Genomic DNA, 72,089 nt, shown 5'->3' with positions numbered 1-72,089 from the left:
AACACTTAAGGGTGAATTTTCAAAACAGTTCCATGTGCAAGATCAGCATATATGTGCTTAAGTAGCTTGTGCTCGTGTACACGCTATTTTAGAAATATCAAAAGTACATGCGTATTTTCAGTCTCACGCACATATTTAAACACAAACCGGTATGATGTTTGCATATTTAAACACAAACCGGTATGATGTTTGCATACTAATACCGGTATATAAATGTTTTAAATAAAAATAAATAAATAAACAAAGGAGGCAATCTAGGGGCATTCGGAGATGAAGCCATGCATGCAAGTTGCTATTTTATAAGAGAAGTACACATGCACATTTGGCAAGTTCTACGCATACTTTTACATCTGATAATTATCTTGCATAATTGATATCAGAGTCATCTGTTGTTTACTCTTGGTTGGGTGGGAGGTATCTGTGTGAACTGGGGGAAGTGCAGAGGGAAGAGCCAGGATGGTCTCCATCATCTGGAGGACTGGGTAAACTGGTAGGAGGTATTGGAAAACTGGTAATTTCAGTTATCACGCTCATGGTTTAAAATTTACCGGACTTCCGTGTGCAAACAGGGTTTTAAACACAAATTTTTGTGTGTGAAATAGGTGTATGCATGTTTTTTAAACAGGCAGGAAAAGTATGCACTTTCCATGCACTGCAGATATTTGTGTGTAAGGAAATATAAGAGCATATGCTAGGGGGTAAACATACATATATTTTATAATCTACGTGTACCTGAAACGCACAGGTTATAAAATACTATAATAGATCTCCACTCGGCCATATACACACATATATATGGGGGCAGTGTGGAGTTGTTTGAAAATTACCCTCTTATTGAGCACTTTCAGATCAAGCTGAGGCAAGCACTGTTTTTTGCACTTTTCTACAAACACCTCATTCACATGAATTCATTTTCAAAGGAGTTACATGCATGAAATTAACGTGTGCACGAGTAGCTTGTATTTGTATACATGCTATTTTATAAACATCAAAAGTATTCCTGTATTTTTATTTCATTTGCACATTTACTGGTGCAAGAAAGGAGTGCTCTAGAGGCATTCGGGGCTGGGGCTAAGAGTTCAGTGTAAAGGTTGCTAGTTTATAAGAGATTTATGCAAATACTTCAGGGAAATTTATTTGCACAAATTTACACCTGCTAATTATCTAATACAATTCGTCTGCTGTCTGCTCTTATTGGATGGGAGTTTGGGCGAACTGGGGTGGGAGTTCAGGGTGAAGTACTAAGAGGGTCTCCATGAATTGAAGATGGACTGGGTGAACTGGAGGAGATATAGGCAAACTGGTGATTTCAAGTATGTGCGCATATTTTAAATATGCCTACATCCACATGTAAATCACGGTTTTATGTGAACAAGTTCTTTTTTTTGTGTGCATAAAATATACACTCATATCTTTATAAGTGGTAGAGAAAGTACACGCTTTCAATACATTGTTAATATTTGCACATACTGAAAGATACGTGTGTGCGTTGGGGTGTCGATGTATGCGTATTTTATAATCTGCATGGACCAGATAGGTACAGATTATACGCGCGTAGATCCTTTAAAATAGTAACTTCCAAACTAATCTGTTTGGGTTCTACTTTTGAGTTATCACAAAATCTCGTGATTCACTAGAATTCGTAGTGAAATCTTGTATTTTTACCTGCTTTAATGTTGGAAGTGGGATGTTGGATGTTTAAACTTCTTTACACATGCTGTCTTGCTGTCCTGTTCTGTGTCAAGCCCTGGAGATCCACCTGCCGATTCCACATGACATCTGGATTCACACGTAAGAGGCAATGATGTGAGAACTGCTGAGCCTCGCAGTTCTATCGTACCATGAATGCTCATGAAACCACCATGAATTTCTGGGAAAGATGAGGCTGAACATCTTTCCCAGAAATTAATATGTATCTGAGAGCTTCAATTTGAAGGTTTGCTGTTAGTGCAGATATCCTAGCCATCTGTCATCCCTGCTGTGTCAGCAGAAAAACGTTACACACAAACAGTGCTGAGCAGGCATTTCTCTTGGACAATATTGAATATTTCATCATCAGGAGACTGGTTTACAATTTTGGGGGCAATTTGCAAAAGTTTTTTCACAAGCAAATGTGTGCTTACCTGTGTTCAAGCAGCTTTAGAAAATGCCTGGCCCCCAGGATGTGGTATACGGGTGTAAGTGCAACATGTATGTGCTATACTTTTAGCTGCAGCAAAAAGGGGCATAGCCAGGGCTGGGGCAGGAAGACTAAAATATACACAGAAGGGTGAATTTTCAAAGTAGTTATGTGTGTAAAAATTTACATAGAGGTGCAATAAGTAGCTTGTGCTCGTGTGTGCATGCTTTTTTATAAACTTAAAAAAAATACGTGTCTGTTTTCAGTTTCATGTGCACTTTTATAAGTGCAAAACTGGGAGGTGTGGGGAGGTTCTAGGGATGGGACTCAGAGATAGGGGATCAATTATAAAAACATTGCTCACACCGAAATGCCCACATACGCGAGTATCTAGGCCACATGCGTGCAATATGTATTTTAAAAGCTGGAAATTGCGCGTGTGTATGCATGTGCATGAGTATAAAAAAGGGGTGGAGTGGAGTTAGAGGCGGGGCATTAACATTCCAAGGCAGGGCCAACACGCGCGCATAACCCCATATTTTAAAAGTGGAGGGCCGCAGCTCGTGACAGATTGTTAGTTGCTTTACCGCCGCTCCTGATGAGGAGCAAGTCTGCAGATCTTGCATTTTGGGGCTTACACAACAGGGTGAGGGGTCTGGGTTAACTGGGGCGCGTGCAGGATGAAGAACCAGAGAGGTCTGGATGACCTAGAGATTGAGTGGACAAACTGGTTTTAAAATCCGCATCAGTTACATGTGTTAAAACTGACAATTTCTTTTGGAAGAAATTTGTTCCAATAACGGCTTAAAAATAGGAGTACATATATACGTGCTAGACATATTTTAAATTTTACTTTGTAAATGTATGCATGGTTTAAAGTTCTGGTATATGTTTGTTCACATGCCCATGTGTGTGTGAGGGTGCCTGCGTGCTTGTTTTAAAATTAGCCTGTATGTGCGTAAGTTGCAATTTTATAAGAGACTTATGCAAGTACCTTTGGCAACTTATTTGTGCAATTTTTCACCTGCTAATTATCTCGTGCAATTGATATCTGATTGGTCTTTTGTATGCTATTGGTCGGGTGGGAGGTCTGGATGAAGTGGGTGAAGAAGTAGGAAGGTCTCGATGAACTTGAGAAGGTCCTTGTGAACTGATGGCGGTATTGGAAAACTGGTGATTTAAATTATGTGCATATGTTTTAAAATATACTGACTTCCATATGTAAATCAGGGTTTTACACAAGCAAATTATTTTTTTTTGTGCATGAAATATACACATGTATGTTTTTAAAATAGGTAGGAAAAGTATGCACTTGAACTTGTCCAATCCGCTTTTGAAGCTCACCATGTTAGTTGCCTTGACAACATGCTCTGGTATCACATTCCACAGCTTAATTGTGCACAAAATGAAAAAAATACTTCTTATGATTTGTTTTAAATTTGCCAGTTGCTAGTTTGATGGAGTGTTCCCTAGTCCTAGTGTTTGAAAGGGTAAATAAATAACTGTTCCCTATTTATCTGTTCCGCCTCACTCCACCCCACTCATGGTTTTATAAATTTCAATCATATCCTCTCTCAATTGTCTCTTTTGCAAGCTAAAGAGCCCTAATCTGTTTAGCCTTTCTCCATAAGGGAAGTTTTCCATCCCCTTTATCATTTTTGTCACCCTTCTCTGTACCTTTTCTATCTTCACTATGTATGTTTTGGGTGGGGGAACCAGAAATGCACATAATACTCAAGATGCGGTGGCACCATGGATATGGATCTATACAAAGGCATTATGTTATTCTTAGTTTTGTTCTCTATTCCTTTCCAAATAATTCATAACATATTATTTGCCTTTTTCACTGTTACTGCATAGTGAGCCAAAGATTTCAAGGTATTATCCACAAAGACTAAGAGACCGTTTTCCTGGGTGGTGACTCCTAACACAGAAACCAGCATCGTGTACCTGTAATTAGGATTATTTTTCCCTATGTGCATTATTTTGCACTGATCCACATTAAATTGCATCTGCCATTTAGATGCCCAGTTTCTTATGGGTGAATTTTAAAAGCCCAATGAGCGCCAAAGTCGGGAGATACACGCACAAATTTGATTTGTGTCCACCACGTGGATTATAATAGGTTCTCGTGTACGCACATATCTCCTGTTACGCGCACAAGTGAGAAAGCCCAAAAAGGGGTGGGGAGGGGGTGTGGTCTGGATGGGGCAAGGGCAGGACATGGGTGTTCTGGGACTTTAACATGAAATGTGCGCATAAGTATTTACATGTGCAAGCGCGCTGGGGTCCCTTGACGAGTAACTTTACTACTGCTATGGATGGCGGTTAAGTAATAAAACAAAAATAACTAGGCTACTCAGCAGGGTTGGGGCTAACAGGGGGAAAGAGAGGCTAACAACCTAGGGAGGGTTGGAAATCCTATCCTTTAACTGGGTGACTTGGGAACGAACTGGTAAAAATGGTAATGGCATTGGCGCATGTGTCTTTTAAAATTCCCCCACTTATGCAGCGCAGGCGGCTTTTGTGTGCACATGCACACGTCATATAAAATTGTGTGCGGATGTGCACACATTCAGCCTGTTTTATACCATACATGCCTAATATGCGTATATGTTATAAAATGGCCGTGACCTTTGGCGCGAGCCGGCATACTTGTGCACCCTCGTGCCGATATCAAAGTTAAGGTCCCTGTCTCACAAAGTCCTTTTGCAGTTCTTCACAATCCGCAGCTGTTTTAATGACTCAAAATAATTTCATATTATCTGCAAATTTGGTCACATTACTTGTCATTCCTTTCTCTAGATCATTTATGAGTATGCTAAATAGCACAGGTCGCAGTACAGACCCCTGGGACACTCCACTAATAACCTTTCTCTATTCATAAAACTGAATGTTTAGTCCTGACCTCTGTTTCCTGTCTTTTTTTCTAGTTACCAATCCACAATAAAACACTGCCTCCGATGCCATGACCTCCCAATTTTTTGAGGAGTCTCTCATGAGGGACTTTGTTAAATGCCATCTGAAAATCCAAATTCACTATATTTACTGGTTTGCCTTTATCTGCATGCTTATTTACACTGTGGACCTGGAAGATGTAGTAGGCCAGATTGACAAACTAAAGAGTAGCAAATCACCTGGACTGGATGGTATGCATCCTAGGGTACTGAAGGAACTCAAAAATGAAATTTCTGATCTATTAGTTAAAATTTATAACCTATCATTAAAATCATCAATTGGACTTCTGGTGATGTCATGCAGCTATGAAGTCGTGTGTCCGAAGAGCTCCACTCGGGCTCCCTTTTTTACACCTCAAATCTTCCATTTTATTGCAAAAAAAGCTCCTATCCCTGAGAATAAGTGACAAGCGACAACAAGTGAAACAACTAATGAGAGGTGTGTGAAGGGATGACGGCTAAACTGCAACGAAAAATGCAGGTTAAGGTAAAGACTGGAGATTTGCAAATGGCGTTGGAGCTCGAAAAGTTGATGCAGGAACTTAAAGAAGACCTAATTAAAGAAATCTCAAAAAATGGGACGGCGCTCTTGGAAGATAAGCTAATTAAACTACAATCGTCAATAGACGAAATAAAAGAATCTTTTGACTCGCTGAACCGTAGGATCAAGGCCCAGCCACACGCATAACCCCTGTGATTTATGCACGCAGGCCATTAAAAATCCGGCCTTATGGATGACATAGAGTCAAGTAGGATAAAAGTTCTGCAGAAACAAACTGTACTCTGGAATCTTTATGGATAGAAATTACATGTGTGAAAGGTGCACGTATACTATAGCAATGGGAGTATACTATTTATTTATTTATTTATTTATTTCTTTTATATACCGACGTTCGATCGAGATATCACATCGGTTTCCAGATAACTCAAAGAATAGGGTAGTAACAGCCCTATTTTACATTATAACATTGTAATAAAAATAATAAATTGTAACATTGTAATAAATATAACAAATTATACAAATTATAACAGGAATAACAGGGTTACGTTGAACATTTGATGTAGTATATAACATATGTACATAAATGACTTGTTGATGACTTGTTGATGAGGATATATTAAGGTTAGGTTGGCAGGGAGGGTTGAAGGGGGGAATGGGGGGGATAGGAGGGGGGGAAGGTGGTGCAAGGGAGGGAAGATGGTGATGCGAGATGCTTGTGTAGGGGGGCGTGGTGTGTTGCAGTTGAATTTGGGTAGGTTACGTGTCAGGTGGGAATGCTTTTAGGAACAGCCATGTTTTGAGGTGTTTTTTGAAGATTTGCAATGAAGGTTCATTTCTGAGACAGGTGGGGAGGGAGTTCCATAAGGAGGGGCCCGCAATTGTTATGGCTCGTTTGCGGGTGATGTTGAGGTGTGCAGATTTGAGATTGGGTACGGCTAGGAGGCCAGTGTTGGTGGATCTGAGAGTTCTTTGAGTAGGGTAAGGTTGTATTCCGTTGTTTAGCCAGTTCATGTTGTTGTTGTTTATTTTTTTGTGCATGAGGGTGAGGGTTTTATACTGGATTCTTTGGGTAATGGGTAGCCAGTGGAGTTCTTTGAGAGTGGGTGTGATGTGTGAGGATTTTTTGTTGTTAGTGATGATTCTGGCGGCAGCGTTCTGTAGCACTTGGAGGGGTTTGATGTGAATTTCTGGTAGGCCAAGGAGGAGGGAGTTGCAGTAATCAAGTTTTGCGAAGATAATTGATTGAAGGACTGTTCGGAAATCGTGCTCTTGGAGAAGGGGTTTGAGTTTTTTTAGTGTCTGGAGTTTGAAGAATCCATCCTTGATTGTATTGGAGATGTGTCGTTTAAAGTTGAGATGGCTGTCGATTGTTACACCTAGGTTTCTTGTGGACGGCGTGGGTGAGATTTGGGGCACTCCCGGGTTGGTTGAGCTTCCTGGGTGGTCGGAGGGGGTGCACTTGAGTGGAAGAGATGGTTGGTCATCGTGGATGTGAATGATTTCTGTTTTGGCTTGGTTGAGGCATAGAGATAATTGAGATAGCAAGTGGGATAAATTTGAGCTGAGTTTGTTCCATTTTTCCATGGTTAGTTGGATGGACTTGTTTATGGGGAGTAATATTTGTATGTCGTCTGCATAGATGAAGTAGGTGAGGTTTGCCTCTGAAAGGTATTTGCATAGTGGGATGAGGTAAATGTTAAATAGGGTTGAGGATAGGGAAGAACCTTGAGGGACTCCATGAGTGAGGGGCACTTGAGAGGATTCAGATGAGTTTGTCTTGACGATGTAGGATCTGTTTGAGAGGTAGGAGTTGAACCATTTGATTGTGGTGTCTTGGAGACCAATTTCTTTAAGTCTAGTGAGGAGAGTTCTGTGATTGATGGTGTCAAAGGCGGCGGATATATCAAGAAGTATCAGGAGGAAAGATTTGCCTTTGTCGCGTCCTCTAAGGATGGTATCAGTGAGAGAGAGGAGGAGGGTTTCAGTGCTGAAGAATTTTCTGAAACCATGTTGTGCGGGCTGTAGAATATTATAGGTTTCAAGGTGTTCTGTGAGTTGATTGTTGACTGTTTTTTCGATGATTTTTGCTAGGAATGGGAGGTTGGAGACTGGTCTGTAATTTGCTGGGTCGGATTTGTCGAGTTGAGGTTTTTTGATGATTGGTTTGATGATGGCGTTTTTGAGTTTTTCTAAGATTCCTTGTTCTAGGGATAAGTTGATGATGTAGGTTATTGGTTTGACAATAATCTCTCTGATGAGTTTTAGGGTTTTGATGGGGATGGGGTCTAGAGGGTGTGATGCAGGGTTGGTTTTTCTGATGATAGGTTCGATTTCTGTGGAAGCAACGGGTGTGAATTGTGACCATGTGTGGATGGGAGGGGGGATGTCAACTGGGTCGTTGTAGTTTTGGGGAATTTTGGCGATGATGTTGTTAACTTTGTCCTTGAAGAATTGTGCTAGTTTTTCACTTGAGATGTTGCTGGAGTTTGGCTTATTGTCATTTTGGATGGGGTTGGTTAGGTCTTTGACATAGGCGAAGAGGGTCCTCGGGTTATATTGGTAATCATGAATTCTTGATGTGTAGAAATTGCGCTTTGCTGTGTTGAGGTCTGTTGTATAGTTATGTAGTAGTGTTCTGAATTTGTCTTTCAGGTTTGAGGTGGGGGTTCGTCTCCATTGTTTTTCAGTTTGTCTCAGTGTTCGCTTTGAGGTTTTCAGTTCTGGGGTGTACCATGGAGCTCTTTGCTTTGTAGATTGCTTGATTTCCTTCCTTATCGTGGGACATAGTGTATTGGCTATGTCTGTGTTGATGGTTATCCAGGAGTTTGTGGCTGAGTTGGCATCATTTAAGTTGATTGTTTTTAGTGCCTCAGGTAGCACTTCGGCGATGTCTTCGCTGGAGCATGGTTTGGTGAATTCGATGATTCGGTTGTTTGTTTGTATTGGGTTGGATTGGAGTTGAAGCTTGGCTTGGATGAGGCTGTGGTCGGACCATGGGGTGGGGGTTGTAGAGGGTGGTCCAGTTGCAGATATTTTGTTGTTTATGAATATTAAGTCCAGGGTATGGCCCGATTTTTGAGTGGGCGTGTTGATGATTTGGGTGAATCCAATGGCAGACATGGTGGAAAGGAGTAGTTCGCTTGTGGGGGAGGGAGGGTGGGTGTCGATATGGAGATTGAAGTCTCCTAGTATGATGGCTGGCTCTTGTAAGTTTATGTGGGTTGTGATGGATTCAATCAGGGGGGAAAGGTTATGTTGTAGGCAACCAGGTGGGGCATATAGGAGGAGTATTTGGAGATGTTTTGATTTGAATAGGTTGGTCTCGATAGGAGGTGGTAAGTTAAGGGAGTGGGAAGAGAATTTAAGTTTTTTGTGTGCTAGGAATAGTAGGCCACCTCCCTTTCTTTTGCTTCTGGGAATGGAGAAAATATTGTATGTGTTTCTGGGCAGTTGATTGAGTAAGACTGTATCAGAATGTTTCAGCCAGGATTCGGTTATACAGAATATGTCTGGTTGGTCATCTGTGAGTATGTCATGGATGACTGGGATTTTTTTGGTGATCGACTGTGCATTAATGAGGAGGAGGGTGATGAGAGTGATTGTGGTATAGGGTATGTTAGGGTTGGTGTGAATTTTGGTGAGGCGTCTAGTGGTGGGTGTGGCTTTAGGAGTGTGGTGGTGGTTGTGGCGATGGATTAGTTTGGGGATGTATTGGTCTGAGGCCATTGTGTGGGTTTTGAGTGGTGGCAGGGGTTGTCAGGTTGTTGAGAGTTGGATGGCTGCCTGTCCAAGATGGCCTGCCTGTCCAAGATGATGAGACTGACTGTGAAATGCTGACAAAGATTAGAAAGGTTAATTACATTGACAACAAAAAAAATAATAGGAGATTTCAAATATCCCAAAATTAATTGGATGAATATCTTACCAGGACATTCTAGAAGGGTGAGATTTCTAGGTGTTGGAAATGACTGTTTCATAGAACATCTTGTTTTTGACACATAAAGAGGGGGAACTACTTTTGAGCGCATTCCCCTGAATCGCAGGACCTCGTACAAGGGATAACAACGGTGGGGTTGTTTGGCAATAGTGACCACAATGCTATTAATTTTGACATAATTGCTGGAGGGAGAATATTAAATAAGACGACCACAGTAGCATTTAACTTTAAAAGGGGAGACTATGATAACATGAAGAAATTAGTTAGAAAGAAACTAAAAGAAGCAGTTGCAAGGGCTAAACGTTTGTATGAGGTTTGGATGGCCAATAGAAGATTCTAGAATTCAGTACAATGCTTTTCTTAATCTCTGGATGTCCCAAGATCTTAGAGTCATGCCTCTATTTGAAAACCTCTGGGTGGCAGTTACCCAGGGCAAAAGTATAGTCAACTGAAATTGCCACTGGAGGTTCCTGAGCAGGAGATTTTAAAGGATCTTCTCCAAGAGATCACTCTTTATGGTAGACATGACAATCCAGGAAGCTGGTGTAATAGGGACCGTATTCAACGGTGTAAGAACTTCCTCTGAGGAGAACTGTCATGAAAGGGCAACAGTCTTGACATTCTTTGAACCAGAATGCTAAGAAACAATAAACTGGAATCGTGTGAAGAACATGGCCTATTGAGGGAGGGATGGGAGAGTGATAGAGGAAGAAGCATTGGGGAGGAAGGGGGCAATGAGAGAGGGAGTATGACGATAGATGGACAGATGAAAACCACTGGGCAGTGAAAGGAGGAGAGAACAGAGAGGAGCTAGAGTTGAAAGAAAGACAGAGGTAACCACAGGTCACATGAATAGGAATTGTAGAGGGACAGCAAGGATACACAGGTCAGAGCAGGAAGTCAGGACAGGAAGGACAGAGGAGATGCATGGGGGAGGGAGGAAAGAGGGGCAGAGGCAAAGAAATGCCTAGGGTATTCCAGCTCCATTTTTCAAGATGGCACCAGTGGAGCAGGAAGAACTCCTGATTGCTCCTGCTCCCTAATGATGCCATCAGAAATGGGGAAAGCTGGGGATCCTAGGGGGTTGGAGGACTATCCCCAAAAGGGGAACTGGATTTTCTTAAAAGGGGTGGGGCTTCGAAATCAGCTATTGTTTCACATTTATAGGCTGGATTGAGTAGGGGTAGGGTGGGGAGAGGTCGAGGACCATGGACCACCAGGAACATTTTTTTTAAGGGGGGGTTAGAGGGGCTTTTATAAGAACTTGCAGCCCCTCTAAAATATGGTGGCCCCAGGATGGTAGTCCACCACTGCCAGGAAGGCACGGTTTTACCAGCCGTGGCAACGCAAGTGACATTCCTGCAGGATTTACTAAATGGAGGCATTGAGATATCACAGTTTAGTAAATACCACAGGAAATAACTTGTGGTAAAACAGCATGAAAATGCTTTATTTTATTATGGGCTAGTAAATAGATCCGTATGTGACTGAAAATATTTAATTTATTTTATATGTATTTTTAAAATGTTAGTTGTCTGAATGTGCAGCATAGCGTTTCTTCTCAAGGCTGGCACAACTCAGGGGGGCAAGGTTCAAGGGGTGGCAAAATCAGTCTCTGCCTCTGAGCCCCTCACTAGCACTCCTGAGGTCCTTCTGCTCCCTTGCTGTTGCAGTTCTTTGCCTCACTGCCGTGCTGGGCAGCCATGGATAAGACTGTGGCCTGCAGCAGGTTCATGATCTCGGTAGTGCTGACACGGGAAACCAGAGGCCCAAGCCCTTCCCCCTCCTGAGCACTCTTTCAAAGTAAAGGGAACGAGACTGGCTCACTCCCCTGCATTCAGGCACCTGGCAAACATCCAGTGCACATCTATAAGCACTGAGCAGATGCACTGGCAGTGGTGGAGTTCCTGGTGAGGAGAAGAGGAGCGTATCAGTAGCAGCTGAGGCCTAGCAGGTGTCAAGGCAGCATCAGCAGCAGTGGCGGGAGTGGGAGGAGAGCAGAGGGAGGTTTACCACCATCAACAGGGGGGGAGGCTAAGGGAGGGAAATGTTATCAGCCAATGGTATTGGCAAGTGGGGCAGCCCAGAGCCGCCAGAAGCCTTGCACTGACCCTGTTGGTTAAGTTTAGAGAATAGGGCTTGTATATACATTTGCAAGATCAGCATATTCTCATTTTCTATAATTTGGAATTAAGGAAAACATTTTAATGCAAAGTGGACCCCCCTGAAATTCATTTTTTTGTAGCTGCCCTTTGTTCACCTGACCAGGTGCCAAATACTACTTCAATCTAATATCCTGAGTTTGGAATTTAAACAGACACTCTTTCCCACATTATGCAAAATTGGAATTCAGCATTTAATCTCCAATTGAACCCTTGGGGCTGGCAATGTATATGGAATTACCCTCACAAAATATCCATTTGTTCTAGGATGCAAGAATAGTTTATTAGATTGCTGCACATTCTAAGATACTCATGATTTGTAAACTGCTCAGTACCTCTTCTTTCCCTTGGGTTAACTCACTCTTAAGCATCTATCAACCGACTAGGAACCTTAGATCTCAGGAAAGGGGTCTCCTGGAGGTGCCCTCACCAAAAATAGTTAGATTAGCAATTAAAAGAGATTGTGCTTTCTCTGTAGCCTCACCCATTTTATGGAATTCCATACCCGTATCTTTAAGACTTGAGGAATGCCTAAAAAAATTTAAAACAGCTTTAAAGGCTTTCCTGCTGCAGCAAGCGTTTGATTGATAAGTGCGCCTGTATATACCTGGCAGTGCCTCCTGGATTTTAGGGTTCCATTCCTGTGTCATGAAACCTGAGGAGTTTTGAAAAACTGTGTAACCATTCCATAGTTTTCCCCGATTAGCATGCGGTTATTTTGATTTATGTCTGTCGTGATTTTGTATGTGTATTTCTGATTGTTGTATGATTTTATGTTATTTATCAATTTTTATCATTATGTATGTTATTTTGTGAATCGCTTAGAGCATTTGCATAAAGTGATTAAGAAATTTTAATAAACAAACAAACAAACAGAATGTATGGACATTCTCTATTCTTTCCCAAGTTTTGCCCCTCTACTACTCCTCTTTGTTGGCGGCAGTGTGATGAACTAGGCTTATACATACACTACACATGTGATGGCTATGTGTGTGTGCTCACAAGGTTTGACTAAAGCTTTGAAGAAGATATATTTTCCTTTACAGGGATATGACTGGTTTTGTCTTTGGAATTGTGTCTTCTGGGTCACTAGCTTGGTCTTCAGCTGCTGTCCACTTCCAAGAGATGAATTTCACACGGAGTTGATGTATTAATGTGTGCTGAATGCCACACGCTATGTGCAATTTTGAAAATGCCTGTTTTCTACCAGGATTTACATGCAAATGAGTCCAGTAGAAACATAGCAGGTGCAGTTTTACTGCATAATTTTTCGCCAAAACTTCAACACCTCACCAAGGTTTAGTTCAATTTTAGTTAAAAAAAGGTCTTGTAAAGCAAATTTTGCACATTGTTTTACTGTGTGCTAATAGTTTAAAGAGCTGCTTTGGATAATTTTGCATTACAGCAATCACAAACTATTAATTTAAATACAATTTCACAACAGTAAAAGTCCTTGTGAAATGTTACTATTTGTGTATCCCCAATTTTTTTTGTAAAGTCCACGTCATACAGTAAAAAGGAAAACAGCTGCATTGCTATTGCAAATAAGCCCTATTTGCCGTTTTAACGTGCAAAAAGGAATTTACAAAATTTTGCTATAGCCATATCCTGGAAGAAAGTCCCTAAAATTAGAATGTGGAGGTTGATACTAAAGAAAGGAACAATTGTCATGAAAAAGTCAATTTTCAAAGCAATTTGCACAGGAATAAAGTGTTTTATCCCAGCTGGGGTTTTGAAGATGCAGTGGTGGGGATTGGGCCTTATGGGGTCTGAGAGGGGAGTCTGGGGTATCAGAGGTTCCGGGTGAGTCGGGAGGGGGGAAGGAGAGGATCCTCTATTTTGAGCCAGCAATGTGGAAGGAAGAGGGGTTCCAGGCTTGGGCGACAGCCCCCACTGCATTATTTATTTTAAAATTGGGGGCCTGGGGTGGTTAGAGAGGGTTCGGAGATATGGCCACAATTGTGTGTGTGTTTTAGGGGGTGAGGGTAGGGCTGCAGGATTGGGCCTAAATGACCCAAGATTTTTCTTTTGCCTTTCCTTTTGTAGCCACTTAACTGGATATCTTTTAAATATATCCAGTATAGTGACGAGTTATCTGGCCACATTAAAACCTAACGGCCCAATTTTAAAATGCACACGCACGTAAAAATCGAGGGTTACGCGCGTGACCGTCTCCTGCGTGTGCCAAAGTGCCGGGCCTCTAGAAAAGGGCAGGCTGGGTGGGCGTGGTCTGGGAGGCGAGGCGAGGGGTGGGGGCGGGGCCGGGACAGTGCCATTCGACGCTGTCCCGGGAAAGCACGTGCCGACAGCTGGCCGGCGTGTGAAGATTACGTCTGCTCTGAAGGAGCAGAAAGTAGCAAACTAAAAAATTGGAGATAGGGTAGTTTTAGGGGGCGAGGAGGGACAGGAGAATAGGGAGGAAGGATATAGTTAGTGTTTGCTTTTTATTGTGTAAGGATTGGTATTTAGAAAAATAAAAGCTAAAAAAAAAAAAAAAAGGTCCACTAAGACAAGGGACTACGTCATGTTCTCGAGCCATGGTAATACTCATGGGTTGTCACAGGAATCCTAAATTTATTTGAATTTTCAGCTGAAAGGTTAGGCCCCTATGTTCAGCTGAAAATAGGTGCCAAACTTCAGAGGCCTAAATTTAGGGGCTCAGCTTTTCTGAATCTTGGCCTCTTAGTTCTCCATCTTCCTTGAAGGGAAACAATAACAAAGCATCTCGGATGTAGACTTGAAAGATGCTTTGTAGTTAATTAGCACAGTGAAAGCAGCCCAGAGGATGGCATAACAGATGGCATGTCAAGCTGCTGGAGTCTGAACATCTCCTCTAGCCAGAGCAAAACAGCATCACTTACATCTTAACGAGAGACAACGCTTGCTTCACCCATCAGGAGGCTTCATTTCTGCAATTCTATTCTGAGCAAAAAGTCTGAGAAATGTAAAAAAAACAATTTAGAAATTTGAAAAAAATAAGTTTGTCCTGAATGGTGTTGATATATATTATCATAGGGAAATTTCTTTTTTGGCAGCCCACACCTCTGCAACACTGATGCTTGATGAGGGATCTACGTCTGGAAACAGGATCCTTTAGAAAGACAGTATGAGATCCATATTCAATAGGCCAGTGAAAGGAAAAAGCATATTCAGTACCATGGCTGAAGTTACCTGGACAACATTAGCCAAATATTCAGCAGGACAAGTTTCAAACTGAATATACTCAGCTAAAGTTAGCCCAATAACTTTACTCAGATAACATTAGCCATGGTGCTGAATATATTCAGGAAACTTTATCTGCATAATTTCGAACGTGATGTGGAATCAACAAAAAATTCTTTCAGAGAGAGACTTTTATGACTCATGGGTCTTTAGATACTTATAGAAAAAGCTTTGCAGGAACAAAATTCATTAAGAGAACAATTTAGAACAATTTTAAAACAAGATAAAACTTGTATGTTTGAAAAGGGTGAATAGCTTCAATTGGGAGTTATTTATCCAATGGATAAAAACACATGAGAATTACAAAAAAAAAAGGTTTCATTTGAGTATTCTTCAGATGATTCTTCATCAGCATCAGATGATAGCATGAAGGTGGTTGCTCAGGATCATCCTTTTTCTTTTTTAGAAGAGAATCGTGGTTACACAAGAGGCTGGCGGACGTATCGAGATTGCAGTCCTTTTCATACAACCCACCAGACTCCTTGGCCAAGACCCAACACGAGATCTTAGTTCAGATTGGATCAACAATAATAAATCTATCGAGTTAACATCTAATGATTAAACAAGAGCAGGTTCTCATTAAGACGGTAACGTTCAGTGCGGTGCATGGGTGCATATGTGTGCACGTTCTTTGGCCCGCACCCAGGGATACGGTCATTTTATAACATATGCATGCATATGCGCGCCTGTTATAAAGTAGCCTGACCATGTGCACACGTGCATGCAATTTTAAGTGGATGCGTGCCTGTGTGTGCAAATGCTACTTCTACTTTGTAAGCAGGGGAATTTTAAAAGCCATGCACGCTAATGCCATTGGCCATTTACCCAGTTCGTTCCCAGTTCGCCCAGTTAAGGGATAGGACTTCCAAACCTCCCTCGTTTAATAGCCTCCCTTCTCCCCTGTTAGCCCCCGCCTTTAAAACCCTGCTGATCTGCTTAGAATATTTTGTTTTAAAACTTACACATCATCCATAGCAGAAGTGACAGTTACGTGGTAGGTGACCCTGGTGCATGCCAGTGCGAGAAAGTATTTACATGCAAATTTTAGGTTACAATCCCGGAACGCCCATGTCCCACCCAGACCATGCCCACACCCCACCTCTTTTTGGAAATTTTTCATTTGTGCCCACAGTGGCAAGTATGCACGTATCCGGCCTGCTTTTAAAATCCGCTTGTTGCGTGCCAGCCCAACATTCGTGCATTCCATAATTTTGGTGCGTGTAGGGTTTTTTACAGCAGGTTTAATCACCACAGAATTTTGTCTGGAAAGAGAATGTAGAGCTAGATTTTCCTCCCAAGTCAAATCATAAAACCTAGAGAACACTAAATCATGTATCACCAATCTCTCAAATGTGAGGATAAGTGGATCCACAGGGCCAGAGGGGATCCAGAGGGACCAGAAGCTAATTACAGAGGAATTGAGGGCTGAAGGGTGCTATGGGAAAAACAGTTTTAAATGTAAAAGGTGAAAAAAACGCTGTAGGTGTACCCTGATGACAAAAGGATTATAGGGAATTGAGGGTACAAAAGAGAGTCTATTCTCCAAAACTCATGCTTCAGCCTCTATCAAGGGATGGAAAGACAGACTGAGCACTAAAGATTCATTATATCCCTGGAAGCAAGGCAAAGAGTTCACCATGAATCCGTGAGCAAGTGACTCGTGAAGTATTCTGAAGTTCTTGGCGCAGGCATCCTCATGGGTGATGATCTTGAAGAGAGTGAATCTGGCAGCCAGAGTCCGACGGTCGTGATGTAGAGGGAGCAAAAGATGACGAGACACTGGAAGATCTAGAGAGCACTTCGTGCCCCAAAGAGTCATCTGATGATGAAGCAAAGGTGACTCGTTTTCAAGGTGGTAGATTAGATGACATCTATGGGTACACAAATCCATGGAATAATCAACTTCAACCTGCTGAAATTTCTTAAACTTGATAGCATTTAGACAGTCCAAAATTTATCAAGATCCTCCTTAAAGGTAGGCAACTGGCAGTTAAGGTGTCGGTAGATATTTGTGCCTTCAAAGAATCTGAGTGGAAGCTTGGGACTGTAGATCCAGGGAGAAAAGCTTAGTTGTCTCAATGATCGGGATCACTAAGTCCATGGAACATTTATTTAGAATCTGGTTCCAGCAACTTAAAAATTCAGAATTGTTCACATGGAGATGCATCTCCTTCCAGACACAGCTATATCACTATTCCTTAAAACACTGCTTTTTCAAGGATATAACCTTCTATTAGATATTTGAATTATTGGAACCTTAAGTCACGTTTATGGATTTTGGATCTTGGATTTTGGAATGAATTTACTGTTTCACCACCATACCTCTACTTTTATATTTTGAAATATGTAATACCATTATCAAGATTTCAGGTCTAAATATTCTCTTAATAATGTTAATATTCTATATTTGTTGGGGAAAGATATTAAGAATGATGCCTCAGAGAAATTAAATTAACATTTATTCTGTATACTATATTTAAATTGTATATTGTTTAACCATCTCTTTTCTCTCCTCTCTTCTTCCTTCTCCAAGTTCGGCTACCCTTGTTAATTGTAACTGTACTTTCGGACACCACAGTTCTAGTTTTTTGTTTATAATGCACTCCTGTTCGATGTAAACCAGCAAGATATGTTTTCATGATTGCCGGTATATAAAAACTCTAAATAAAATAAATAAATAAATAAATGCTTGTTTCAACATTTTTTTTTCTAGCAGTGAGTGCTGTTTTATCAAGAAATTTGGAGTGGTGGAGACCAGCACTTTTAACAGATTTTAGATATGATTAGGACAGATATGGAGGGCAGCAGTGGATAAAAAGTTGAGAGGCCCGGGTAAAAGACAAGATGACGGGGGTTGTTGGGTTGCATGTAGATCTTTATATGCTCATCTACTCTGAGTTGAGCAGACTGGATGTGACAATATGGTTTTTATCTGCTATCATCTATTACATTACTACTGGTGTAAAAGTGTCAAAAATGACAGGAAAAAAGGCATTTCCACATATGCAGTCACTACCCCAACCTCCCCCTGCCACTGGGAATGTATCTTTTCTCAGCCACAGGGAGATAGGGCTTCCCAAACCTGTCCTGGGGACGCCGCAGCCATCGGGTTTTCAGGATATCCACTATGAATATATGCATTTACTGAGTCTGCATGTCCTGCAAATGTATCTCCTGCATATTCATTGTGGATATCCTGAAAACCCGACTGGCTGTGCGGACCCCCAGGCAAGGTTGGAGAAGCACTGAGTTAAAAGTTCTTGTGCTGTTGCCTGGCATGCATACTGTTACCTGCACAGAGGCTGGAACGTGCTCCAAAGCACCTGTCACACATGCACACACATGATCACCCGGAGGGAAAGCATAGAAAAATGTCCCATGAGAAATGCATTTTTATTGTATTTTATTTTTAAGGTTGTTAAGAGTTGATTTATGATGGGATACAGAGGGTAGATCAAAGGAAACCAACTCAATCATGAAGTCTCCTAAAAACGCAGTGGAAATATGGTTTTTGGAGCATGACATACAGCGTGATCAACAAACATAGCACATTATTATAGAGAGAGACGTTAAAATATTTAAAATAGACAAAATGAATAACTGTATTAGCGTCTCCCTGTCTTTCAATGTCCTCAATTTGTTTTACTTGATGGAAAACATTAGGTGGGAAGAGGACAGGAGACGATGCCTTGAGTCTTGCAAATTTTTTTTTTATTTTATTTTTACCGTACTAGCTAGTAGAGACTCATTTGGAATTTAGAGAGAGAAAATGTAGCAGAGACGCCGGCACAATTCAGAGTTCAGGGGCTGAAAATGCCAGAGATTTCAGCAGAATTCCTTGACTGAAAGTGGGGAGGGGAATTGGGGACGGAGAGCTGCCCCTCTTGAAACGTATCTAAATGCCTTTCCACGTGGCTGGATGGCACTGGAAATGTCATTCCCAAAAAGTTACACAGCTGTGCAATTATCTGAAAATTCAGCTCTCCAAGTCTGAAGATACCGTTACAGATGTCCCTTAAATGCCTATCATTTGAACTGGAAAATATAATCCACCCAGCAACTATGAAAGGTTATATCTGTGCAGCAGTGACATTGTTCCATGAGGTCATGGCTAATAAACTTGTTCTTGTGTGCGTGTGTGTGTGTGTACTGTGCAAATACCAACCAATTAAGGAAACATATTAGCAAGGTTAAAGGAGAGATGAGATGCATCTAGTTGCCATGCAACCAGCTTGACTTGATTTCAGCAAAAAGAGATTAATGTCTCACAGCAGACTGAAGGTCTATAGATTTGAGAGAGGGGAATTTAGGAGAAATAGGCCAGAAAATTGTGATTGAGGACCTCAATTCAGAAAAGACTGGAGAGCAAAACTGATAATGTCAAAATGCCTCTGTAATGTATAATCTAGATCTACGGTGTGACTAAACCTTGAGTACTGTATTCAGTACTGTTTGCCCCATATCAAATATGATATAGCAGATATAGAAAAGGTACAGAGAAGGGTAACAACATCTATTTATTTATTTAAATGTAGTAATTACTCGTGCCCTAAAAATAGTTACAATGGCACATACACAAGGGTTAGAAAACAATAAAATAACAGATAATGGGGATGGAATAACTCCTTTATGCTAGAAACATTCTCCGTTTGGAGAAGAGACGACTGAGTGGATATGATAGAGATTTATAAAATCATGAGTGAGATGGAAGAGATAAAAAGGGAATAATTATTTGCTCTTTCAGATAGTACAAAGACAAAGGGGCATTCTATGAAACTAATGGGTAGCATATTGAAAACAAATTGGAAAGCGTATTTTTTTCACTTTAATATATAATTAAGCTATGGAATTCGTTGATGGAGGATGTGGTCAAGACATCTAGCATAGCTGGGTTTCAAAAAAGGTTTGCATAAGTTCCTGGAACAAAAGCCCATAAACAATTATTAGCCAGGCAGAGTTGAGGGAAACCTTGGCAGTGCTTATTTCTGGGAGTGAGTGACAAGGAATGGATCAAATGTTTGGGAACTACTGGGTACTTCCTAGAGATTTGGACTGGCCACTGCTTGAGACAAGATGCCGGACTAGATGGACCCTTGATCTGACTCATCATGGCACTTTTGATGTTCTTATATTTTATGACCTTTGTGGTATTTTAGATCATTCATGTTCCAAGGGTTTAGATCTAGATAAGAAACAAGTGGTACACATACAAAGAGGACAACTAGAGGATAACAATAATATTAATAATAATAATAAATTAATGTAAATAATTAAAATAAACAAATTATTATACTATAACTTATAAACTGAAATAAAAAAATATAAAAATACATATGAAAGTATAATAATGATAATAAATACAAAGGTACACAAGCTACAAATATTGACTTAATTGTACCATGTCAATCCTACAGATACACACAGAAAATATTAGATAGACATATAGAGCCTGATTTTAAAAATAATTTATGTGCTTAAAATTGGGTTTTACACATGTAAATGTACTTTATCCATATAAGAAAACTTTTGAAAATTGCTACAATATATGCCATTGGATTATATCCATAGGATTTACTGGCATAATTGCACTTTATGTGGGTAAATAGCTTTTGAAAATTGCTACATTAATAGTTACATTTATATGTGTAAATCCTTTTGAAAATTAACCTGTATGATGTTAACTACTTTACATGGCAATATTTCAGCTGCATCAGGGTATATATGTGCTCCTAAGGTTCCACATATACAGTATATTAGAGATGTGCATTTGTTTAAAATAAATGTGTAAAATGCAATGGATGAGGCCATCTTTGGCTTGTTCTGAATGGAGCAAACTGAAAATAGTGTCCTGTGACAATATCCTTAAATTTTCAGGTATTATCATATTTGTGCATTTTAAAAAAATAAAACTGGCAGGATCAGACCTCAGCTAAACCTAGACATAGGCTCAATGCTGGGGCCTGGCCCAAGTCCTCATCCCATCACCTAGGCCTAGCCCTAAGCCCAGCCTGAGGCCTGTTACTGAGGCCTAGGTCTGGTGATAGGGCCCAGTTTAAGGCCTGGTTCCACTACTGAAGCCTAGACCCATAGTTGGGGCTCCATTCGAAGTCTGGCCCATTGTTGAAACCTAAGCCCGTCGCCAGGGCCTGGCTTGAGGCTTGGTACCAGAGACTAGCCCAAAGCCTGGTCCCATCGCTGGGGCCTGGCCCAAAGCCTAGTCCTATTGCCGAGGCTTAGGCCCAGTGTTGAGGCCTGGCCCAAGGCCTGGTCCTGTCACCAAGGCCTAGGCACAGTGCTGGGGCTCAGCTCAAGGTCTGGCCTTGTTGCTGAATCTAGGCCAATCACTGAGGCCTAGATCTGGTCCTGGGGCCTGGCCTGAGGCCTAGTCTCATTGCTAAGACCTAGGTCTAGGTCCGGCCTGGAGTCCTAGGACCAGGTTTCCCCGATGTCATGTTTCTTCTTTAATCTTCAAAAAATTATGCTGTCTGCTTGAAGGATGTGCTGCAGTGACATCACTGTGGCACTGTCCTTTGAAGTGGATAGCACCATTTAATGTATGGCTATTGAAATTATTGCTATATATCAAAATAGTGCCATTTGCTCTGGAGTAAGGCACCAACGTGACGTCACAGAAGTGTGTTCTTCATGCGGATGGCATTGTTTTTCAAAGACTAAAAAAGAAGGCTTTGGGAGGTCTGGACTTAGGCCTAGGCCTCAGCTTCAGCAACGGGACCCAGCCTTGAGCTGGGTGCCATTGCTGGCTTAGGCCTTGGTAATGGGACCAGAATCTGTGCTGCGCCTAGAACTTGACTCCAAGAAAAATACAGGAGGATTCACAAAATAGTGATACTTGGCACTACTGCTATGTGAATCTTGCGGAATTTTCCCCAGCAGTAAAATAGTGCTGGGAAAAATCCCCCCAAAATGTGCTATAGGATTGTATGGCCACTATGGCTTAAAAGGGCTGTTCAGTCCTGAGTAACCACCCTGCAAGCATTTAAGAAAAAACCCTGGGGGTCTCCATAGACTCCTTGTCCACCCCTCCCATGCCGCCCCTGGAGGTGGCCATAGTAAAAAAAAAAAAAAAAAAGTAAAAATGTTATCTTTAAATATCATGGTCAGGCCCTGCGCCCAACCCCCGTCCCTCCCCATCAAATATAAATTCCAACTCCTGAAGGCCAGAACTGACACCTTCCAGAAACCGCCCCCCCACTCACCCAAGCATGAATAGTTTTAGCCCTGATGGTGTAGTGGGGGCCCAGAGCACCCCCTAGGTTCAAGGCCCATTGGCAATCGTTTATATAGAGATGGCTGGCGCCATTTTGAAAAATGGCAACTGCCAGGCCCAGAGCCTAGGGTGTCCAGGCCCCCATTACACCACCAGGGTTAAAACTGTAAGTTGTGGAGGGGTCCTGAGGGTGGGAGTTCCAGCCTCTGGGGACCAGAATTTTTACTTGATGGGCAGGGGTTGGGGTTGACTGGGATCTTTAAAAAACCTATTATACTCGTTTTTCATTACTACGGACACCTCCAGGGGTGGAGGGGAAAGGGGATTTAGGACAGGGGGGTCTATGGAGGCACCTGGGGATCATTCTTAACTTTAAGCTTAAATCCAGGAAGCATCAGGATGTGCGATTCAATGGCAAGGGGAAATGTGGAAAAGAGGATTTGCATTCAGATAACAACCAACAAGGACTGAACTTCACAATCTGGGTAAACAAATAAGAGTGGGGGTAGCTTGCTTATTATGGCGGTTACTACCCTAAACCAATTAAGCCTGATACATCACTTTGAATGCATGTACAGCGTTGCTCTCTGCTTCAACGGCAAGGGGAAATGTGGAAAACAGGATTTACATTCAGACAACATCCAACAAGGCATTGATCTGTGCAGTCTGGGTAAACAAGCATCAGGGTAACTTGCTTGATGCGGCAGTTACTACCCTTAACCATTAAGCCTGATGCTCACTTTTGATGCAACTCCAACATTACTCTCTGCATCAATAGCAGGGGATGGCAGGAAATTTGAATCAAACAGTTACCAACAAGGGCCCTGAACTTGGTGGTTAGTGAAACAGATAAGTATGGGAAAATAAGTGTGGAGCTTTCTGGGCAGACTAGATGGGCAAATTGGTCTTTTTCTGCCGTCATTTCTATGTTTCTATGTTATTAGTGTCCCAGTGCTCCTGTGGGAAGTTAGCTACAACTCTTGCAAGTCTCCTAAAACATGCTGTGAGTTGTGGATTTCCCTGCGTATCAGTGTCTGTATGGAATAAAGATACCAACTTTTATGTCAAATATCTTACTAAAAACAAAACAACCCGCACAGTAGCTAAATGCCTACAAATTCATTTCAAACAAAAAGGCAGGCACTCGTGGTACTAGAATGACATCATATACTCAGCCAATTACTTTGTCAATTCAAAAGTTAGCCAACTTCGTCTCCCAGAATGCTTATTTAACAAGTATTACAAAGTACGCATGAAATCCTGCTCTGTACATGCTTTTACGCACATACCTGCTGGAGCTATTTTCAAAGAGTCACTAGCATGCATAATACCAGGTTTAATGTTCGTATGTGCCTTTGAAAATTTCCTCCATAAAGTCAATGTAGATGGAAAGGATTTACAGTTTAGGAGTTTGCAATAGGGTACCAGTCATAAAATAATATGTAACCTGGTGTAGATCTTGACATGGGTACTGGCATTCTTAAAGGTGAATAGTGGATCAGGTGTTATAGTGGATCAGGAGGTGACTCAACTTTTACTTTAAGGTTAACTAAGCCTCTCTTTGATTGGGATGTTCTCTCTGAGATGATGCAGACTCCTGACAAACAGTTGGAAACTATTTGGGCCAAATTTTAAAAGGAGTGCGCGGGTGTAGATTTGTTCGCGCAACCTGGCATGAACAAATCGATGCCAGATTTTATAAAATGCGTGCGCTACCGCGCACATGTTATAAAAATCCAGGGTCGGTGTGCGCAAGGGGATGCACAATTGTGCAACTTGCGTGCGCTGAGCCGCACAGCCTTCCTCTGTTCCCTCCCTTCCCCTATCTAATCCACCCCCTGGCCCTACCTAAATCCTCCCCCTCTACCTTATTTGATGGAGTTAAGCCTGCCTCTGGCCTCTCTGCCTCTGGCAGACGTAACTTGCATGCGCCAGTCAGCTGCCGGCGCGCAAACCACTGGCACGGCCGCTGTGCCAGAGGACCTGGGAACGCCCCCGGCCCTGCCTCCATGCCCCAGCCCCACCCCCAGGCCGCCGCCACGCTCCTGGCTCCGTCCCCGGACCGCCGCCACACCCCTGTCCCTGATCCTCCCATTTTCGAAAGCCCTGGGACATACGAGCGTCCTGGGGCTTGCGCGCACCGCCGAGCCTATGCAAAATAGAAAAAACCCCTGCGCGTGCCGAGCCTAAGGATTACGCGCATAACTTACGCGTGTAACCCTTTGAAAATCTACCCCAGTGTTCTTATCTCACTGGGGAGCACTTGACTATGCAGTAAGCACTGCTTCAGCTGTGGTTCCAAAACAGGTCTGTCTTTATTTACAGAGGAAAATAGTATTTACAAGTCAAATCCAGAGGAAAACTTTACAATAAATGCAATACATCTGACATGAGATAGTAATGAAAACAAGACTTTAAATCTTTGGAGGCACCTTTCCTGGATAGGGCTTAACTAAGTAAAAGTTCAGACTCACAAACACACTTTGGGCATATGCTGACTGGTAACTTTAGAATTTGGAAATTCCAGAAAAGCAAAGGGGTTTTAGTTTAAGGGTCCTGACTCCCTTTCAGTATCAATTTTTTAAAGATATTACTTGCAGTCTCCAGATAATAACTCCCTAAAAGAGACCCCCCCCCCTGTAAGGAGGAGATTCTGCAGGTTGTATTCCTTCTAGGGGCTTTCAGTAAGCCCAACCGAGGAGGGTGTGGTTAGGAGGAATCTGCCATGGCTGAGGCTGGAGCTAACCTTATGGGTTGGTTATCTTTCAGCTGCTTTTGAAGTACTGAACTGCAGTTATGAGGTACAAAACCTTTAGTGGTCTCAAAACGCACACAAACAATACACAAGGTCTCAAAGCCTACTTTACAGGTGTAGCTGCATCCAAATAGGACCCATCCCAATGGTATACAAATGAGATTTCTTACAAAAATTGTGGAGCACTAGATACTAGGGATGTGCAGAGCAAAATTTTATGTTCATATTTTTTATGTCCGAAAGGGGGTCCCACTTGCGGCCAATATGGACATAAAAAAAATCCAATGAGTTGGGTATATGTACATATGTGCAAAAAAAAAAATTAAACCCCCTCACCCTCCTTAATCCCCCCCCCAGACTTACCACAACTCCCTGGTGATCGAGCGAGGAGTGAGGACGTCATTTCTGCAATCCTTGGCGAGAAGCATGTGACGTCGGTGGCACGTCGAGTGACGCGGCGTCACGTGATTCCCGGCTCGTTCGCGCCGGACGGCTCGTTCGGCCCAAAAAGAACTTTTGGCCAGCTTGGGGGGGCCTCCTGACCCCCCCAAGCTGGCCAAAAGTTCTTTTTGGGCCGAACGAGCCGTCCGGCGCGAACGAGCCGGGAATCACGTGACGCCGCGTCACTCGACGTGCCACCGACGTCACATGCTTCTCGCCAAGGATTGCAGAAATGGCGTCCTCACTCCTCGCTCCATCACCAGGGAGTTGTGGTAAGTCGGGGGGGGGGGGATTAAGGAGGGTGAGGGGGTTTATATTTTTATTTTGGCTCAACAATCGCGATTTCCCACATATCGAACATATCTATGTTCGATATGTGGGAAATCCGATCGTTTATGTCGAATCAATTTTTTAAGTAAAAAAAAAATATGAGTTGCGTTTTACTAATGCGGTCAATCCGAATGCACACCCCTACTAGATACTACTGTGCATATGTATCTAGGGGTACTTTTCAACAGATTTTAGTGTGTACAATTGGAAGTTAGGCATTTAAACAGCATACAAGTAGTATTTTGCAAAAGTTTGAAGTCTGCACGTACTAGCAGTGTCACACGTAAACATTAAAAGAAAAAAAGGAGCAGTTTAGGGGTGATTTAAGGGCATTTCGAGACAGAGGTCAGAAGCTTCCATACAAGCTAATAGGGATGTGAATTCATTAGGTCATTCGTTCCATTCCTTACGGCGGTATGTCTGTACCTCGTGGACTCATAGTGCATGTGTAAAATGGATAGGACTCATGTGTTTTTCACAACAGCTTTTGCACATATTGTTTGTTTTACGTGTGGACTGTAAATCCGCGAGTTATACGCATACTACCAAAATGAATGAAATGAATGACCTAACAAATGCACATTCCTACAAGTTAATTCTTGTTAATTGAGTTGAGGAACTAAAATCATACTTGTCTTTTGTCTGCAGTTTTTGGGTGGGAGGTCTGGATTAAGCGGTATAAGGTCAGGGTGAAATGGTGGAGGGTCTAGGTAAATGGATGAACAGGCAGAGATGTTGGAAAACTGGTGATTACAAGTATATGCACAAGTTAAGTGTTTTCATACGTGAAGTGCCTGTATTCACACGTAAATTTCAGTAATTATGTGCACATGATACAATTATTTCCCGTAAAAAATATATTTTTCTAAAATAGGTATAGAAAGCACATAGCTCCCTGTATGCACGCACATAGGTGTGTACTTTTGAGGTGGAAATATGTGCTATTTTGTAAACTGCGTGGCAGGAACATGTAGGCATAACTTTCCTCATGCCCACTTCTGTGTATATCGGCTGATTTATGCACACTGTTTATAATTATCCTCGTAATATAATATAATATCAGTGACTTATTCTACACTGCTACCTTGTATTCCATTCAAGTATCATTAAACTGTGTTTGACACCTAATAATTAATATCCATGCAAATAATGAATATTGGAAGAAGATTAAATTAAATTTATTTTCCATATACTCCTGATGTTTCTTTATCTATAGCTATATCATAAAAATAAAATCAAAATAAAAGAAATACACACAGTTCTTCAATAGGACATAAACCCAGAGAGGTTGTCCAGAGGAATACTAAATGGTTGAAGATACAGACCAGCACAGGGGCAGCGACCAGCACAACTTCAGCAGCACAGGTGAGAGAGAAGGACCCTGTGTGTCTGTTCCAAGTTTGCAGCTTTTGCTCCTCTGCCTTCAGCATCTGCTGACATAGAGTCTTGTCCCTGATGCTGATGACATCATGGACCAACACAGGGCTTAGGCTACTGCTGAAGGGGAAACCCAAAAGGGGTTGCCTCTTTGGGAGCTATAAGGGAGGTATGAGCATGTGAATTTTTATGGTTTTGATATATCTAAGTCTCCCAGAGAGTAGATTATTATAGTGATTATTTGTTTTGTATTTACATTTGTATTTGTTGTTTAGAGGCATAGTCTGTCCTTGCATTTCTGTGATAGACAGGGGAGAGGGATAAGTGGGGGGAGGCTTTTTGGGTGTTGCTTTTGATTAAATGCAAATGAAAATGTATTTGGATTTTAAGATGTGTTATTTAAGGATTGGTTTGTTTGTTTGTTATTTAATGGCTGTTTATTGATTGCTACTTGTATTCTATATTTGCTGTTATTTTAATGATGTGATTTTTTTGCATTTTGATAAAATTTTTATTTTTTTTAATTGAAAAATATTGATACTCTATCAGGCTGATACAGTACAATGTGCTCCGGCAGAGCGCACTGTTAACCTGTGTTTGGACACGCTAGCTTTACCCCTTATTCAGTAAGGGGTAATAGCACATCGAAAATGCACGTCCAACCCTCCCGAAACTAATAGCGCCCACAACATGCAAATGCATGTTGATGGACCTATTAGTTATTCTCGCGCGATTCACTAAGTAAAATGTGCAGCCAGGCCGCACATTTTACTTTCAGAAATTAGCGCCTACCCAAAGGTAGGCATTAATTTCTGCCGGCACTGGGAAAGTGTACAGAAAAGAAGTAAAAACTGCTTTTCTGTACACCCTCCGACTTAATATCATGGCGATATGGCGATATTAAGTCAGAGGTCCCAAAATAAAAAATAATTAAAAATTAAAAAAAAAATAAATTTAAAATTAGCCCAAGGCTCGTGGGTTGAAACCGGACGCTCAATTTTGCTGGCGTCCGGTTTCCGAACCCGTGGCTGTCAACGGGTTTGAGAACCGACACCGGAAAAATTGATCGTCGGCTGTCAAATTCGCTGACAGCCGCCACTCCTGTCAAAAAAGAGGCACTAGAGACACGCTAGTGTCCCTAGCGCCTCTTTTTACCGCGGGCCCTCATTTAAATACTGAATCGTGTGCACAGGAGAGTGGCCTGTGCGCGCGCCTGCTCTCCCGCGACTTTTACTGAATCGGCCTGATACACACAATAAGGGGGTTATTTTCTAAGGACTTATCTTATGTGTTAGGGCCTTATTGCACGTGAAAAGGGCCTTTTCGCAGAGGTAACATTAAAATTAGGGGGAGGGGAGGAGTCGGGGCAGAGTTAGGGAGAAGTTGGCGGCATCACTGCTGCCGGCAACAATTTTTCAAACAAGTGGTGCGATCGGCTGCAGGCTATTGCCCACCCGCCCCCTTTAGCACAGGCTTCATCATTCCACACGGAATGATGAATCCTGGCCTAAGTTAGCAAACATAAAATAGAACAATTGTATGTAAAAGGAAAAAGCACAATAATTAGATTAGTAAAAGATGCGTGGAGCTGGTAAAACATCTCTCTCAAGGAACTTAAGGAGATGTAATCTAGACTGAATTAGGAATAGTACTAGTAAGTACGAATATATTTCAAGGCCCAAAAAGGCCATTTCTCAATACATACTGTATATATAAATATGGTCCCTAGGCATTTTTAGACATTAATTCCATTCTGCGATATCAACTACCATCACCATCATGCATGTGACTAAATAATGAAGCCACTTATTTTTTTGATCTAAGCCATGGTTTCCACTCCAGTCCTTTGCTTCAGCATGTCACCAACGCTACCAAACGAAGAATGCTAGCTGTCTGCAGGACTCAGTACAGTGGTATGTGAAGGTCTTTGTAGTGTCACCGATCCCCTTGTACTGTTCTCCAGAGCTTTAACCTCAGCTCCTATGGTGCAAATTGGCAGCATCTGTCGCAGGACAGCAGGAGAAGGAGGGATTCTGAAATCAGGGCTAGCAAAGATCTTCCTTATCTCCTGGAGGCTGTGTTTCTCCCTCAACACCGGCCACAATGGAGCACACATCCCAGTCAAGACAAGCAGGCTGGAAGTGTTCAAGTATTACCGATTGCCATGCAGGTAAGGCTTGAGGGGCAGTGTCGGGGGCTCCACTGGTCTACTCTTGTGCATAACCCTTCTGGAAAAGGCAAAAAGAAAAAAAAATCAAGACGAGTGATCCAGAGCTCTTCCAGTGTGTCCTTCTAATCTGCCATCTTGGGCCCCTCCCTACCAATGAAGCCACTTTTGATCTAAAAGGTTCCCATTCTTTTGGAACATCATAATAGAAATCCCTAACATAGGGGGGGCATTTACTAAAGGTTTCCTCCCATCCTGTGTGTATGAGAAAATGCTTAGAAAATAACCCCCATAGAATGTTATGATATATATAATTTATGCTCCCCATAAAGAAAGCAACCAAGAAGCCATTGATGATCTCCAGTGGCAGGCTGTGTTACACCTTGCAGCTACAAACATATGGGTGACTAGTTTAATCCTGCCTGTTGTGGTGGGTAATATTCCCTCAGATGGTAGGACAAGAAGAATAACAGTATGATCTAAAGGTAGCTGGATCCCAGAAATATGGTAGATCCAAGAGATCATTTCAGATCATTGTCTCTGGATAACTGGGCAAGTCCACAAAATGTAAAAAAATGAACCATTACCTCCACAATCCCCCATCAACATCTATCATGAGGACGGTAATCTATTTTAGATAATCTATCAGGTGTGTAGGACCAGTAGTATAACAATTTGTAACTATTTTCTTGGGTGAATTGCCTTTACGGTTGCGGTCCTGGTCGCAAGTTTTGCGACCGGGTCCTTACCTTTCCCTCCGGGGCTTCAACGTCAGGGCCCGCGGCTCGGGCCATCGCCTCTTGCGCTGGTACGCTGGCAGTGGTACCCACTGCTGGTCGGGCCTACTCTGCCTGCCTCGCGGTGGCGTCTCCACGAGGGAGACGCCGCCGAACCTCAGAATCCGGCCCCTCCTCTCCTAGGCACGCGCGCAAGGAGGCACAATTTAAAGGCCTTTTTCCACCAGACCGCAGGCCGCCCACTAGAATGACGTCAGACGCCGGCAAGTATTTAAGGCCGGCATCTGCTTGAGTTAAATGCCTTGCAATGAGATTCCTGCTGATGGTTAGTTGCAGTGTGCTGTCTGATTCCTGTCTGGTTCTTCTGTTGTTTCCTGTTCCTGGTTGCGCTTCGTTCCAGCTCAGGATCCTCAGCTCCAGTTCCTGGTTTCGCTTCGTTCCAGCTCCGGATCTTCTTCTTCAATTCCTGGTCCCGCTTCAGTTCCAGTTCCGGATCTTCTTCTTCAGTTCCTGGTCTCGCTTCAGTTCCAGTTCGTCTGCTTTAGTTCCTGGTATTGCATCTCTGGTTCATGACTCCTGCCTGCTTCCGACTCTCCGTGTCTGCCTTCTCCATTCCGTTCTCTTCGCCTAAGTCCCAGCGGCCTGGGTCCTCACGGGCTCCTCCTGGGGGGATCTTGGCTTCCAAGGTGAATACTTCTGCTCAATGTCCTGTTGGTCTCCGCCTCCTGGCCTGCTTCTTCACTGCGGAGTGTGCTTCCTTCTCCACCTTTTCACTCCGTCAGGCCGGCCCAAGGGTCCACCGCTACACTCGCAACATTTACTTATTCTCAGAAACATTTTAGATCATTTGTTATCCAATGTCTTTTGCCCACAAGCGCTTAACTCTCTTCAGTGGGTCCCCCATTCCTTCTATTAGCAATCAGTATATTTTAGAAATTAGATCTTTTCTAGAAAAGATATCTGCAGTCAGGCTTTCAAAGGCTGTTAAAGTTTCTAAATGGGGTTTTCGTAATCAACCCTTTCAGTTGCAAGTACTGAAATATTGGAGAATTTGCTGTCTTCAAGTTATATTAAAGTCTCTAAAAGACATAAATCTGCCCTTCTCAAATAATTGCTCCATAGCGCAAATCCGTGATCATTCCAAAAAGAGAAGTTATGCCTTTTAAAGTGCGGCAGTATGTCAGGGTTTAATTTTTGATTTACTGTAAACTGTTTTCAGCATTCTTTTTGACTAGAAAGGCAGGGTATAGAACAGGAAATGGAAAATTCAAGAGCAACATCTAATGTCATTCCACAAAGCACAGCAGAAGATCATCCAAATGGATACAATGTCCCCATCCCAAACTGCTTTACCCTTGAAGCCTTAGCGCAGAGAAGTGGTTTGTTTAAGGTCACGCGGTAGGCAAAGAAACTCACGTGATGGAGAACTCAACTTTGCTCTCCTGGTTTATATAAGAAACACTGAATATGACAGCAATTAAAGATAAGAACAGAACAACTTAATTAATAGCAGGTAATGGACTTTTCCTCCAAGAACTTATCCAATCCTTTTTTAAACACAGCTACACTAACTGCACTATCTGGTCTGCCCATTTAGTCCATGCTGTACTGCCTTAGACCCTAGGTCTCTGCTCATAACACTATAGTGGCAGCCCACTTCCATTATTAACTACAAACTCCAGTTACTTTTCTTGATATGCAGAATATAATATAGTAATTTTGGAATGGGATTGGGTGTCAGGCTGCCTTTTTGTGGAGCAATAAAAAATAGAAAAAGCAGGACTGGCTCAATCGTGGTGTTGCTATGTGGGAAACTGGAATTTGATTCACAAACTCAGTTGCTGCTCCCCAGCTTAGCCAGAGCTGGGAAGCTACAGAGGCAGTGTTCATAGCGCCTAGAGGCAAGGATTCCTAGCCATCACGCAACAGTGTGACATCTGTTTGCCAGGCTCAGGCTGCTTACATTCTAGGGATATGCAAAAAAAAAAATGGTTTCATGTGGTTATGTTGTTTTATTTCCCATTCTCGTCAATTCTTTCCTTTTGTTTCACAATTTATGTCATTTGTAGTGTTTCTGTTATTTCCATTAAAGACAATAGGGGAAGCAATGCATCCTATTTTTGACTACAAAATTGAGGTGTTCTGTCCAGATTCTATGAAACTGGTAGGCAGGCGGCAGCATCAGTAGGATGGGCACTCCCAAGGCACCAAGAGAGGGGAAAAGCAGCAAAAACAGAGACAACAGTATCACAAGGCATGGACTGTGGAGCAACACAACCAAAGCTACACTAGCCTGCTCATTGGACAGCACTATAGGGTGAGGTTTGATATGGACTTCCCCTGTTTTGTGGCTTTTCTGCTGCTGCCACTCTTGCTGCTTGTACGTAGTCTCCAGAGCACAGCCTTTCCTGGAAGTAACACTGTTGGTTTTTTTGGTTTTGCAAATGGTATTGCATTACAGTTTACAATTTATTAAAATGTATGAATCATCCAGTTGTACAAGACTCTAGGCGATTTACATTAAAAACATACACAATTACAATAGTACAAGGACAAAATTAATTAAAATAAAACCACGTTAAAGGAAACTGCTCATCCTATCAGCTTTAAATGTTAAAACAGCATGATCATGCATGGGCATTGAAGATTTGGATAGGTACCCCACTACCTTTTCCAAGCTGACTCTCTTCTTACAGCGAAAGCACTCAGCATCAGCAAACCACTGATCCTCCAGGATGCAGAAATGTCTCCAGACCTGCACCTTCTTTCTGGATTCTCTTTCTGGATCCTTGGGTACTGCTGGGGAATCCTTTGCTGCAGCTGGGGTTGAGGGTAGATGAAAGAGTTCAGGGCCATGGGCATTTCTCACACTCTTATCAACTACAGGAGAAGGGGGTTCTCCTGCTGAGAGGTGCTCTTCTACCTGGCAGCATAGGTTACATGATCTATGGGCATGCTAATTTGCTCATTGACTATCAAACTAATAACCAAATCCTCCAGAATATCCTCATTGCCATACTGGAAATATCCCCTTCCCCTAAATCTTCCAATCCCCAAATCTGATTCGTCTGAATCATCAGATTCAAAAAGCTTCTCTAGCAAGGACTGGTCAGAATGAAACAGGGAAGTCTGCACTGGTTTGGGATTATGTCCACCTGCCCTCCTCTTCCCACGGCTGCCAGCCTGCACCTCTGGCTCATTTTGCCTCTGCACTCTCCCCACCACTGAAACGTGAAGAAGGCTGCTGCCGATGTTGTACAGAAACAGACTTAGTCTGCTGCTTCTTTCCCTCCAACCCCTCTTTCATCTCAGCCTTCCCTCTCCAAAACAAAAATATGCTTGATCTCGACTGGGGGGCTGCTGCTGGAGCTAGTGCTCCCAGGCCAACAGGGCTTGTAGTTCTGTCCTCTCTTTTCCCCACATCTGCTGCCTCTTGATGGCACGATGGACTTTCTTAAGAAAGATACATTAGGGGGTGGAGGTTTTTGTAATGGCAGAGGCAGTATGTGCAATGCTATAGCTTCTTATGCAGCACCATAACACTCGCAGTCAGCTTTGCTGAACTAACACTGCTCTCTGTGCTGACTGCTATGTCTCTCTCACACACACACACACAGCAAAAATGCAACACAGAGCTTAGTATACTAACTCTTCTGAAGTGACTCTCTAAAATGTTCTCTTTCTCTGACTCGGAGGTTGTTTCTGAAACGTGGCACTTCAAGCTGTGTGCTGTCTCTCTTCTTCCTGTAGCAAAAAAAAAAGAGAGACAGAAATAGCCTGGAGGGGTCCTTATACTGTATAATGGAAGGTGCCACAGCACGCATGTGCAGGCGCCTGGAATAATCAGGCACCTCGCTGCATCTGTGGGGTGCTGCCCCGCTGCGCTGGGCTGTACCTGAACATGCAGGAGGGAGGGGGATCCTCCCCCCCGGTTGGTCTGGCGTTGGGCGCGGTGACATCATCGGAATGCGCCCTGACGCTGGGCCACATGATTGGCCGGGGCAGTGATGTGATGATGCTGGCAGGGGGGGACGGACCGGCAGGAAAGTTAAAACCTGCCAGCTCCCCTCTGTTCGGTCTTTTTTAAAATTGGCCTCGGCGCGGCGTGATTGGTGCTCAGCGTTGTGTCGGCAGCATCCATGTCAGGAGGCGGTGGAGCCGGCCCAGTATGCTGGTGGTGATGAGTCGGTTGTTCACCCCTGGAATGGCGCTGCTGGTGGATGAGGGGCGCGCATGGGGTCCCCAGGTGGCTTCCAGGTGGCACACTGGGGGGAGCTTTAGTGCCGGCTGTCCCGGCGTGGCGCTGCTCATTATTCGCCTTCCTTCACCCACCATGCACTGCTCCAAGCCTGTGCATTCGCCTCTCTTGTTCACCCACCGGCCGGGGGTGGGGTGGGGTAGGGCAGTGGCTGATCTGCCCTTGGCCGATGGCCCCCATGGTGGGCTGTGCACCAGGGGGCCGGTGCTGGGCATGGCGGCAGCTCCAGGACATGTCCCAGTGGATCTTCCCCCTGCCAGCCACAGTGGCCTGGTGGACTTTTCTGGCACTTTCCCAGCTGGTCATGCCACCCACTTGTGGAGTGGGGTGTCAGTGACGTGGCTTGCCCTGCGGGGTGGGGACCAGGGTGGGGTTGAACCATGCCTGCCCAGGCTGTTGCTGCAGCTGTTGAGAGGCTCTGCTGGGAGGGTTTCTTGGTCGCACCTCAGCCTCCTGCAGTCCCGTGGCTAACAGGTGCTGGGCTGCTACAGCCTGCGTTACCGCACGCACAAGGAGCAGCGGGTGGGCTTGGTGGTGGGCTGCCTCTTGGAAGACACCGGAGGCCACTGCCGGGTCATGCAGCGAGATGACGCACCCCCCTGCTAGAGGTGCACGAGGAGGACGGCGAGGTGAGCGTGGCACTGTGCATCAACTGCGAGCAGCTCTGTCCGCACATCTCCAACTGCATGCTGGAGTTCGACGTCATCGCGCTGCCCACCGAGCAACTGCACCTCTTCCACGTGGAGGTGGAGGTGCTGGACATAGACGATCAGGTACCACAGTTCACCTGCCCCCTCATCACCCTCGACATCTTGGAAACCGCTACCGTGGGCGTGTGCCTGCCACTGGACACCACCTTCAACCTGGGCGTGGGTGCGGTGTCCTTGCACCTATGAGTTCTCGGCCAGCAATTGCTTCAGCCTGGAGGCATGTGCACACCGATGGCACCTGCTATGCTGAGTTGGTGATGGTGCGTGAGCTGGACCAAGCTAGGCCCCGCCCAGAGGCTTTTCGCTGCATGCCGTGTAGTAGGCCGCAACAGCTTTAAGTGCACTTTCTAAGGCTGCCCTCTACTTTATTGTTGGTCCGGCGCGTACATCTCGCCGTGCATCCAGGTTGTTCTCCCAGTTTCTGGGTGCACAGTGGGGCCTTGTAGTCTGTGTGCCCACGTTTAGTGATGCGTAGTGGCCTTCCGCTTTCCTATGCGCACGGGTGGTACTGTGCGCTTCAATTCAGCCACTTAGGTAAGTGCCTAGGTGTGTGCGCTTAAGTGTTGGATGCATAATTTAGGTGCCTAGAGTTCCTATCCAAACCCCCCCCCCCCCCCCCCCCAGCTAGTCGCACGCCTTCCCCTGCTGCTCAGCGCGTTGTCAGCCATCATGGCACCTGTGCCCGAGGAGCCTAAGCGTCTGTCTCTTTGCACGGCTTGTCATCTATGGGCATCTCAGACAGGAGTGCCCACTGATTTGTGCCAGCACTGTTTGGAAGCTCAGGAGAACTGACACCTGTAGGGGGGCTCGTGAGGAGCGAGACCCTCCATCCCCTCGGGCGGAGAGAATCTGAGATAATGTCAGAGCCAGGGATTGGGCTTTGACGGATTGAAATGTCTGTGAAGGGCTCTGGAGGGACCTGCTGCATGGCGGCCTGCCCAGGACCCCTCTGATGAAGGCGGACATGTAGCCTGTAGGGGGGCTTTGCAGGGAACGAGACCCTCAATCTTGCTTGGGAAGAGGGAATCTGGGAAATACCGCTTTGGGATGGAGAGAATCTAAGATAAGGTCAGGCCTGGGGATTGGGCCTAGATTGATCAACGACCGAACATGTCAGTGAGGGGCTCTGGAGGGGCCTAGTGCGTGGCGGCCTGCCCAGGACCCCTCTAGTGAAGGCGGACATGTAGCCTGTAGGGGGGCTCATGGGGAGCGAGACCCTCAATCCCACTTAGGCAGGGAGAATCTAAGAAAGCCCGCTTGGGCAGAGAGTGGGTCCCAGAGCCCAGATGGCACGTGAGATGCTGTGAGGATCACTCCCTCCATCCACAAGGAACACTTTCATTTGCAACTGCAACAGAGTGAAGGCAATCCTTATTGCGAATGGCTGGTTTGTTCACACCTGGCTGCTCTGGCATTCTTCTTGAAGCTGAAAACGTGCCACTCAGAGCATTATTTCGCTGTCAAGGGGATGCCAGGGAGTTATTATCTTGGCTCTACACACGGGGACTGCCGACCCATGTCCTCCTGTTATTGGTTTGGTGCGTCCTGACCCATTGACCTCCTGTTACTGCTCTGGTGCATCCTGCCATGGTAGCAGTGGATGAGTTTAAGACTACACTTTTCCGGGTTGCTTTCACGCTTCTGTGGAGCCTTGTGTGGTAGCGAGTGTACAGCACTATCGCAAAATGCATCACCGCCACAGGGCTTATTGTGAGTGGACGGCAGCATCTCAAATGGCATGCTATGCATAAGATTAAGGCAGTCCAAGACTGATCGAGGGGCATGCGGTCATGGCATCACTAAAGCAGGCAAAGGTCCAGTAACATGTCCGGTTGCAGCTTATCTGTGCACCCAAAGCAGATAGCTGGTTCCTACTTCACCAGGATAAATTCCCCTTAAGCAGATACCAATTTTTGGCAGTCTCCAAGAGAACTTTGACAAAGGCCGGGTTTCAGAATGGAAGATTCGGCACTCACTCATTCTGCATCGGAGCTGTCTCTAGTGATGCCACTGCCGGGCTCTCACAGGCTGTCATACAGCAGTTGGGGGTCATACAGCAGATGGGTCGATGGTGGTTTGGAGCCTTTTGCATCAAGCATGGGGGAGAGCGACGGTTCCCCTGCGCTTGTTCTGGGTCAGGCGTGTACCAGGGCTTAAGTTCTTTCTTCACTTGCAGCTGCTGTTTGTTGTCGTATTGCATGGATCACTGGACGCAGCACTAGCCTCACGCAGCTGAACACGAATAGAGATGACTTGAGCCACATTGTCTCATTATGACTATCTTCCAAATCTACTGGCACATCGGCGGATATCATCAGAGGCATGCGTGGGTGAATGTGCATTGTGCAGAACTGTAGGCTCCTTATGGAATGCATTTGTCTAATATGGGAAATGATTTGTTTTTTTTCAGACTTTGCAGAGAGTATTCACTGGTTTAATGAAGGAGCCATAGCCATTTGGTATGGGGGGAGCCCGTCCTGTGGGGCGGAAGAGTACTTCCTGGCCCACGCATGACGGGATCCCTGTGGCGTTGGCGATGGAATCCTGAAAGACTATTGTAATGCTGGAAGGCTGTAAAACGAAGCAGGGAGGTGCTGGTAAGTTAGAGAGGGGCCTTGGGGCCACCACTCAGTGTTTGGCCACCAATGATGAATGTCAGGCCCGGGGATTGGGCCTTAACAAATCAATGGCCAGGCACGTTTGTGAGGGGCTCAGGTATGGCCTGCCTGGCTCCTCTGGTGACGGTGCTCCGACACCAGTCAGGGGCTCGTGGAGGGAGAGTCCACCCCCTACTGTTTCTGCTTGGGCGGAATGAAACGGAGACATTGGCATCTGCCCTGTGGTTGAGAATAAGCAGTGGTGGCAGGACGTGGCGCCTAAATTAGACTCCCCTGTTAGAGTACTCTAATAAACAGCTGCAGCCATTTGCATCCCAGTGACGATTAACGTTTTCCGTGTGTGTGTGTGTGTGTGTGTGTGTGTGTGTGTGTAATGTTGGGTGTCCGGCCCGGATGATGGGCCGGGGTGGGATAGAACCACGGAGGTTTGGGCTGCCCGGTTATTGTTGGTGTCTCAGGTTGATAAAACAGAACAGGCAGGTCAGGATATACTGGTTGAAGAATGCTTCCTAGTCATTGGTCCTGGCTCCTTCTCCCTCACCAGAAGCTGTCTTAGTCAACAAAAAAAAGCAGAAACATGCATTGCATCCCCCGTGGATTTCAGTGGAGGGAATGGAATAACAAAATACACTTTCATTAGCAGTTTTTTTTTCATTTCAGATGGAAACAGCTAATGAAATGGAACTGCTCATGCTGATGCTGTTTCCATGTCCTTTTAAATTGACAGCACAGCCATAATGCAGACTGGGTACGGTTTCTGGCGATTGCTGGCTCTGTGATGGCTGGGCTGCATGAGAAGAGGATTACAGACAGGGTAAAAGCCCTAGATAACCATGAAGGAAGGCTTATGGTGCCATAGTCCAATAGGGGATGGTTCTGACTGAGCCAGAAACCCAGAGAAGCAAGAGGAAATTGATGGGCCAAGAACAGAACAAAACAAAACAAAAAAAAAAAGCAGATCGCAAGTTGTGGTGCATTGCTCTGGTGTATCGTTACTCGCAGCAGTCCTGAGACATGGTAGAAATACACAGCAAGAAGAAAACCAGAGAGATGTGCAAAAAAAGAGTCACAAAATAGTTCATATTTGGCCTCAGAAATGAATTTATTTGCCCCAAATTTACGGCTACTCAATAAGAGCTTGTGCACAATATCTATAGAAGAGGCAAGAAATCATTTAGGCTTTGCAATTTTGAAATATCACATGTTTTATTCAAGCGTATATTTTGTGCTAAAAATCGCATGTGTGCCACAAAGGTGAGGTGCTCAGACCTGGGAATGGAGGGATAATGGCCTGTAAGGCGTGCTGAGGATGCACTTTGGAGAAGATACTTCTCCAACTCTTGGGCCAGCAACGGTCCCTGAAGCTGCCAGGGCATGCTACTTGGGCAGACTGCAGAGGATAAAATGGGAGAAACATACTCACAAGCCTGCACACACTAACTGATATACAAATAGGGCTGCAGGAGTTTTGAAAGATTCCCTTTCCCTGTCCTCTATATTGTCTTGTGCTGTGGATTCCAGAACACATTAGCTTCAGGGCATTAAAATCCAGAAGAGATCCTCAGTGGCACAGACACTCTTAGGGAAAGGCGGTATGCTAAAGGTACATTATATGCAAACTCCAAGAGGATCCTGATATTCTCACACTGGAAACATTTCAAAACTGGGTCATATTTCCATTTGTAGTTCCCCTGTTCTGCCAGCTTTCTCATGAAGACTCCATTATACTCCAGGCCAGGATTTCCTCCTGTTCAGAGTCTGCTTCCTCCAACAGTATTTCCCGTGTGGCTTAGAAACAAAATAAGAGAAACCCAAAATAATAGAAACAAAAATATTAAATTAAGTAAATAAAACCAGAAGAAATGCCAAGCTCCGTGGTGAGCCCTGGATCCTACTCCCTCTGGTTCGTGGGGGTAGGAAGCTATAAGGTGGGCTTCCTGCTTCGTGTCTGAGATGCTGCTGCCTTGTTCACCACATGAACACTGGATGCCGATCTGAGCACGCTGTGACTCTTTTACAAGGAGATGCAGTGGTGCTGGTCACACATTTTCGGGTTTGAAGTTGGTACGGAGTCATTTGGGCAAGACAGATTTGTTAACCCCATTTTACATTTTTTTCAAGTGTGCTAAAATGTCAGGATCCCTTTTAAAGTCTGCATTTTCCATTCTTTCTAGGTATAACCTCTTTCCAGGAGTCTGTCCACAGCACTGAAAACTTCGCTGGTGAGTGCCGTGCAATTTACTTGGTGGTGTATAATTATTTTTGTACGTTTTCTATTGGATGTTTGGATTGCTGTAGGTTCATGCATATACTTTTTCCAGCACAGAGATTTATATTCTACGGCACATGCAGTGGTTTTATTTGTGGGGTTTTAAAGTTTCTAACCACCGATTACCTGGCGGAGTACTGCTCATTATTAATCCTGTGCACTGAAGGATTACACCCACTGTGTCTGCTCTGCTAATTTCAAGATTAAAAATCAGGGTGCACGAGAGTGTCCCCAGGAGCTAAGCTTAGACTTGGTCACTTCAGTATGAATTAACTAGTTAACTGTACTTTTTTTTATGGGAATAATAAAATTAAGAAAATCCCTGTGCTGCCTTTGGCTGGTTTTTTTTTTTCTAAACCTGTGTGCATGACGCAGGCAGAGACTACTTAAAGGCAGATTAGAAGCAGCAAGACATTAAATCCAACAGTCCTCCAACAAGACAGGCTATCCTCAGCCCAGCATCCACTGCTCACCATGCAAATAGAAGAGCTTAGTGTAATCTCACTTTCAGCCTAGCAACTCAAGCAGGACTGTGCAGGGGATCCTTAGGGGGGTCATGACACTTTCAAAACAGGACTGATTTCATAGGATAGTGCCAAAAAAAAATAAAGGGGAAAGGAAGTGGAAGCGATCTGTAACCCTGTCAAGTTTCTGGATGTACAGCGATGGGGGAATGGACCATCTTAGAAAGACTCCTGGAGGCTGCTGTCCAACAGCACTCTACCATGATAGGAAGGTGAGTGCTTTCTTCACAGCCAGGGAAGCAGAAAGGAAAAGATGCATTGCATCTGTCAGAGAAAGAGTGTGTGCAGTAAACACAGTAACAGTATAGCTGCTATAGTTAGCACAGATTCCTGTGTAAGCTATTTCTTTGTAATACTGTGTGCATCTAATCCACACTTAAGAATTATTATATCCTGCACATCAGCTCTGACAAAGTATACATAACAGTATGTCCATCACTGCAAGCATAGCTGCTGGGTGTTCATAGTGTGTACACCAAGGCAATTCATATTTAACAATGACAGTGTCTTCAGCAATGTATCCATCTTCTGTAGTTGCTGAGGATATAAATATCTATATTAGCATGTAATATTGAATATTTAAACTGCAGGGATCCTTAGCTATCAGTGCTGACAAAGTATTTAATTATTTTACAAAAGTAGAACTCAATGTATACAGTATATACACATACATGTATACAATAGTGAGAACATACAACTGTACCATTGATCATTATTTTGTTATATCACACATTAAGGTAATATGTAGAATGTTTATCAGTTCTTACAAAGAGAATATATTACAGATGAGATATAATATCTATCTATACAGTATGTATATATATATATATATATTTATATCATAGTTTACATGTATAGTTTCAGCTACAAATATATCTAATATGCTCGGTCTTTCTTTCTCTATGTGTGTGAGTGTGTGTGTGTATATATATATATATATATATATATATATATATATATATATATATATGTATATTTACAGGTTTATCAAATAGTATACCGTTTAATACAACTATAGTACATACACATGTAATAGTCTTGAATCAGTTCTGATAAAGCATATATACTATTGTATCTTCCATAACTTTATCTGATAGTATAAGTATGCAAAATTATATTATTCATACAAAGAATAGTTTTATAAAAACTCACGAGTATATTCTATGCCTGTGCATATGCTTAAACATAGCAACTGGTTCAACCCCAGTAGCATATGAGGATGAGAACTGTGTCCCCCAAAAGAGAAACATCCTCTGATAAAAACAAAATTACCAAAATCCAACTACAATTTGTATAGAAATTTTACAAAAAATATTTCTCTAACACTTTCCTCTGAATGGAAAAGACTCATCTAAAAATTAACTTTATGCTTCAGAATTAAGCTATGCATGAGGATAATATTCTCTAAGCAAGAGTGGCCTGAACACAAAGCAAGCATAGACCAAGACAAAAAGGAGAGATGTAGCTGAGGAAGGGGTGCAAGTCTTTTACACTCAGACCTCCCCTCTCTCAAAGAAATGAGCACAGTTGTCAGAAACACTTCCATTCTCTTCATGTCTGGTATGCATTTATGTGTAAGTGATTTATGGAAATCAAACCCATTGTATGTATGTGTCATCCTCTTTGAGTCATCTTAGAAGTGAAAAATCTCCCTCTCTCATGAAGGACAGCTTTCCATATCATTAAGTACCGAGCTGGTTGGACTGTAATTCTTGAAAGTACCAAAGAGTGACTACTCACAGAAACTGATACCCTTTATAAGAAGTCCCTTTCAAGACTGGACAGCTCCCACTAATGGAAGCAGGGACTGCACAGAGTTGTGGAGTCTTGCAAAGGTCATTTAAGTATTAAAGGTGAGAGATACGCGCACAAGTCAGGCCGCCTGTGTATGCGCGTATCTCCCGCTATATGCACAAGTCAAAAGTTGTTTTTTTTTTAAAGGGACAGAGCATAGATGTGGTCTGGGCAGGGTGTGCACATGTCTGGGTAAGACGAAGAGATGTGCGTGTAAATACTTGTGCCTACAGGTGCATGATGGCGTCCCCTGTCATGTAACTTTGCTACTGCTATGGATGGCATGTAAGTAATAAAAAAAAATCTAGGCTAGTCAGCAGGGTTTTAAGGGTCAGGGCTAACAGGGGGAAAGGAAGGTTATTAAACTAGGGGGATTGGGAAGGCTTAACCCTTAACTGGGTGAATTGCAAACTGCTGAAACTGGCAATAGCGTGGCCGCATGCCGCTTATAAAATACCCCCACTTATGCGGTGGAAGTGGGATTTGTGCATGCGTGTGCGTGCCCACTTAAAATTATGTGCACGTGTGTGCGCTCAGCCTATTTTATAACATGCCTGCATATACGCGTGTATGCTATAAAATGGCTGCATCTGTGGATGCAAGCCAGATGGTAACTTTGAAACGCCTGTTTCAAAGTTACCATTGTAGGCTTTTTCTATTAATCTAATCAGGTACTGTAGGGACTAATTTTTAAATTTATTTCTTCATGTTTTATGTGCAGAAATGGGGTTTCTTAAAATTGATCTTGCGTAAGTTTATCCAGACTACGTGGAGGCAATCCTGGGGGCAGGATTGGGGTGGAGTTTTCACTTATGTGCATGCTTTTTTGATTTTAAAAAGTATGTATGTAAATTTACATGGGAAATTTACACAGGCCAGATAGGAGTAACTTATATAGATACTTTTGGTGGGATAAATTTCAAAGTGAACTATACATAGATTCCCTTTGGAATTTGGTGCATGTATTTGTCAAATAAGTCACCCACAATATTGTTTTGAGATTTGATGCAGGTGATTTGTTTTGTGATATTTGTATGTTTTATGTTGTAGTCCCAGTCGTGGCAGCCGCGACTAGGCCCTTACCTCCTTGGTCTTGGCCCGTCTCCGAGGGTCTGCGGCCTGTTTCGCGGCTTCCCCGCGGGGGGGGGGGGGGGGGTGGACGCCGCCGAGAAGCCCTGCCTGGAGACGCCTTCTCTCTAGGCACGCGCGCAATCCACACTTATGAAGGCTGTTTCCCGCCACTGGAAGCTCCGCCCTATCCATGACGTCAGATGCCGTGGCCTATGTAAGGCTGCCGCGGAGCCCAGGACTTTGCCTTGCAACGGGGTTCCTTGCGGTTCTCTGTTGCTCCGTGCCCCAGAGTGTGCTATTGCGTTAGCAACTCCGTTCCTGCCTGAGACTTGTTTCACTCCATGCCCAGATCTTGCTTCTGTCAGCCTTGCTTGCAGTAATCTGTTCTGCTTCAGTTCCAGCTTGGTTCCAGTAGCCAGTCCTGCTTCAGCTCCTGTCTGGTTCCAGTAGCCAGGTTCCAGTAGCCAGTCCTGCTTCAGCTCCTGTCTGGTTCCAGTAGCCAGGTTCCAGTAGCCAGTCCTGTTTCAGCTCCTGTCTGGTTCCAGTAGCCAGGTTCCAGTAGCCAGTCCTGTTTCAGCTCCTGTCTGGTTCCAGTAGCCAGTCCTGCTTCAGTTCCTGTCTGGTTCCAGTAGCCAGGTTCCAGCAGCCAGTCCTGTTTCAGTTCCTGTCTGGTTCCAGTAGCCAGTCCTGTTTCAGTTCCTGTCTGGTTCCAGTAGCCAGGTTCCAGCAGCCAGTCCTGCTTCAGTTCCTGTCTGGTTCCAGTAGCCAGTCCTGTTTCAGTTCCTGTCTGGTTCCAGTAGCCAGGTTCCAGTAGCCAGTCCTGTTTCAGTTCCTGTCTGGTTCCAGTAGCCAGTCCTGTTTCAGTTCCTGTCTGGTTCCAGTAGCCAGGTTCCAGTAGCCAGTCCTGCTTCAGTTCCTGTCTGGTTCCAGCAGCCAGTCCTGCTTCAGTTCCTGTCTGGTTCCAGTAGCCAGGTTCCAGTAGCCAGTCCTGCTTCAGTTCCTGTCTGGTTCCAGTAGCCAGGTTCCAGTAGCCAGTCCTGCTTCAGTTCCTGTCTGGTTCCAGTAGCCAGTCCTGTTTCAGTTCCTGTCTGGTTCCAGTAGCCAGTCCTGTTTCAGTTCCTGTCTGGTTCCAGTAGCCAGGTTCCAGTAGCCAGTCCTGTTTCAGTTCCTGTCTGGTTCCAGTAGCCAGTCCTGTTTCAGTTCCTGTCTGGTTCCAGTAGCCAGGTTCCAGTAGCCAGTCCTGCTTCAGTTCCTGTCTGGTTCCAGCAGCCAGTCCTGCTTCAGTTCCTGTCTGGTTCCAGTAGCCAGGTTCCAGTAGCCAGTCCTGTTTCAGTTCCTGTCTGGTTCCAGTAGCCAGTCCTGCTTCAGTCCCTGCTTGCTTCAGTCCTAGCCTGCCTCAGTTCCTGCCTGTCTCCTGATCCCTGCCTGCCTGCTCCAGCTCCAGCTTCAGTGATCTCCTAAGTCCCAGCGGCTGAGCTCCTATGGGCTCCTCCCGGGGGAGTACCGGCTTCCAGGGTAAAGCTCACATCCACCTCCTGCCTGGTATCCGCCTCCCGACCTGTCACTCACCAGAGGCTATAGTACACCTCTCCCCAGTCTCTCACAGGTCGGCCCAAGGGTCCACTAAACAGTTCACTCACAACAGATTGCAAGGCCATGGACTCGGCCGAGGTACCAGGATCCCAGGATCTTCCTGGGTTGGCTCTGCAGCTACAACAGCAACAACAATACCTGGATGCCCTGGCCGGATCCGTTGGGCAATTGGCTGCCCGAATAGATGCCCACGATACCCGCTCTTTGGCTGCTGTGGGTTCGAGACCCAAGGATGCAGCCTCACCTGTGACTCAGCTGCCGCCGCCTGCTTGCTATGCTGGAGATGCTAGGATCTGCTGTGGGTTCTTGAACCAGTGTTTCATGCGCTTCTCACTATTGCCCCAGCAGTTTCCCACCGACTCCGTCAAAGTAGTGTACATTCTCTCCCTGCTCGATGGAAAGGCCCTGATGTGGGCCTCCCCCCTGTGGGAGCGTAACGACTCCTCCTTGGATGACTTGCAGCAGTTTGTCACCAACTTTCGCCAAGCCTTTGACGAACCCGCCCGCCAGGCCTCAGCCACATCAGAGTTGCTACAGCTTCGCCAAGGATCCCGTTCCCTGGCAGAGTATGCAATGGATTTCAGAACTTTCGCTCAGGAAGTAGGTTGGCAGGACGATAGCCTTAAAGCCATCTTCTTGGAAGGGTTGTCAGGGCGCATCAAGGACGAGATTGCCGCCCGGGATCTCCCGGAAGATCTTAATGCCCTCATTGACATGGCTGCCCGCATCGATCGCCGCCTGCAACAGCGAGCACGAGAGTTGCGCACGACAAAGCACAGCCCTGCCCGCAGTTCCTCACGCCCGCTGCCTTCACCCAGGCCTGCCCGTCCTGATGTTTCTACCTCTGAACCCATGCAGTTGGGACGTGCCCTGCTCTTCCTTGAGGAGAGACAACGCCGCCACTCGATGGGCTTGTACCTTTACTGTGGTCAGAAAGGCCATTTCTTGGCACACTGCCAGGAGCGTGCGGAAAACTCCAGAACCTAGGAGGTCAGGAGGAGCTCCTCCTAGGTTGTGCCACAGCTCCTCAGAGTATGATACCATTACCTTGGAATTTCCCGGAGGGTCCTTGGAAACCCTCACCTTCCTGGATTCTGGAGCCGGAGGTAATTTTATCCAGCAAGACTTGGTCTCTCAACTGCAGATTCCTACACAGAGACGAGAAGTTCCACTCTGGATTACCTCCATTCAAGGAACGTTCCTTCCAGGTCGCATATTGACCGCCACGGCTCCCATCACAGTCCGCACCGGTGCGATCCACTCTGAGGAGATAGCCTTCCTGATTCTCGAAAAGGCTGTCCACCCCGTGGTGCTAGGGCTGCCGTGGCTCCAAAAGCACTCGCCTGTGATCCAGTGGGATACTCTGCAAATCACTAAGTGGAGTCCCTATTGCCTCTCTCATTGTATGAAGGTTCCCAAGCCTCCAGCATTTCTGCTTTTGCACTCCGCCCTTGGACCTCCAGCACCATACGAGGACTTTACGGATGTCTTCTCAAAGACTAAAGCAGAGATTCTTCCGCAGCATCGCCCATATGACTGCGCTATTGACTTGTTGCCTGGATCTATGCCACCTCGGGGTAGGGTGTACCCCTTGTTCCTGCCCGAGACACGGGCCATGTCTGAGTACATCACTGAGAATTTGGCGAAAGGATTCATTCGCCCGTCAAAGTCGCCCGCTGGGGCGGGATTCTTTTTTGTCAGCAAAAAAGATGGCCCCCTGAGGCCCTGTATCGACTACCGAGGGCTTAATGCAATTACCAAACAGGACCGCTACGCTCTCCCGTTGATTCCAGAACTTCTTGATCGGCTCCAAGGTGCAAGAGTTTTTGGTAAGTTGGATCTACGCGGGGCCTACAACTTAGTTAGAATCCGTCCCGGGGACGAATGGAAGACTGCGTTCAATACCCGGGATGGGCATTACGAATACCTCGTAATGCCGTTTGGCCTTTGTAATGCCCCAGCGGTCTTCCAACACCTGATGAACGAGGTGCTATGGGATTTGCTTAACGTCTGTGTGATCGTCTACCTCGACGACGTCCTGATCTACTCCCTTGACTTGCCTATATACCGCCAGCATGTTTGCCAGGTGCTCCAAATTCTCAGAGAGCACAGCTTATACGCTAAGCTTGAGAAATGCAGCTTTGAAAAAAGACTTCCTTGCCGTTCCTGGGGTATATTGTTTCAGCTGACGGCTTCCAGATGGATCCGGAGAAAGTCGCTGCAATTAGGAACTGGCCGCAGCCGAGGGGTCTCAAGGCATTGCAACGTTTCCTCAGCTTTGCTAACTTTTATCGGCATTTTATTCCCGGCTATTCTCGCATAGTGGCTCATCTGACTGTGTTCACCCGGAAGGGAGCCAATGCGGTGGACTGGCCTGCCCAAGCCTTCGAAGATTTGAAAAGAGCCTTCTTACAAGACACATGCCTCCGCCATCCTGATCCCAGTTGGCCGTTCGTGGTTGAGGTCGATGCCTCGAATGTAGCTGTTGGAGCGGTGCTGAGCCAGCACTCAGACACTGGACAGCTTCTCCTGTGTTCCTTTTACTCTATGAGGTTCTCCCCGGCTGAGAGTAATTACGGAGTCGGCGACAAAGAACTGCTCGCCATGAAACTCGCCCTGGAAGAATGGAGGCAGTGGTTGGAGGGAGCCAATCACCCCTTCACCATTTACACGGATCATAAAAATCTCTCTTTCCTCCGCCAAGCCCAGCGCCTGAACCCGAGACAAGCCCGGTGGTCTTTGTTTTTGGACTGATTTGACTTCACTTTACGATATCACCCTGGCTCAAAAAATGTGTGAGCAGATGCCCTGTCACAGTCCACTGAGATTGAGGAAAGCCCTGAGACGCCCCAGTACATTTTGGATCCCAGGAAAGTGTGTCTCGCCACCACCTCCGTGTCTTCCGAAGAAAAAACCGTGGTCCCACGCCGCTCTCGTAGGGCCATGCTGGCATGGGCCCACGAATCCCTCACTGGAGGGCATGCGGGCCGTACCGGTACGCTAGACCTTCTCAACCGGTACTATTGTGGCCAACGGTAAGACAAGATGTTCGTCTCTTCGTTGACTCCTGCCCCACCTGTGCATTGCAAAAACCACTTGGCGGGAAACCGAGAGGGTTGTTACACCCCTTGCCTATCCCGGTGGAGCCCTGGACGCACATCTACACAGATTTTGTGGTGGATCTCCCAGCATCAGACAGGAACATGGTCATCTGGGTTGTTGTGGACCGGTTCTCCAAAATGGCACATTTTGTTCCCCTGTCGAAATTGCCTTCAGCGCCCGACTTGGCTAATTTATTTGTTCAACATGTGTTCCGACTTCATGGCCTTCCCCAGGACATCGTATCAGACCAAGGACCACAATTCACCGCCCGCTACTGGAAGGCATTATGTAAACACTAGGGATGTGAATCGTGTCCTCGATCGTCTTAACGATCGATTTCGGCTGGGAGGGGGAGGGAATCGTATTGTTGCCGTTTGGGGGGGTAAAATATCGTGAAAAATCGTTAAAAATCGAAAAATCGAAAAATCGAAAAACCGGCACATTAAAACCCCCTAAAACCCACCCCCGACCCTTTAAATTAAATCCCCCACCCTCCCGAACCCCCCCCCAAATAACTTAAATAACCTGCGGGTCCAGCGGCGGTCCGGAACGGGCTCCTGCTCCTGAATCTTGTCGTCTTCAGCCGGCGCCATTTTCCAAAATGGCGCCGAAAAATGGCGGCGGCCATAGACGAAAAAGATTGGACGGCAGGAGGTCCTTCCGGACCCCCGCTGGACTTTTGGCAAGTCTCGTGGGGGTCAGGAGGCCCCCCCACAAGCTGGCCAAAAGTTCCTGGAGGTCCAGCGGGGGTCAGGGAGCGATTTCCCGCCGCGAATCGTTTTCGTACGGAAAATGGCGCCGGCAGGAGATCGACTGCAGGAGGTCGTTCAGCGAGGCGCCGGAACCCTCGCTGAACGACCTCCTGCAGTCGATCTCCTGCCGGCGCCATTTTCCGTACGAAAACGATTCGCGGCGGGAAATCGCTCCCTGACCCCCGCTGGACCTCCAGGAACTTTTGGCCAGCTTGTGGGGGGCCTCCTGACCCCCACGAGACTTGCCAAAAGTCCAGCGGGGGTCCGGAAGGACCTCCTGCCGTCCAATCTTTTTCGTCTATGGCCGCCGCCATTTTTCGGCGCCATTTTGGAAAATGGCGCCGGCTGAAGACGACAAGATTCAGGAGCAGGAGCCCGTTCCGGACCGCTGCCATTCCGGACCGCCGCTGGACCCGCAGGTTATTTAAGTTATTGGGGGGGGGTTCGGGAGGGTGGGGGATTTAATTTAAAGGGTCGGGGGTGGGTTTTAGGGGGTTTTAGTGTGCCGGCTCACGATTCTAACGATTTATAACGATAAATCGTTAGAATCTGTATTGTATTGTGTTCCATAACGGTTTAAGACGATATTAAAATTATCGGACGATAATTTTAATCGTCCTAAAACGATTCACATCCCTAGTAAACACTTCAAGGTCCAGTTGAGTCTCTCATCAGCCTTCCAACCTCAGAGTAACGGGCAGACTGAGCGTACAACCCGGACTCTGAAGACCTTCCTGCGCTCCTTTGTCAACGAATATAAGACGATTGGGCCAAACTTCTCCCATGGGCAGAATTTTCATACAACAATCATACACACTCTGCTACAAGAAGTTCTCCCTTCTTAGCTGTCTATGGGAAGCAACTTCGGCTGCCCTTGCCCTCGCCTGAACCCAGCGCACTGCCAGCAGTGCAACTCTCTGCCCGCCAGCTACTTGCCCTCTGGACGTCTATCCAAAAGAAGATGCAAAGGGCTGCTCTTGCTGCCAAAAGATGGGTAGACAGCCACCGTCAGCCAGAAGTCTACCTCCCTGGGGACAGTGTTTGGATGAGTACAAAGACTTATTGAAAGCTTTTCATCAAGACCACCGAGGTAAACCCGGGCCTGCTAAGAGGGGGGTACTGTTGCGGTCCCAGTTGCGGCAGCCGCGACTAGGCCCTTACCTCCTTGGTCCCGGCCTGTCTCCGAGGGTCTGCGGCCTGTTTCGCAGCATCCCAGCTGGGGGGGGGGGACGCAGCCAAGAAGCCCTGCCTGGATGCCTTCTCCCTAGGTGCGCGCACAATCCGCACTTATGAAGGCCGTTTCCCGCCACTGGAAGCTCCGCCCTATCCATGACGTCAGACGCTGTGGCCTATGTAAGGCTGCCGCGGAGCCCAGGACTTTGCCTTGCAATGGGGTTCCTTGCGGTTCTCTGTTGCTCCGTGCCCCGGAGTGTGCTATTGCGTTAGCAACTCCGTTCCTGCCTGAGATTTGTTTCACTCCATGCCCAAGTCTTGCTACTGTCGGGCTTGCTTGCAGTAATCTGTTCTGCTTCAGTTCCAGCTTGGTTCCAGTAGCCAGTCCTGCTTCAGTTCCTGTCTAGTTCCAGTAGCCAGTCCTGCTTCAGTCCCTGCTTGCTTCAGTCCTAGCCTGTTTCAGTTCCTGCCTGTCTCCTGATCCCTGCCTGTCTGCTCCAGCTTCCATGATCACCTAAGTCCCAGCGGCTGAGCTCCTACGGTCTCCTCCCGGGGGAGTACCGGCTTCCAGGGTGAAGCTCACGTCCAGCTCCTGCCTGGTATCCGCCTCCCGACCTGTCACTCACCAGAGACTATAGTACTCCTCTCCCCAGTCTCTCACAGGTCGGCCTAAGGGTCCACTAAACAGCTCACTCACAACATTTTATTAACATGTTTTTTATGTATTAATTAATAATAATAATTAAAGTGAAATATAAGAATTTTTAAATATATATTACCAAATTATCCTCCCTGAGTATTGAGAAACTGAGCCTATTTAGATAAATGTAGCACCCAATTGTGTTCATCAATATTTAGTTCATGCCTTTTCATTGGTATCTCAAGACGAGTTACATTCAAGCACTGTAGGTATTTCTGTGTCCCCAGAGGGCTTATAATCTTATGGAGGCATTTCCCCAAAGGGGGAAAATACCATGAGACTCACAAAACTGCAAAACCGAATACCACAGCTTAGGAAACCCTGTAGTATTTTGCCCGACAGTAAATCTGCAAAATATTCCTCGAGATGGCAGCCCCACAGCCTGAGGCTGCCATTTTGTTAAAACCCCCAAGCAGCACAAGGTATCTCTCTCCTAAGTGAGACAAAACCCCTGAGGGTCCTGTGAGACCACCCATCCAACCCACCTCCCCCCCCCCCCCCCCCCCCCCGCTGCCCCTTGAGTCATGAAATAAAAATAAAAACATAAAGGCTTGTGGTGCAGGCCTCTCCCTCACTAACCCCTCCCTTTGGCAACAATTTCCCAGGCCTCCCGATCCTATAGGTGATAGGGGCAAAGTAGAAAACCAGAGATGGTGCAGAGCCAGAGCCTAGGGAGTGCTCTGGGCTCCACTAGGCCACCAGGTATTGAAAGTTACGGGCAAGAGGGGAATTGTGGGGAGTGCTTGGCTGAGGGAATTTTTGGCAAAAGGGCAGGGTTTGGGAGGAAGAGTTATGTGAATCTTTATGCTTTAAAAATTAATTACCTGCACTGAGGCTGCCTCAAGGGGTGGTGGGGGGGTAAGTACAAGAGGTCTCACAAGACCCCCGGGGGATATGTCAGGCTGCTCGAGCCCTTTAACTCACTGCCCTGGGAGCATCAGGCCCAGAGTTGTAGTTAACTTTTTTGAAAATAATGCAGCTTGCCATTTGTCAGGCAAGCTGCATTATTTTATTTACATGAAATTATCTAGTGATGCATTCCCATTCTTTTGTTATTGGAGGAAACTAACAGCAGCATTTAAAACACTACATGTTATCGCTGCATTAAGGCATTTACTGTGCAGTACGTGCTGTTTGCTCACAGTCGATGTCTAAAACAGCTTACTAAATGACGGCCTACATTTGTACCGGAGGCAATGGAGGATGAAGTAACTTGCCAAGGTCACAAGAGAAGCAACAGCACAATTTGAACCCTAGTTTCTCTGGTTCTCAGCCTGCTGCTCTAACAATTAGATTATTCCTTCTGTATTGTACAGAAGATTTGCTTTTCACCTCTCTGTGCTGTGTTCATGCTTTATATATATCAGTGTGACACCTGCAATGGGTTCTGAATCATCTCCTTTTTCAACTGTCCATGCTGTAATCATGCATTGTGCATCATTATACACATGTGTATCATTGTGTATCATTGTGTGACAGTTCTATCGGGCTCTGATGGATACCCCATTCTTCATCTATTTATGCTACCTGAATGCTTTACATATATCAGTGTGACGCCTGCATTGGGTTCAGATGCAGATCCTCTCTTCAACTGTTTGCAGATCTGCTCTTTAGCTGTCCATGCTGTATTCATGCTTAGGGATGTTAACTTTCAAACTGGCAAGCTTGTTATAAAATAGCCGGGCCACGTGCATGCACATGTACACCAATTTGTACATGTGTGCGCTAATCCCACTTCTACCAGATAAATCGTGGAATTTTTAAAAAGGCACACACTGACACCATTCTCAGTTTTACCAGTTCATCCCCAGTTCACCCAGATAAGAAATAGATCCTCAAACCCCCCCCCCCCCCCCCCCCCCCCCCCCCCGATTTGATAACCTTCACTCCCTCCAGTTAGCCCCGATCCTTAAAACCCCGTGGATCTGTCTAATTTCCTTTAAATTTTAACTTGCATGGCATCCATAGCAGAACTAAACATTTACACGGCAGATGGCCTCAGCACGCGCTGGATTGTGCAAGTATTTATACGTACATCTCAGATTCACACCCCAAAACACCCATGGCATGCCCTCTTTTGGAAAAATTTCTAGATGGGTGCACTGCAGGAGATACGCGTATATCTTGGCAGCTTTTAAAATCCACTTGGCACACATGAGCCTGACTTCTTTGAGCTTCTCCTGATTAATGCATGCATTGGGCTTTTAAGATTCACCTTTAAGTCCATCAATGGGATGCCAGCATAGGGCTCTGATAAAGACCTGCTCTTCAGCTAGCCGTGCTGTATTCATAATTGAGTTTCAGTGCCACGCTGCACTGAGCTCTGATGGAGGTCTGCTTTCCAGCTGTCTGTGCTGTATTCATGCTTTATGTTTATCATTGTGTCACTTACAGAGGGATCTGATGTTATCACAGATTTGCTCTGATTTATTTGTATTTGTATTGATGAGAGGAATTAAATAGAACGAGCTACTAAAGACATTAATACCTCATCAAGCACAAAATAACATTCAAAATGTAAAAGCAGATTGAAATTATTTATTGAAATTGTCAGCTGAGTTCCCTATTACCACTGCTTTAAAATTTGAAATGAATGCCCATTCACATTTGTATCCTTTTAGCCACATTTTAGCTTTTAATCAGTAGAACTTTATCTTTGTTACGCATGGAAGAGAGTTTGTTCATAAGTTCTACTAAAAACTTCTGGATCTTCCACAATAATGTTTGACATTGCTCCTCTCTGCTTTATAACATTTCGGGCCAGTGTGAAGGATCAGGCAAAAGTTAGTTTAAAAAGAATATTTAAAAAAAAGTCAGTAATTTCATTTGCTTACACAGTTTGCGGCAATGCACAGAAAGGTTTTGAATCTGTTCCTTTAGGCGCAATAGCTGTAAATGTTCAATAAATGTGATGGTCACTAGTTCTTCTCATAGCAGTATGTGATTTTTGTTCATGCAGGGAGCCTGCCTAAGAAACATGTTGCATGGGGATAGAATAAAAAAGGTATCACATGAACTGAACTGGACTGAAAAGGAGTCTTGTGCATTTTTTATTTGATGCATGTAGAATGAATTCCCTCAGCCAGTCGGTTTCTTTTTGAGGGCGTATGTTCTTCTGTGGACTACCCTATTATGCACTTTCAAAGACATACATTAAAATATGTTGCCTTCCTCAATTTTTGAAACCAATGTTAGTGCGTGCTCTGATCATTTTTTTTCGTGTTTTCTTTCTGTTGTAGGATTCTGCTGACAGTGGTAGTAATTTTCAGAATACTGATTGTGGCCATTGTGGGAGAAACAGTTTATGATGATGAACAAACTATGTTTGTGTGTAACACCCTGCAGCCGGGCTGCAATCAGGCTTGCTACGACAAGGCATTTCCAATTTCTCACATCAGGTACTGGGTGTTTCAGATCATCATGGTGTGCACCCCTAGCCTATGTTTCATAACATACTCTGTCCACCAATCTGCCAAGCAACGCGAAAGAAGGTATTCGACTGTCTTCCTCACCTTGGACAGACATCAGGACTGCATCAAGCGTGAAGACAGCAAGAAGATCAAGAACACCTTGGTCAATGGGGTTCTCCAGAACACAGAGAACTCCACCAAAGAGGCTGAACCAGACTGCTTGGAAGTAAAGAATATCCCAAACCAAACTATTAGGACTAGCAAGTCCAAGATGAAATGCCAAGAGGGGATCTCCAGATTTTATATCATTCAGGTGGTCTTCAGAAATGCCCTGGAGATTGGATTCTTAGTAGGACAATATTTTCTGTATGGGTTCAATGTTCCTTCCATGTATGAATGTGCCCGCTACCCTTGCATCAAGGAGGTAGAGTGCTATGTCTCCAGGCCAACAGAGAAGACTGTTTTCTTAGTGTTCATGTTTGCAGTCAGTGGACTGTGTGTGGCGCTCAATCTAGCAGAACTGAACCATCTGGGCTGGAGAAAGATTAAGACAGCTGTCAGGGGAGTACAAGCCAAAAGGAAATCAATCTATGAAATCAGAAACAAGGACTTGCCCACGATGAGTGTGCCTAATTTTGGTAGGACTCAGTCAAGTGACTCAGCCTATGTGTGAAGCTGTAACATTGTTCCAAGGTTAAACTAAGCCTAGACAACATTAAAGAGTCAATGAAGGGATGCTGGACTATATCAGTTTATTGATCAAATCACTCAAAGAAAAACAGGATTAAAGCCCTGGAATCTGCATGCACTGACATACAGACTGAAAAGAAAGTAGGCAGGAATGAGAAATGCTGTGTCTGGCCTTACAATACACTGATTGCTTTCTTTAATGAATTTGCTAAGAGCAGATTTCTGCCCAGGCCAACTAATTAGGTTTTGTAGTCACATGGAAAGCAGTATTTTCTGAACTCCTATGTTCAATTGCATTGATAACGTTCAGTAAGAGAAATATTGCACTAAACACATGCAATCATGCTCCTCTCAAGGATACTACACTTAAAGACCAAATACTCAACTAGTATTCCAACACCTTCTTAACTCACAGAGTCCTGAAACACCATGAGGCTCCTTATTGTATATTACCTATGTCAAACGCTACCTTTGGAGAAGACTGTCCAGTACTGTGTATATTTAATTCTGCCATGTGTTTGTTTGCTTACTGGCTCACACCAGAGACCTTAACCACCTTCTGCTCATTGTTATGTGTCAGCTTGTACATTTGTTGTCATCAGTAATTTTCAGGAATATTATTTTTTAAGAGCAGGCACTTGAAATTTCAGTTCAGTTACATGCCAATCTTTGATTGCATTAATTCAATTAAACCAAAGGAAGGAAGGAAAAAGTATACTATTTAACTTTTAAAGGAATTTGACCCCTCTATCAAGGTCTTGCCATTTCAGGTATCGTCTAAAACAGGGGTGGCCAACTCTGGTCCTCGAGAGCCACAAACAGGCCAGGTTTTCAGGATAACCACAATGGATATGCATGAGAGAGATCTGCATGCACTGCCTCCAGGCACTCTGTCTCTTGACTTGTCCCAGTCTTTGTTTAGAGAGACCCCAGAGTCCTATTTAGCTTGGAACAGCATAGGACATGCTTTTTTAGAAGGTTAACTCAGGAAATCCAACTCAAAATTCCATGCTCTGAGATGGTGGCAGAGGTTTATAAAGGCTTTGAACACCTCATCTGTTTCTCTCTACATGAGGGAGCAAAACCCAAACCTCTAGCAAACTAATCTCGTTTTACCTCACCAGGAAAGTGGTTCATTCCCTTTGGTAAGGAATTCTTGGGTTTCCTTACAACTGGAATAGATTTAATGGTGGCTCCATTAGCATAATAAAACAATGTCCTTCGAGAAGGGAGAGATTCGGCCCTGTAGTTTTTGCCCATGTTTTGATAACTATTTTAGTTGCCAGAGGAGAACGTTCTTTCCACCCCTCCTTTGATTACCCCTTTGAGTAAGATTTTTTTCCTTTTGGATTTCTGAGTACCCCTAGGGCCTAGGAGCCCAGATGCCACTTTTTTGAGGACAAGATGCCTTTCCTCTAGAAAGGACTAAAGAATAAGTGGGGTCAGCAAAGTGGGATGGGCTCATATCCATTTCCATGAGAATGTTGTTTCAGCTATGGTGGAAGAGTTTCATATAGACATCAGGGAGAACCATCGGAGAAAGGAGTCTTGAGAAGGTGCTCAACATTAGGTGCCACAAAGTTGAGTGGAGAACAGTGAAGGCACAGGAAAGGTATGATAATTGGGACTTTCTTATATGCTGGAAGTAAATTGGGATAAACTTTTTCCTTCCCATTCCCATGGCAGGATCTGGAGAGTAATTTGCAAAGAGAGGAGAGGTAAGGAATCAAATTACTCAAGGAACTGGCTGAAGTATTTGGAGAACTGGAAGAGTATGGTCACAAATCTATTAAATGTAAAATTGTGATAATCAATTGGACTATCATTCTTTCAATTTGAGTTGTTAAGAATCATCAATTCAGTTTTACAATCTAACAGTAAAATTAAGTTGGCATCCACACAGTCTCTAGTGTCATTATTGCTGCTGCCTATGTTGGGAGATCATCAGTGCTGTCTACAGAGGATTAACAGGGTGATTGGGGCAAACAACGTAAAAGGGCCTTGAAACTGAGCTTCCCTCCACATGGGATCCTGGACTCTCAGAGTGGTGGTTTGGGTTGTGAGAACTGTGCAATTAGGGTCCAGGCTTTGAGATGTGAACCTTTAGGTCCAATATTAGGGTTTTCCTGCTCAGGGGCTACACATGTCTCAAAGGAAGTTATGTCTCGTCACTGGACCTTTACTATACTTGTGACTATTGCTTGTAAGTCCTCCTTTGTTATCCTTTCCTACTATTTCAATCTTGCATTAATCATATTTGCAACACTTGTACATTGATCATGCTATTAATGGATTGTACATCTGTTACTATACCCATACACACTGTATGCTATGTAATTGTCAATAGGTTTTACCTGTGAAGTTCACTTAATGCAGGTAAATAGGCTTTTGAAAATTGCTACAATAGCATGTTACATTTATATTTTCCTTTATAAATTATCTCCTAAGTTTATATCTAAGACAATGGAAGGCGAAGTAACTTGCCCAAAGTCATAAAGAGCATCAGCAGGATTTGAATCCTGGCTTCCCTGGTTCTCAACATATAGCTCAAACCACTTGGCTAGGGGTGGATTGGCCTATTGGGGCTTCAGGTCAGTCGGTTCAGTCATGTGGTTGATGATTGCAGTGGCCCACACCAGGCCCTGCAGCAACTCTTCTTACTAGCGGAAGCCTCCCCTGAAGTTCTCCATAGCAGTATGTCCCGGGCCTGCGCTTTTCAAGCCCTACTTTCCCCTAGTTCCTGGCCTCTTTACGCCTTAGGTGTTCCTTCCTTCCTCCGTCCACCCGCTTCTCTTGGCTCCTCAGGCAGTTTCTCCCTCTCTATATCCGCATCTCTCCTCTTCTCAGGTTGTTACCCCCTCCCTCCATACACCCGCTTCTCTTGGCACCTTGGGCCATTCCTCCCTCCCTCCTTTCACCCACTACAATTACCGTGGTAGCTCCTGCCTCTCCGCTCTTAGACCATTCCTCCCTTCATGTGCTATTTTCACTGTGGCAACTCCTGGCCATCTCTTTGCTGCTCGGGCTGTTCCTCCCTCCACCCATCCACTACAATTGCTACAGCGATGGCTCCTGGTCCTCTTCTCAGATCCTTCCACCTTCCTCCCACTGGGTTCATGACAGTGGTGAGACTCCTGCCATCACCACACATACCTTGCCTCTCTGGGCAGGAGACAGCAAGGAATCCTCCCCATGGTTACCTCACCACTGGCTGAATGCCTCCTCTCTACCACTGGACCCCTCATGCTCCGATGGCAGCATAAATTAAGAATAAAAAATAATTAGCTTGGGGCCTTGCAGCCTGCCTCTTCTTATATCAAGGGGGAAGGGACTCCCCCATCCCCGAATATAAGTACAAACATTCTTTATTCATGGTCGACTGCTACAGCTTGTGCATTATGGATGGGAAGAAGGATCAGTGCATGAGCGAGAGTGTGCAAGCGAGTGAGTGTGTAAGCAAATGAGTGAGTGTGCATTTAAGTGATAATGAATATATGTGTGATAGATCATGTGTGTATATGAAAGAGGAAAAAGCTTGTACGCACCCTCCACTCTTAACTCATCCATAACAATCTCAGGATGACCAGAATCAAAAGTTCCAGGTATGAAGAGCAGGCAATTTTTTTATTTGATGTAGCTGCAGTTTTGAAATATTGTAGTGGAGTTTAAGAAATTTAAAAAAGGTTTATATGAGTTTTTAAAATTACTGGATGTTCAATTTGTCAGTGGTTTTAAACTATTCTTTTTAAGTATAGTTTTCCTATTGATTTTATGTTCTATACTTCTTGATTTTATTTGATATTTTAAGAGGAATGGTGGTGTTTCTTGCGATTTCCAATTTAGTTTTTGTCTGCACATTTGTATTGATACTTTTTGGTCACTTGATTCTATATTTGGTGAGGATCTGTCTGCATTCTGCATTTGGGACTGAGGTGAGGTATTCTGGTAGAATGCAGTTTCTGTTTAGGATCTACAGCAGCTTAAATTTTTTTTTTTTTTTTAAGCCCCAGAGGAACAGCATGGATCACTACTGGTCCTCTCTACCCTAGATTAAATGGGCAGGGCAGAGCCGAGCCTAGGACACCATAAAAGCAGCATAATCTGTAGCACACAGTCAGTAGGAATAGGTTAGGGGGCTAGGAAAGTGGATGATAGCTACAGTCAATAAAACGGAGCGAGAGACAGGAGGAAGTGCCTGTGCAGTGTTGGCAAGGCCTCTTTGCGAGGTAGCTGGGCTGAGAGGGGCTATGGAACAACCAGTGAGTCTCCTGGAGAGTGGAATACAGAGGAGTGGGAATAGGAATGGGAAAGGGAGGGGGCTTCTGCAGGCTGGGAAAAGGCTGGCAGCAAGCAAGAAATGTACATCATGATGTGTCCGTGCTGGGGCTGTGTCACTCACTAGTGAGCACATAAGCAGCAGCAGCACATCAGCAGAATATGTGTGTATGGATATGTTAGAGAGAGAGAGCCAGACAGACATTCTTACACTCTCTCTGTCTCCCTTATACAGGCAGTGCATGCAGGTGTCTATTTGTGTTTGAGTCTCTGAGAGAGTTCACATGCACACGTGTGCCAATAAAGTTTTCTCAATCTGAAAATCTGCATTATATTTTATTTATTTTAGATTTATATTCTGCTTTTCGCACTGTTTTCCAGCGCTTCAAAGTGGATTACATTCAGGTACTGTAGGTATTTCCCTATCCTCAAAGGGCTTACAAGCTAAGGGCTGGATCTTCCTATGGTGCACAGGTTTTTGAATCCCGGCGTTAAGGGGAGGGGGGGGGGGGCTGCAAAAGCCGGCAGCGATCGCACCACCACTGTGTTACTGGTGCCGGCTTTCTCACCCAATAGTGCCATGGTAAAAGGTGGTGCTACTGGCAGCGATAAGGGGTCTTACCTTATTGCCGCAGAGTCTGCAACCCCCCCCCCCTTCCGTTGTGATCCCATTACTAAATGACCCCCTAAGTTTGTACCTGAGGAGAGTGGAATACAGAGGAGTGGGAAGAGGTCACAAGTGGTCTCCTGGTTCATAGCCCACTGCTCTAACCACTAGGCTACTCCTCCACTCCACTCCACTCCAAATGCATTACTGAGCATTTGTGTCTATGGCAGTGTGGTTGTCTCATTACCTGATTGGTTGGGAAGAAGTTTCACCACCAGGTCAGGAATCTAGGAGATATCTATCTATTTATCTATGTATCTATATATGAGAGATGTAACCAAATTTGTGAGACGCCCAACCAATTGCATGGATGGATGGATGGAAGGGGGATGCAGTTCTTTTTGTTCACCCCTGGTCTAAGGCATGCTCTACTACTTAGTTATTTAGGAAAATTATGACATTTATGTTGGAGATCTTTTGAATTAAGGCCGCCAGGCTCCAGGACACATGACGCACCCCTGAAAGGTTTGGGGAGCTATTGAAGCATATGCTGTATCTAAACAGCACACGAGAGTCATTTAGCCTGTGGGCTGGTTTTGAAAAATCCCTTGGGATGATATTTTCCTGCAATCTGCCCCTCCACGCCAAATAAAATACACATTAAAACTGTAAAGACAACAGCTGCCTTTTCTGAGGTTCAAACTCAGGACTTTCCGATTATGAGACTGACACACCAAGGCACCTTCTTTTATTTCTGCAAAGCAAAACTTCTTCTGTGAAAGTTAATTCATTCAGTTTAAATTATAACTTTTATGGTCAATTATTAGATTTTAGATTTGTAGTTGTTTCCTATATTTAGTTACTTAGGTAGCAAGCAGACATCGTACTGCCTAATCATTTTTGTTTTTAAACTATAGGGACTTTAAATAACTGTCACTGCTTTTTTAATTAATATATTAAAGACATCTGCTCAATTTTAAATTACAGTAGACTTAGCAGCAGAGCATATTTTACTGTTTAGTAATTTATTTTATACTTGTAAAAAACATTTCCCAGCATAGTTTTCCAATTAATAAAACTAGAAGTGAAATTATATTAAAATGATAAGAACATAAGAAGTTGCCATACTGGGTCAGACCAAGGGTCCATCAAGCCCAGCATCCTGTTTCCAACAGAGGCCAAACCAGGCCACAAGAACCTGGCAAGTACCCAAAAACTAAGTCTATTCCATGCTACTGTTGCTAGTAATAGCAGGGGCTATTTTCTAAGCCAACTCAATTAATAGCAGGTAATGGACTTCTCCTCCAAGAACTTATCCAAACCTTTTTTATGGAGAAAAAAATTGTCTACATATAATAAGAACTCACTCATACAGTCTGAACCATTTAAAGATTTATATTATTTCACTGCAATCAGCTTTTACTTAATTTATCAAAAATTAATTTATCAAAAAGCAAAATTAACAAACGTTCTTGGACAACTGCCAGAATAGTGCGCACAACTCTTATCTTCCTTAAGATTATAACCTCCTAAATCAAAATAGGATTCTAATAGTTCTGCGTAATAATTATTTAATACAGCAAGCAAATGTATTTTATACACATTTATAGACATACAGACACATGCACAACTGTAATGATCTATGTCACTGACAAAAAGCTAAAAGCAATTACTGTACTTATCTAGTAAAAACTGAGTTATGTGACCCCTCCCCCCCACAGTACTTTAAAACTGATTAGCTGTAGCATAACAAAACAGTTTAAAAAGAATTAATTTAAACCCTCCCAAACAGACTTTGTGCCAAAATGTCAATGCTTAATTGAAGTGGCAGCATGTCCTAAAATAAAAAAATATATATTTACATGTTTTCCATATTAAGGAGAGAGAGAGAGAGAGAGAGAGAGAGAGAGAGAGAGAGAGAGAGAGAGAGAGACTGAGACTAGCCATGATGTCCTCTCCCTAGATAGGTATTTATATCTCTATGGGAGGCCCACCTAGTAACTCGAGGTGAGGTTTAGGTATTAGTGTAGGGGGTTAGGGACCACTTTCACATTCAAAGTGAGACGTACGAACAGAACAGTGCTCTCTAGTGAAGATTTGATGACCCTCGGAGTGAGGAAACTCACCCAAAGATGAGATTTATGCAATGTTCTCTCAACCTAGCTTGATGGACTCTCTACCTGGGTAACATCGGACCTCTACCAGTACCCTCCCAGTCTGCTCGAATTAAGGAGCGGACTGGGAGGGAACTTCCCTACCCCCCCTACACATACTCCCTCCCACCCCCTAAACCCTGTCTCATACCTTTTTTTTGTTGTTTTGTTGCTTACTGCCGGCACACCGCTGTACCGGCCGCGTCCAGCCCCGCCCCTCCCCACCCCTTTCCTTGGGCCTGGCACTTCTGCGCATTATGGGGGTTACGCGCGTGGCTGGGCCCCTTTGAAAATGCGGGCAGCGAGCACAAGGCCCGGCCACACACATAACCCCCGTTTTTTATGCGCGCAGTTTTAAAATCTACCCCATACTGGAACAGTTATTAAAGGAGACAAATAAGCTTCCTGATGGGTGACCTGCTCTGTTCTTCAGATCTGGGAGGCTATTGCTTTCTCAGGGCTGATGGACCACCCGCAGACAAAACAGTGTAAAGAAAAAAAATCCTTATGTTATTTTAGCCACAGCATTTGGTGTGTGCTTTGCAAGCCATACTCCTCTGACTTTTTAGGGCTCCAAAATCAACTCATGGCACCAAAATCTGTTGGCTCTCAGGGGTCCTGGTAGAGAAAAACCAAGTCACTAGTGCAGAGTTAACACTCATGTAAATGTTAGCTCCACCCCAGAATGCCTCTGGCCACCCCTTTTTTTTACACATGCAAATTTACTAATTTACGTGTGTATGCTGCAGTTTTCAAAATAGCATATACTCGCATATATGATATTTTATGCGCACCAGCAAGGCCGGTTCTAGCACTGTTGTTGCCCTGTGCGAACAATTACTGTGCTGACCTCCCATTTTTATTACACAGAAGTTTTGTGGTTTTCTAATTAATCAACACACAATAGAAACTATCAGTCTCATACTCTGTCCCAGACCTCCTTTCTCCACCTGAAAACGACCTGCTCCCTCCAGCGAACCGAATTTTCAAAATTGACACCATATCCACAGGTGCAAAATTCTTAAATTGAGCAGGAATGATCCCCAGGTGCTCTTGCCCCATCTTCCAGTACGTAAAAATGGCACTGGCTAGGCTCTGTTGCAGGTACCATTTTGTTGTACCGAAAAACATGCACTGCTCTTTAGGCAGTTAATTAGATTCCTGGAAGACATTGTATGGGGTTGATGATGGACCAAAACAATCACCAATAATTGATAAATGTGGATCAATATGTACATTGCACGTACCTTAGCATAAGGAAGGCCTGAAACTGTAGCATGCTGTCATTTGTTTGTCATACTGGACTGCATGATACTAATAATGAGCTAAAATATAAACAAGATACTCAGTTCTTTCTAGATTTGTTTTTCCAAGAGATAAGCCTGGTGAAGGCCTGTGTTTGAACCTTTTAGGAGTCAGGCAGTACCAGTTTCTTTAATTGGCCATAGCTTAACAAGATATAGATGGCTATTGTCAGAGATATGAGTGCAAGTCAGAACACACTTGCAGATGCTGGATTACAGCCAGAGAAAACGAGATACAAGAGAAGCTGCATTGAACAATGTTATTTGAATGAGCCACAGACAAAGAGTGAATAGATGGTTTGTGGAGCTTCTGGTGTTGTACAGCCTTCTGTTTTCTGTGAAGATGCTATCTCATAGTCAGGAAGGCCTATGAGGAAAATATTTCTTGTATAGATTCTTTTTCTTTATTTATATCTTTTGTTATTACAATAACTATTTGTCTTGATTAATCTATGTAGTGTTTATGGTGATGCTGTGTGCTTATTACTGATATTCACGTTTATATTGTTTCTCTGCTGATTTTATAACATTTTTTATCATATTTAGTAAACTGAGTTTTTCTTTTATAAGATTGTGTGTTGTGTGTTCTATGATGTAATATAACATCACTCAGTCCAACTCTCACAGAGAGGGAGAGAGCATACACGTGTGAGAGAGAATGTGTGATAGAGAGTGCGTGGGTGGATTAGAGAACATATGGGAGAGAGAACGTATGAGTAGGTGAGAGAGCATGTGAGAGAGAATACATGTGTGTGGGTGAGAGAGCATGAGAGAGTGTATGTCAGACAACATGTGGGAGAAAGAGAGAACATATATGTGTGTGTAAATGAGAGAATGTATATATGTTTTTGTAAGTAGATGAAAAATAGTAGAGAAAGTTTGTGTGCCCCCCAACCCACGAATCCGGATTTATAATCTCAGGGTGAATGAAAACTTTAAAGTTCTTAGATATGGAGAACAGGAGATGTTTTTGTTATCCTTATTAGTTTAAATTATTGGGTGTTATTTGATGTATCTGTTTTGAAATATTTTATTGCTGTTTGGATAATTTTCAAAAATTTCTATATGTTTTTAATTATTGGATGTTATGCGATTCATCAGTATGATTTTGCTATAATGATGGTTTTTATATTTCTTGATTTTATTGTTTAATGTTTTCTGAGGAATGGTGGTGATTCTACTTTTCCATTGTAGCACTGTATACAGAGTCTGTCTTGTTGTGGTTTCCAGTTCAGCTTTTATTTGCACATTTCTATGTATTTTATGGTCTCTTAATTCTGTATTTTGTGAGGGTCGAACTGTATTCTACATGTGTGACACAGGTGAGGTATTCTACAAGTGTATAGTAGGGATGTGTAGCAGCTTGGCTTATTTTGTTTCCTAATAGGAGGTGTATTTGTGTTTTTGGGCCTGGTGTAAAATTTATAGTGTTGCCTTTACATAGGGAGAGTTGTTACTGTTCAGGTGCTGGCAGTTAGTGCTGTTTTAGTATGGAAGGTTTACTATATTGTAATTTAAGTCTACTCATGGCTTTCTGAGGGCCAAGCACACACCCAATATGTGTTACAATAGGGCTGACACCATATGGGTCCCAAGTCTCTTTTTTGCAGGGTCTTCTTATTGGCGCCAGAGTAGTGTGAATAAATATAATTTACATGTTATTGTAAGTGATATTTTTACCTCAGAATATCTTTTTTTTATCTTGTAAAAACTATTAGAAAGCCATTATTATTGAGTGTGGTGAGGTCTGGGGGAGGTGGGAGTACAAGGCTGTAAACTTTGCCAAGGGAGCTTAATACCCTTGCACCGGCCCAAACATTTTTCAAATTTCCCTTTAGTTTCTGACAGTCTAATGTCATCCCCTTTGAAAAACATGGCTTGTTAGGTTCATGTTTGTTACTATTGGTATAGATCACTTTCCAGACCCACATAGAGTTTGAGGCTGTTGCATTGATGGGCCTGATCTGTATTATTCTATGAAAGCTGTTATAATAGCTATGCACAAAAGCCTGCAACATATCTTCATTTTAAAAAGTGTTGTACAATATAAAGTATCGCCACATTTTGTATTTTAAAGTTTGTTAAACCTCTCCACAACCACTGCTTCAACATCATTGTTGGTCACAAAATGATGAACACTTCTGTGTTTAACAAATTCATCACAGAGCTATTTAAAAAGTCTTTACACCCTTATCTGTATTTTATTGGGAATATGGCCACTGTTAAATATATTTTCAAATGCACTAACCACTTCATAGCTTATCTTTGTTTTTAGGCTCACAACCCGTGTACATTTTGATAAGATATCTATCACCATCAAGATGTATTTGTAGTCACTGTTATAACTGGACAAGGCAGACATGTCAACCAAATCAGCCTGCCATTGTGCATCCACGTCTGACACGATGGTTTTGTTTCTTTAAAAATGTGTCCTAGCAGGTCTGTGTAAAAAATAAGCATCTTGGTCTGTAAGCCATTCAGATATTTGTCCCTCTTTCATTACATTTTTTTAGCATCCTGAAAAAGAGGATTTATCCCACCAAAACTTCCTATTTCACCTGAATCACAATAAATTTTAACAGCTCTTTGTGCATGGTTGTTGTATCATGTGGCTGTAAATACAGAGGTCTGTATTTTAAAAAACCCAAGGCTTGTTTTATTCACTTTTATATGTCTGAGTTTAAAGCCCTCATACCCTGCTATTAATAAATTCTTTTTGTATATAATTAAAGGATTTGCTCAGACTTCACACTGAATGCCTGCTAGGTATGCACAGTTACACTGTAGCCATCGAAAGACAGGAGAGAAGGGGGGATTTCTCCCTGTCACTGTGCACAGATAGTTTGATATCCAGGGTCAGGAAATCCTATTTTCCAGCTGTGTCACCACCCTGGTAGCAGTTGTTTGGACTTCCAATGATGTCATTAAAATTGCTATAGGCAGGGAGTTGGGTTGGATTTCCAGTGATGTAATCAAAAGGCAGCCAAGGGTCATTTTTTAATGACATTTTAGGGGCATATTTTGAGGGTGGGTGATTGTGTTGGACTTCTAGTGATGTCATCAAAAGATAGTCCAGGGTTATTTCCAATGATATCAAAGGGGCATAGTTTGGGGCAGGCTGTAAGTGTAATTTGCGGCAGACGAGGCCATGGCTTGGGGCATGAGTAGAGCTACTCCATAAATTTCTTTGGGAATTTGAGGGGCATGGGCATGGTTTGGAGGTGAGCTGGGGTATAGTTTGGGGCAGGAGGGGGCATGACTCCGATGTAGGAAATGGGCAGGGACATGCTCATTCACTTATTTGGGAGTGGGAGGGACATGGACTGAGTTGTGGGAGGGGAATGGGCAGGGCCTAGCCAAAAATGAACACTGATTGGCTAATATACTCACGCACATAAGAACAAAACTAGATACAAAACAAACAATACCAAAAAAACCCCATACAAATAAGAAAGGCCAAAATAACTAATAATACTATCACAAGCAAACTACTCATGATAACCTTCCTACTAGTAAATGCGCAATCTATTACAAAGAAATTCCCTATAATCACGGACATGTTATATGACAAAAAACCAAGCTTCATAGCAATCACCGAATCTTGGTTAAAAAAATCAGACACTGTGTTAAAGAACCAAATCACACATAAAAACTATGATGTCTTCTCAATCCCAAGAACAAATAAGAGAGGAGAGGGACTACTACTAATAATCGAAAAAAGTCTAAAATGTAAATTAATACCGACAGTACCTCCAAAAACCATGAAATCGCTCTGTTTGAAACTAATAAATTACAAATTTGCCTTATATACTGCCCCCCCCACCCTACTAGAACTAAACATCTCCCCAATAATTGAATTCCTAACAACACAACTAAACACTTCTAAAGCCACAATTGTACTAGGTGATTTCAACCTGTACATGGACACACACCCCTTATTTAACACTATTAGATTTCATGACAGCACTAGGTTTCATCCTAACGACTGATAAACCCACTCACAAAGCAGGACACTCCCTTGATTTAACATTTATCAATCATGGCCACTTAGAACATAGCAAATCGGAATACACTCCGATACCCTGGTCAGACCACTTCCTAATAAAATCCTCGATCAAATTTACGGAAAAACAAACAATACAAAACAGAGAACCCATCAAATTTGAATACCGCCCTCCATACAACAGACTCCCTGAAAGACAAACTGGAAGAAAAACTAACCGAAATAGACTGCACAGACTGTGACTCCGCCACGGACAGCATGGACACAAACAACCAAAAACTTAGCCAATGAGATCAAGCCAATAAAAAAGATAGACATAAAAGAACCCAAAGAAACAAACTCCTGGCATAACGAAAACATAAAGGTATTCAAAAGAAACCTAAGTAAAAGAGAAGGAATGGAAAAATAATAAAACAACGGACAATCTGACTAAATACAGAAAACAGCTAGCCTACTATAAACAAGTAATTCTCAACGCTAAGAAACAATATTACAGCACTAAGATAGAGAAATTCTCAAATAATCCAAGAGCCCTGTTCACCATAGTAAAAAATCTCACAACTGACAAAACTGACAATTCACAGAGCCTACCAATAACCAAATGTAATGAAATAGCTACCTTCTTTAATGACAAAGTCACGAATCTAAAAGCAAAAATTCCTAAAATAAACAAACAAAAAATCAACATGCAAAAAAGAGATGTTAAACAATGGGAAGCATTCGACGAAATATCCGAAATTGAAGTTGAATCAATGCTAAAAAAACTAAACCCAGCCCCATATGCACAAGACACAATTCCAACCGTAGACTTAAAAAAAAGTAGCCAACGTAGTCTCTCCAACTCTAACAAAAATCATTAACCTATCAATAAAAGAAGGAAACATGCCAGACTCACTAAAAGGAACAATAGTAAAACCAATTCTAAAGAAAAAAAACAGCGACCATCTAATCCTGAGCAATTATAGACCAGTATCAAACCTGCCCTTAATTGCAAAGTTAATAGAAAAAGCCATACAAAAACAATTAACAGAACACTTAGCAACAATATACTGTACCCATCACAACATGGCTTCCGCAAAAACTTCAGCACTGAAACACTACTACTTGCACTAACAGACAACATCATGAGAGGGTTTGACAGCGGTAAACAGTACATTTTAGTAATGCTTGACCTATCAGCGGCATTCGACACAGTTAACCATGACATATTGATAAATAGATTAGAAGAAATAGGATTAAGCAACATGACAATCAAGTGGTTTAAATCATACCTAAATAATAGAAACTTCCAAATGCAAATCAAAGAAGTAATGTCAGAGAAAATACACCTTCAAACAGGAGTTCCACATATACATGCTGCCTTTATGTCACCTGCCAGCAGGTTTAGGAGTTTCGCACTGTATCTATGCCGATGATATTCAGTTAATACTCCCAATTGATGACAATTGAGAAAACATTAAACTTCGCCAACATGTACCTAGATATAATAAAAGAACTTCTAAACCAAATGGAACTAGTGATCAATATAGAGAAAACTGAATTCTTACACCTAGAACGAAAAAAACATAACAATCATTCAGAATCCAATTACACTCAAAAACAACCAAAAAATACAACTAGCTGAGAAAGTAAGAAACCTGGGAGTGATAATTGACCCAGAACTAAGTATGAAACAACATATATCTCAAAAAGTAAGAGAAGGATACGCCAAACTTATGACTCTTAGAAGACTAAAACCACTACTAACGCCCACCAACTTCCGCTCAGTCTTACAAGCCTTAATTTTTTCCAGTACAGACTATTGTAATGCCCTCCTACTGGGCCTGCCATACACCACAATAAGACCATTACAGATACTATAAAACACAGTAGCAAGAATTTTAACTGGGAAAAGTAAAAGAGACCATATCACTGAAACCTTAATAGAATTACACTGGTTACCCATTGAACAAAGAATGTATTTATTTATTTATTTAGATTCTTTTGATATACCGATACTCAAGACTAGGGTCTTATCGTACCGGTTTACAGCGAACAAGGGGTAACCAATTAACTAGAAAGATAAAGTTACAATGAACAGGGATTTACAGAGTGGGAGAGTTGAGAGCAAAAGGAATAAATTTAACATAACAGAGAGTAACATAACAAAGTTCTAACAAAAGGAACGAATGTAGCAAGCTTTGACAATGGCTTAATCTTTAGATCAAAAACTGAAGGCAAGAATGTGGGAGAAGGGGGGGGGGGGGGGGGAGGCGGATCTGTGAAAATGAAGTGCAGGACTGTGCTGTTTGTGGGGTGTCCATCAAGGGAAGGCTTGAATGAACAGCCACGTTTTTAGCTTCTTTCTGAATGAAAAAGGGCATTGTTCCTGCCGAATACAAAATACAATACAAAACTTTATGCACCATTCATAAATTAATACACAACGAAAAAGCAGAGTGGCTGAACACAGCCCTCCACGTACATACTCCCCAAAGAAATCTAAGATCAGCAAACAAAGCACTGCTAACTATTCCATCAGTCAAGACACAAGTAAGGGATAGGGCCCTATCCCTAGCAGGACCTATAATATGGAACACCATGCCGGTGGAAATCAGATTGCAAAGAGGCATCAAAACCTTCAGAAGAAATGTAAAAACATGGCTATTTAAGCAAGCATACCACAAAGAGAACTGAGAGTAGAACCCAGGGAAATGTTAGTTGTGGTCAGGCAAACTCCCACACACACACACACCTTTCTTCTTAAAGTGTGTCTTCTCTTTTTTTATATTCTAAATGCTTCCTTTTTATTTTAAACAAAGAACTAGAGTTAAATAGTACTAATCTTATAGCGGAGTAAGAAAAACTGGACATGACTTATAACACCCACCAAATAATATTTATTATGAAATTGTGTTACAGTATTTTGATGGCACCTGTTTAAGAGTTAGAATTCTAGACACTTTATACAACATATAGTTTTTGTGCCCTATTGTGAACCATTGCGATGGCACCTGCTTAATGACGGTATAGAAAAGATTTTAAATAAATAAATAAACGATGGTGTACCCATACTAAGGACTTGTCCAAGGTCACAAGGAGTAGCAGCAGGACTTGAACCCTGGCTTGGCTGGCTTGCAGCCTGATGCTCTAACCCCTTGGTATGCAGACATGGAATGCTTGTCAGCAAGGAAGGGGAAGCTGTGATGGAGTGGTGTGGCATCTTATGCACTACAAGGCTGCAGGGTCCTGGAGCACTTCTCTTTTACTTTTCTGTCTCTTTGATTTAAGTTTGTTTTCTACAATTAAGTAAAATGTGAAGCAGAACAAACACCTTGCTATCCATCCAGTGCGCCAACCAACTTTCAAACAGCAACAGCTCATCTGCTAAACTAAGATAAAAAAACAGCAATTTGGAACAAGAATTTATCTCTTAGAGGTTTTCAGATTCTCATCTTATCAATGCTGACCATGAGCCTTTAAAACTGAAATACATTTCTTAGACTATGAGCTTGCCTCTTTCCTGGCTTAAATACTTCTTCTTTTGATCTTTTAATGAGTTCTTCTTTCTTTTTATGCTGTTATGTTTTCACTTATTTTATATTTTTTTTTTGCATAAAAAGGATACATCTTTTTTCTAAAAGAAGTAGGAGGAGTTTTCAAATAATTTAAACTACCTTAGGAACAAGAAACAGGGATTATAATGATATTGTTTACTTTAGCTGAGCTATATTTTTAATTATATAAAATAATATAAGGCATACTTTTGTATTAAAGGGTAAATATAGATATAGATAGCAGGCACAATAGTTTTCAGTATGTTCTTCAGAACCGCACAGAGCATGTATGAAAGCATCAATAATAAAAAATGTGGAGGCTGCACAAACCGTTTGACAAAATCATCTTTCTGAAACCCTATAGACCATTCATTCTTTGAAAACAACCCCAGGACTCCTATGCCATGGATAGGTTTGTAAAGCTATACCTGTGTGAAGACTTCTGGAATTCGTAAAAGCTACACTGCTTCACAGCTCAATAGCACACACACACAGACACATTAAGGATAAGCTGTCATTCATTTTGTTTTGTTCAACATGCAATAATTTTTTTTAGCTCATGCTAAAAGGGTAAATTTATAACACCAAAATGAGGAAAAGAGGATTTACATCCAGACAACAAGTAACAAGGCATTGATCTGAGCATTATGAGTATATAAACATTGGGGTAACTTATCGATACGACGGTTACTACCCTCAAACATTAAGCCTTATACTTCACTTGATGCAGCTCCAACACTGCTCTCTGCATCAATGGCGGGGGTGGAAGGAAATTGGAATAAAAAAGTTACCAATAAGGGCCCTGAACTCAGTGGTCAGGGTAACAGAAAGGTACGGGAAAATAAGTGTGAGAGCTTACTGGGCAGACTGGATGGGCCTGTTGGTCTTCTTCTGTAATCATTTCAATGTTTCTATAATTTAAGAGGCAGCTACGTGCATAAGTTCCATCAATTTTGAACGTTTGTTTATGCGCATGTTTGCTTTGAAAATGATGTGAAAAAAAGTGTAGAAAATCACCCACACAAAGAACTCTCAGATCCACCAACACTGGCCTTCTAGCCGTCCCCAATCTCAAAACTGCACACCTCAACGCAACCCGCAAACGAGCTATAACAATAGCGGGCCCCACCCTATGGAACTCCCTCCCCACCCATCTCAGAAATGAACCCTCATTGCAAGTCTTTAAAAAACACCTCAAAACATGGCTGTTTTTAAAAGCCTTCCCACCTGACCCTTAACCTGCCCAAACACATCACACCACACCCCCTTCGCAGGCATCTCTCCCTCCTTTCATCCACCCCTGACACTCCCTCCCTCCCACCCTTCCCTTTCCTCCCTCCCTTCAACCCTGATACCTAAATTATTTTTATCAACAAGTCATAAATGTACATATGTTATATGCTAAAACTTATTGTTCCATGTATTTATGTTATAATTGTTATCATGTTATAATGTAAAATAGGGCTGATCTCGCCCTATTCTTTTAGTTACCTGGAAACCGATGTGATATCTCGATTGAATGTCGGTATATAAAAGAAATAAATAAATAAAATAAATTGTAGGATGTAACTGGTATCTGTGAATTTATGTTTATACTTTTAAAATCAAAAGTA

General features: G+C 43.6%; 1 protein-coding gene across 1 annotated transcript; it reads left to right on the top strand.

Moving 5' to 3' along the window:
- Positions 1-40,454: 40,454 nt before the first annotated feature.
- GJD2 (gap junction protein delta 2) lies at positions 40,455-54,581 on the top strand. Its single transcript, XM_029597556.1, has 2 exons — positions 40,455-40,525; positions 53,738-54,581. The coding sequence occupies exons 1-2, from the start codon at positions 40,455-40,457 to the stop codon at positions 54,579-54,581; spliced, it is 915 nt and encodes a 304-aa protein (XP_029453416.1).
- Positions 54,582-72,089: the final 17,508 nt, after the last annotated feature.

This window comes from Rhinatrema bivittatum, chromosome 4, assembly GCF_901001135.1.
Source record: "Rhinatrema bivittatum chromosome 4, aRhiBiv1.1, whole genome shotgun sequence".
Classification (NCBI taxonomy): domain Eukaryota; kingdom Metazoa; phylum Chordata; class Amphibia; order Gymnophiona; family Rhinatrematidae; genus Rhinatrema; species Rhinatrema bivittatum.
The sequence above is the reverse complement of the archived record's forward strand: the minus strand, read 5'-3'. Positions and strand labels throughout refer to the sequence as shown.

What these genes read in the sequence shown, in the direction of transcription:
- GJD2 (XM_029597556.1), top strand. Translation starts at nt 40,455, where the DNA reads ATGGGGGAATGGACCATCTTAGAAAGACTCCTGGAGGCTGCTGTCCAA. An exon ending in CACTCTACCATGATAGGAAG is followed by an intron (nt 40,526 to 53,737) that starts GTGAGTGCTTTC and finishes TTTCTGTTGTAG; the next exon opens with GATTCTGCTGACAGTGGTAG.